The sequence below is a fragment of the Antechinus flavipes genome, chromosome 1, assembly GCF_016432865.1.
Source record: "Antechinus flavipes isolate AdamAnt ecotype Samford, QLD, Australia chromosome 1, AdamAnt_v2, whole genome shotgun sequence".
Lineage (NCBI taxonomy): Eukaryota > Metazoa > Chordata > Mammalia > Dasyuromorphia > Dasyuridae > Antechinus > Antechinus flavipes.
Window position 1 is genome coordinate 579,231,495 of NC_067398.1, and position 72,089 is coordinate 579,303,583.

Sequence of the window (72,089 nt, forward strand, 5' to 3'; positions counted from 1 at the left end):
TGACTATATCCATAGCATCCCTTTGCTTCCTCCTTTACTCCCTCCCCCACTTTGCCCACGTTCTAGCAAATTTGCATTATGGAAAAATCACTTTATTTAGAAGTCTGTGGAATTGTCCACCTATGTTAAATGAGAACTATCTGTATATAAAATTGTCAATAAGACATTCAAATCACAAAGAAGACATGAGTTGCACTGTTTTCATTATAGGAGAAATTATCACAGCAATACGTGTTGGAAGGATATTTTGTATTAGTAGTTTTATTTGGGTCCACTGAAGTGGAAAAAATGGAGGCTAGAGATCAATGAGGTAAGTCCTGTCACAGCTCAAGTATAAATTCTAAAGAGGTAAATTATAAAAAGCAGGAAGGAAAAAAAATAGTCACATTAATTAAAAAATGTTATCTTGATCCTACTTTTGCTAAAATTGCACAAAATGTCAGGTTTGGCTTATTAAATGTTGAAATGACCACATTAGTTTGAACAAGATTGGACTAAGAGGAGCCCACTCTTCTCCATTTATATTACCAAATTGGGAAGTTAAAAGATAATTTTTACTCATTAGGGGTAAAGACTTCAATTGTATATGGTGTGAAGGTGTTTATTATAGCAGAGATTCTTAAGCTTTTTTGTGTCATAGATCACTTGGGCAGTTGGGGAAGGCCTCATTAATATTTATGACTCCATTCACAATTAAATGAATTACTCAATTTCAATAGGAGGTTAGTGAAAATAAAGATGTAGATTTTTCCCTTTCAAGTTCATGTAACTTCTGAAATCTATGTATAGACTTCTTAGGTATTAGGTTAAGGTAGGTTAGGAATCCTTGCGCCATATAGGGAGAAGCAGGAACAGTGAAAAGTTCCAAATACAGACCTTTGCTGATTCAGAAATGTCTGGTTAATGTCATATATGTGTGTACAACCACATACACCTGTACTGATTCAACCTCCATTCCACAAATAGAGATATTTGATTTAAATATCTCAAAGATTCATAATGTAATTAGCATATATACTTGTCTTGACATGAAATACAACTGTGATGAATTAAAAGTTCAAGAAACAATTTCTGGGTAATTAATCATTTTATTTTGGCTAGCAAATAAAAGAATGGTCATTTGGCCAGCTTTAATAAGCCAAAGATGGTTCATGGAGGCAGCTTGATGCTTATATGCCTTTGGAAGAGTGGGTGGTCCTGACAGGTGGCAATCAATTCTGTTTGGTTAATAGTTAAAGAGTATTATAATGAGCCTTGCTCCTTTCAGCTATCTTGTCTAAATTGCTTAATTCTCTGCTTGTTATTATGTACCACTATTCCATACTTTGTTAAAGACTGAAGAATTCTAAGAGGAAGTGTGAAATGATTAAGATAGGAACACAGGTTGAAATAGGTGAGGAATGCTAAAAGTTAGAGGTACAGTTTTGAATATAGAAAATTCTTATTTCTTCTCATTAAATCTAATTATATAAACATAGGAGTTATATATATATATATGAAGGAATGAACTCAGGAATCCATTGGGGTGTAGTATGATACTCCATTTCTACCATCTTCCTTCTCATTTGAAGAATAAAATTCTGTGGTTTTGAAAAATCAAAACTATTTTCAATTATGAAGAATAAGTATTTATATAACACCTGCTATTTGCCAGGTGCTAATTTTTTTTAATTATCTCAGTTGATTTTGCCAGGTAGGTGCAATTATTTTTGATAATGACAATGTTGCCCATAAAGTAAAGACATATTTTCAAAGTTCTCAGGATATAAAAAGTGAATATTTTTATAGCATACGTATGGCAATAATTTTGAAATTTAAATTTTTTTATTAGGTTCTTCTGTTAATGGACCTTAGGTTAGTTTTTAACTTTTTAAAAGGTTAGTTTTAAAACTCAATCTGGATACCATTTTAAAAAAATGTTTATTTTTAAAATTTATATTTATGAGCCCTGTATAGTCTCAGTTTTGCTTTCTTCTTCTGCAGGTTGTAGTATTCTTGAAAACAATCCTGAAAAAATTCTGTGGCAGAAACCAAATATTTGATGCCCTTTTGCTTCCACAAGTGTTTAAAAGTGAAATACAGTTAATACTGATAAGCTTTATTTTTGACAAGATAATAAACATGAAAATTTTAATTTTTCTAAGTTTCAACATTAAACATATTAATAACATCTCTATTTGGATTTAAAGCACCTAATTTATAGAACCTAGACAAATGTCAGAGCACTGGTTAGAAACAATTAATAGGCCTCTTGCATGTCCCATATGTTCACAAGGTAAAATTTCATAAGACTAAAGGTTTCATTTCTGCCAGGAAACTTTAAGTTCTATATAGAAATACTGATAAATTTTTAAAAATGTAATTTGATGGCTTAGCAAATATGCTAAATAATAGTTTGATATTTTAAATAAAATAATGCTTTAGGAAAATAAGTTTATATTTGTGATTCCAAACCACTCAACAACTGACTTCTAATCCTTGAATCCCAAATGTTCTAAGGCTATGTTCTGTAGTCAATATCAGGAAATGTTTCACAAAAAAATCTAAGATTGAATACAAGTCTTATTGACAGGATCCAGAAAAGAATTTTCAGAGGAAAACCAGTAGCTTCCTGCTTCAAATGTTTATTTTAGAAGAAAATGAATAATACATTTGGTGGTAGGTATATTTGTTCAATTAATTATTGTTACAAAAGTATTCTGACATGTACAAAGTCTATTCCACATCTTAAGCACGCATGAGATGCTAGCAACTTTGGATGCACCCAAATTTCTGGCAGAACACAAAGATAACCACAATTTTCTGTTTTTAAATGTTCAAAAGGATTCATTTGTTGACTTGGCCAGTGTCTATTTCTTAATGCCTCCAAGAAGACTAGGTAGATTTCAGTATTCAGAAATTTGAATATCTGGGCCTGTAAAAGAAACAAAAATTATATTTTATGTTGAAGATTTATCTATAAACTGGATCTTTTTTTGAGAGTGGATTTTTAACAACGGGGTCCTAGTATTAATTTGGGTTTTAGGACAATAAACCTAAATCCAGAAGGGATAATGGATTAAAAATCTAATCCAAAATATTAATTTTATTTACTATTGAGGAAACAGGCCTAATGAATTTATGACATGTTCAATTTCTTTTGACTTGTAAGCCAGTGCTTTTTCCACTGTACCCTGTTTTCAATGATTCACCAGAGCCTATTATCTTGTACTTGTTGCTGAGTAGGTATCAGAAACTTTACAAATCAATTTCTAGTAATTAGCTGGTCCTATAGCCCATAAAAATGCAAAACAACTAAACAACAGGGCTTACCATGTGATTTTGGTTTGGTTCTTTCTCTTTTGTGAGCACAAACTTTTTAATAGGTCATTTCCCCCCCCCCCCCAATAAATTTTTATTTCCCAATTACATGTAAAATTTTTAACTTTTTTTTTTTTTTTTAATTTTAAGCTCCAAATTATCTCACTCCTTCTCAAGCTTCCTTCCTCTTTGAGAAGGCAGGAACTTTGACATTATACATGTTGTTCTGCAATATATATTTCTATATTAGCCATATTGCAAAAGAAAACAGGCAAAAAAGGAGAAAAATAAAAGCTTTAACGTATGCTTTAATCCATTTTCAGAATTTATCATTTCTCTCTCTTGAGGTAGATAGCATTTTTCTTTTTCATCATGGGTCCTTTGAAATTGTTTTAGATCTTTTTTTGTTTTTTAAGGATTTGTTTTTTTGTTTTTTTTTTTTTTTTTTTTTAGTTCCAAATTCTTCCTTCCCCCCTCTCAATGATTGAGAAGGCAAACATCAATTCTACATATGAAACCATGTAAAACACAGGTCCATATATTAGACATAACACACACAAAAAAGTAAGCAAATTATACTCTAGTTTGCACTTAGGATTCATTTATTAGCTTTCTGGAGATGGATAGCTTTTTAAATTTATGAGTCCTTTGAAATTATCTTTGATCACTCTATTGATCAGAGTAGCCAATTCTTTCATAGTTGATCATTACTGTATCATTGCTATTGTTGTGTACAATGATCTCCTGTTTCTTTTCACTTTACTTTGCATTAGTTTATATAGGTCTTACTATTTTTTTCCCTTAACTCTCCCCCATTTCTTATAGCACTATAGTCTTCTATCATAATGACATGCTTGTTCAGCTATTCCCCAATTGATAAGGATCCCTTCAATTTCTAATTTTTTGCCATCATAAAAAGAGCTGCTAAAATATTTTTGCACAAATGGGTCCTTTTCTTCCCCGCCCCCCCCTCCTGGAGGCAATTGGGGTTAAGTAACTTACCCAGTGTCACACAGCTAAGAAGTATTAAATGTCTGAGGTCACATTTGAACTCAGGTCCTCCTGACTTCAGGGTATGTCCTTTATTCAATGTACTATCTATCTGCCCCTTTCTTTGGTCTCTTTGGGATACAAAGCAGTGACATTGCTCAGTCTAAGGGCATGCACAGTTTTACAACTCTTTGGGCATAGTTCCAGATTGTTCTCCAGAATTGTTCACAACTTCACCAAAAATTATTTGACTTATCTATTTTCCTTCATCATATAAGTAATTTCTGATAGGTGTGAGATGGTACCTCAGAATTGTTTTAATTTTCAATTCTCTAATCGATGTGATTTTTTCATATGATTGTATTGTATATACTTTGACTTCTGAAAACTGCCTATTCTTTTCCTTTGACCATTTATCAACTGGGGAATGGCTCTTATATTTACAAATTTGACTCCATTCCCTATACTTTTGAGAAATAAGGCCTTTATCAGAGAAACTTCCCATAAATTTTTTGATTCTATTTCATATACCTTTTAGCAAACATTTCCCAAATTATTTGTTTTTTTTTTTTTTTAATTTATTTAAAACACAAAATAGAAAACAGAAAAGGGGAGGGAATGCCATGTGTATAGCAAAGCATAAGAGAGTATTCAAAATAGGAAACAATGTATTTCCATTTCAAGAAAATTTATATAATACAAACTACCCATTGTGTTCAGAGCTATCTTTTCTTTGCTTCCTTGTAGGTTTTCTTTTTGTTCTCTGCTTTTCCCGCTTTCTTTCCACCCCCCCTTCCTCCAAAAGACTACATTAAAAGAAAGTATACACACACACACACACACACACACACATATATGTAGATATACACATACATTCATATATATTTATGTAAAGTCATACTACATTTGTTTGTCCTGTTTCTTTAAAGGTGGATAATAACAAGCCTTTCCGTATTTTTTTCTAAATCTACCAATTCATCATTTCCTACACCTTCCTACATATTCCAACCTTATACTAGTTATTTTAAAGTCTAAAACAATATTGATGTATAATGTAGTTTCTCTTTTTCTCTTTTGATTAAATTTATTTTAACTTTTAAGTTTGAGATCAGTGATTAGTACCCCTACTTTTTCAAATAAATTCTACTACTAATCATTATGTTTGTATCTCTTATTTCCAATTCTTGTCAACTGCTATTTTACTTCTACTTTCTTGCATATTAACATTCTCCCCTACTTCAACCTTCAGGGCACCTCTTTTAACCTCTCCTTCTTCCTTTCCCCTCCTTTCCCTCCCTTTCCTGTTAATCTATATACTCTTCTAAACACTTTCCCTTATTCTATTCCCTCTTCCCCTTAAATTTCTTTATAAATTTAGAAAAATTTTTATACTGTTTTTATACTCTCTCTTTCTCTCTCCCTCCTCCCTCCCTCCCTATATATATGTAAAAATATGTGCCTCTACCATTTACATATAAATACAAACAAATGTGTATGTGTATATGGTTCCTTCTTTAACTTATTCCAGAATCACCGGCTCTCTATTCCCCTAATTCCTTGTCAATTCTTGCTCTTGCAACTCATTCTTTTAATATACTTTTAAAAACTTTTCCCTACCGTTTTGCTTTTTAGAATCACATCATACTCAGCTCTACCCAAATCTTTCTTTCAAACTTCTCAATTACTAATGACAACCCTAGACATATAATTTCCATTTCCACATATAAAAAAGTTTCACATATAATAAACAGTCTTTGAGTCCCTCAAAATTAGTCTTTGATGTTTATATCTCTTGGATTTTATATGCCAAATTATCTATTAATGTGTTTTTGCAACAAAATTCTGAAAGTCTGGCAAATTCATTGAATGTCTTCCCCACCTCTCCCTCAGGATTATGCTTAACTTTGTTGGATATGCTATTTTCAGCTACAATCCTAATTCTTTTGCTCTTTGATATATACTGTTCCAAGACCTGTTGCTCTCTTATGTTTTACATTTTGTTCCAGTTTTTTTTTTTTTTAATATTTTGAGTACTTATTTCCTTCAAGAAAATATAAGCTCTTTCAAGATGAGATTCTGTTCCATTTTTGTCTTTATCTGCAGTTTCTGACACAGATGTTTAATAAATGTTATTGAATGAATTAATGAAGTTAATTGTATATAGTTTAGTTTCTCCTGATTCAACAGTAAATTACCTGAAGTAGTTTTATGTATTTCTTTCATGTTTACCAATTACAGGGAAGCTCAGTAAAGGCTTTTTGAATGAATCAAGTCACTTCCTAAATGATTTAACAATGAATACTATAAACCGCACATTTTTCAGTTAAATTGAGGTCAGAAAATCTTTTTTTTTTTTTTTTAATGAACCACTCTGAAGCAGTATGACTATTCCTGGACAGAGATCATAGTGGAGAAAGACCTGAGTTCAAACCTCACTGTGATACATATTAGGTACTATATGACTCTGGACATACTTACATTCCAAAGTGAAAGCTGATCTTCATTGGTAGAGGTTTTTCCCCCCAAGGAGTTTATTTCCTATACAAGTGAAATTAAAGGTGGAGGCACAAGCCATTAAATGTAGCACTGGATTCTTCTCCCATGCCTTCATTTTACAGATAAGGAAACTGAGGCCCAGACAGGTTAAGAGATTTACTTAAGTCAAGGTAAATTGGCAGAGCTTAAATTCAAACTCGGGCGTTTCTCCCTCCACATCCAGACAGCTTTCCACCTTTTCACATTGTTTCTACTTAACTCTAATTTGAAGTTTTGCCATTTCACTGAACAAATGGAAAAGGCCCTAAAAAGGCCAGCTCCCATCACTGGATCCCCCATTAACATGGGAGGGGGAAAAGGAAATAATCAAGAGGTGTTGAGAACTCTTAAGACCCTCAACAAATTACACTAACCTCTCAGAATCCAGTTTCCTCACCTTTAAAAAGTGAGAATACTAATAGAAAACAGGGCATCTATGTGGCACAGGGAATAGGGCACATGGTCTGGAATCAGGAAGACCCAACTTCAAATTCAACCAAATTCATTTATTAGCTCTGTGACACTCATCTGTAAAATGATCTGGAGAAGGAAACGGCAAACCACTCTATCTTTGCCAAGAAAACAGTGGGGTCACAACAATCTAACTTTGCAGACAAACAATGAGGGCCTAGACACTTTAAGTGATTTGCTCAAAGGCACCCAGGTTACATAAACCGAAGACAGAATTAGAACCCTAGTCCAATCAATCAACCAATAAATATTTCTGAATTGTCTACCCCCACTTTCCCCACGCAAAGTACGCAGTTCAGAGTGCAGGTTTCCTTTTTTTTTTTCTCCCCAAATCAACAAGTATTTATAATAATAAAAGTAATTATCATTTATATAGCACCTTCATTATCTCATTTTATTCTCTCAAAAGCTGTCGAAGAAGCTATTAGTCCCATTTTTTTTTTTTAACAAAGGCGGTGGTTGGGGAAGAATTTAAGTGCCCAGAATTACACTGCTACGATGTGGCAGAGACAGAATTCGATTTCACGCCTTCTTGACTCCAGGCGGTACCGACTACGTGTCTTGAACCGCTCAATCCAAAGGGCTGGTCCCTGTCATAGGCGAAGTGGTTGCCATCGCTTTTACCTTCCTTACACAAATGTGATACCGGGCTTTGTTTCACTGTGACTTCCTTAAAAGTTGATAGAGCCCTTCGGAAACGAAGGGTACAGGGTGATAGATAAAAAGCGACGGTGCCCGCAACTGGATCAGGAAGAAGCCCTGCCCAAAATGGCGTCGAGACCCTCCCTTGCTCGCTCTTGTCCAACCCCACCCCTCCCAGATCTCGGGGTGGGCAGGGCCCCCGCGGTTTACCCCGCCCCCGCATGCCTCGAAGGCGGGGTGGGTGTGCTCTCAAGTTCGTGAGCGCGCGGAATGTCGCGCACGCGCCGCCGCGGAGGAGGCAGTTGAGCCCGCAGTTGACAAGAAGAGGTGGTGGCGACGGGGGGCGGGGAAGTCTGGGGAGCGGCGGTTGAGAGTCACCTGTGAAAAAACGGCCGCTCGCCGCGCTCCTAGCTCTACGGTCCGTATTGAGATCGGCTTGGAGCTGGGGCTCGGCGGGCGGCTCCGGCGCCTACTCCGTGGCGTCCTCTAGCACCCTAGGAGAGGGGCTCGCGCTGACCCCGGGGGAGGGCGGCCGGGCGGGGACACCGCCAGCCGCCGGCCGTTCCTCACTCCCAGCTACCGAGAAGCTCTCGAGCCTCGCTGACTGCTGCCGGGTGTCCGGCTGGGTAGGTGTCTCCCGCGCCTCCGAAGGGAAACTTTCCGAGCTCTTCCTTCGGCGCGGACAGTCGTCGTCCTCTCTCCTCCCGGGCGGCGGCGGCGGCGGCCGACGCCATGTTGGGGTCTGGGGAGAACGGGGCGCCCGGCTGCCCCCTCCCGCGACGGCCGGACGCGCAGGAGCCCTGCCAGTCGGGGGTCGGGGGAAAGGGCGGCCACTGAGGCTTTCGTCCCGCTCCAACCCACCTCGGCGCCCCGTGTCCGACCCCGCTCCCCGCGCCGGAGGCCCGAGCGCGCGCCCCGGGACCGCGTCTCTGGTCTTGCGGTTAGGGAGTCAATCTCAGCCGGTCAGAGAAAGAAGTGGCATCGACACCACTGCAGGGGCTTTGGGTTCCCAAAGTGTGCCCAGGGTGGGGCATCTCCCATAGGGGTAAGGGGACCCCAGTGGAAGACCTTTTCTTACTCGGGTTGTTGGCGCCTCCGGATTTTGTCAGATTGGAACGGTGGTTCCCGGGTCATTATTTCTTTGGAGGCTTTCAAAACCAAGGGTGTTGTTTTTGCCAGGCTTCGTCCTATTATGTCCTGTGTATAAAACCCTTAGGCTTTGGATGCACATTGTGATTATCCAGGGACCTCACCTGTATATTTATGTCGAAAACTTGCAAATTATGTTAAAATGGGAGTTGCCTTTTTTTCTTAGTGATAGTTGACTTGTTTCTTATGCAGTCGAAGATAGCTTAGACGTTTCACCAAAAAAAAAAAAAAAAAAAGTGCTTCGACCTGTTGTGTCAGAAATAAGGAGAAGCGAGGTAAACACTGAGAAGTAATTTTTCGCTAATGTTGTCACATTCCAAATTCAGTCTTATCTCCTGTGACCTCTGGGATTTAATAGGAGTTGAGGATATTCAGCATTATGAAATCCCGAGTTAATTTCTCCTTTGCTCAAGCGCAAACAACAAGGAAATCGAACTTTATGTTAAAATTTGTTAACAATATCAATCAACAATTTAAAAAATGTTTTAAAAAAAATCTAAAGTAGGATATTTAAGCAGGGTAAATAAATTTAAGGATTTAAGTATACTCAGAATTAGTCCCTAAGAAGCATTTGATTATAGAAACCTGGAAGGTAGGGGGAAGAGGCCTTCTGGATCTGGATCAACCTCCTCATTTTATAAATGAAGAAAATGACCTGGGAAGGTTGCAGCTTGCCCAGAGTTACAAAGACAGAAGGCAGAGTTTAAATCTAAATCCCCTAACTTAAGCTCTTAACTATTAGGGACTTAACCATTGCTTTTTGCATTGTCTTAAACTAATGTACTGAATAAGATTATTTTTTCAAAGCATCATTTTGATTAGAAATGTGTTGAAGTTAACCTGAGTTGTGAGAATGAATTTTTTTTGTTTTTTTTTGGGGGAGGGATACTTTTAACTTATTGTTTCATAGTAGTTATATTAGAAGGTTGTGGAATTAAGCCATTGACCTTTTAAACTCTTGTCACTGTATTATTAAATACATTTAATAGTTTTTTTCCCCTTTAAATTCTGTCCATTGCATCTACAATTTGGGCTCCTTCCCTAGTTTTAAAATTATTCTCCAGGTATCAAAGCTCCTTGAAATTCAGAACCTTTTCCTAGATGCTCACCTGAACCACTAAAAAGTAGGCTGTCAGATCCTAGAGTGAAATGGTTGCTAACTTTTTAAAAAATCAAATTATATGAATTAGTATGTCAGTATGGCATACCCACACGGCATTTCTGATAGTATTTAGGTCCATCTAACTTTTTCATGAAATCACAGCTGAGGAGGACCATTGTAATCATTCTTCCTGAATACAACTTGCTTTCCAAGAATAGTTTACAACTGTTAAAAATGAAAAAATTGAAAAATTCACTTGAAAAAAATTGAATAATGGCTGTTGTCAACGACTTGTAATGGTACACTTTTATTGAATAAGTTTGTTTTTGTATTACTGCTGCAAATCCACACTTTTTGTGTAGTTATAGGTTATACTTCACTATTATTATGGCTGGAGACCAGACTAGACCTTTGATTTCATTGATATCATGACCTTTTGGGTGAGAAAATGCTACAAAGGCAGGTAGGCACCTTCTCTGCAGCTGTCTATTAGAGTTGACAGAAGCATTGAGGAGGTAAAATGACTTGAGAGGCAGAATTTTATATCCAGGTATTCCTGATTTCTAAGCCGATTCCCTGTTCATTCTTTGTTATTATCTCTTTTTACCATTATTGGAAATGAACAAATCTTACATTAATTTAGATTTCTGACCATATGGTTGGCTATTGGGGAAAAAAACAAACCTAACTCTGAGGACATCCTCTGCCTTATGGCTTTATTATAGACTCTTCATCCTACGAAATGTCCTTCCATTTGTTCATCATATTTTGTCTTTTTACAGCCTTGCTGAAAATCCATCTTTCCTGACTTGAAATCATCTCTCCCTAAATTTAAACATGTTTTAATTTCTTATTAATCCTAATCTCCTTGAGCATAGGAGGTGTATTGTAATATTTTCTCTAAAATGTAATCTTCTCTGTTGAGGTTTTCCTTGAGGTTTCTGGGGTCAGCCTTTGTTTCAGTTCCGTAATCACCACAGGGGTTAAATTCCAAATTCTTTATTGTCTCCTTCAAAGTCTTTTATCTCCTTCACTTGGGGCTCAGCTAACTTTCTTAAAGGCCTTCCAGAGTCTTGGTTTCAGTGGAGAAGTGAAGGAGGAGAGCCTGTCACCAAAGTGGTGTGAGGTGGGATGAATGAATCCAAGTCCAAGGGCTTGTTGTTTTTCAGCCTCCAGCCACCACAGAGGTGGACTATGGGATGAATCTGTCTCAGCCTCCAAGAGCTTCTAGTGTGCTTGTCCTTCCTGGCCCTGAGAGCTTCTTGCTTATATGCTGTACACAGTACAAACCAATCATTTTATCACCAGGAAACCATTATTTGTTGTAGGATTAAATCAATGCTAAACTAGATTTAACCTCAATTCCACTTAGTATCTTGTTTCAAGTTCTGACCCATAACAGTGTAGCTTGTTTATATGCTTGAATACTTAATATAGTGTTATGAACTCTGTGAAATGCACAAATTGCTTTCTTTAGAGGTCATTTTAGATGGATAGATACACTCAACAGTCTATTTGGAAACTTCAGAACACTGACTTTGAATTTCTTTGGATGACTTGGTGACTCAATATTAATTAAAACTGCAGTTAACTTACATATTTGTAGTGGTCTTATAGATGTCAAAAATGGTGCAGTTATTTCAACTCTACAATGGTAATAAAAGGGAAGTAGTGGATCTGCATACCATTGTATAGACATCTCTGTCTAAAATTGCCCCAGCCAACTTTGTTTCATAATAGTATACCTAGGAAATAAGAAACCTAACAAACTGTTGCTCTAATGGGGACACCAAATGTCAGATAATCCAAGTCCCTCTGGAAAGTAGCCTTTTGAAGTCCTTAATATTAAGGCTAATCAAAAATGGTATCTTTTAAGAGTAGGGGTGGTGTGATATGAGAAGCTCATCAAATCTCAAAGGGCTTGCAGGAGGAGGACTTAACCATCCTAATTTTCAAGGTTAGCAGAGAGAAGCATGTGTGACACAACTCGTTCTCACCTTTGCTTAAGAACAGTACTTTACTTAATAAAAATGCTGGTTAAATTGAAATATATAGATTTTTTGTTAATCATGTGAAAGATAGTAGTAGATGTTTTATTTAAGTAGTTGTTTGTAGCATGAGCCACCAATTGTTTTACAGACTAAATAGAAATATTTTGAAAGGCATGTGAAGTTAATAGTCTTCAGCAATGCAAAGTAATCATTGACAGGTAGTGGTAATGACAATAATAGATTCTAGCATTTTGTTCATGATGGAATCACTAAAAAAAACCCTCTAGAAATGAATACAATAATAGGTTTTATAAATACTCTGAAACAGTTCTTGATGAAAAGGCAAATTAAATTACTGATTATTGTAAAAGTGACAAATGATCATGTGCAGTTTAGACATCATACTATGATATTTGAAATTTTGTTTGTGATTCTTATATCAGTGACTAAATTACTCAGTAAAAATGTGATGATCACATTTAAGTAATTCTCAGAATTTTAAGTAAATCAAAAAAAAATTCATTTTAATATGAAGTATTTTATTTTTCCAGTTAAATGTAAAGATAATTTTCAGTGTTCATTTTTTTATAATTCTTTTAAAAATTTTTTATTGGTAAGCTGCTTTTTATTTTCAAAATACATGCAAAAATATTTTCAGCATTTATCTTTGCAAAACCTTATGTTCCAAATTTTTCTTCCTTTCTTCTCCCTCCCCACTTCCCCAGAGAACAAATAATCCAATATTTGTTAAATATGTGCAATATTTGTTAAATATGTGCAATTCTTCTATACGTATTTTCAGTTATCATGCTGCACAAGAAAAATCAGATCAAAAAGGAAAAAAAATGAGAAAGCAAACAAAAAAAGATGGAAATACTATATTGTTATCCATACTCAATCCCCACAGTCCTCTTTCTGGATGCAGGTGGATCTCTTCACAAGTCTGTTGGAATTGTTTTGAATCACCTAATTATTGAAAAGAACCACGTCCATTAAATCAACATTCATTTTTACAAGATATTTAGTTATAAATTTTTTTCTCAATTTCCTCCCGTCTCTTCAAGACAACAAGGTATCTGATATAGATTATAAATGCATTAACATTTTTAAAATGTTTCCCAATTAGTCATGTTGGAAAAGAAAAATCAGAACAAAGGGAAAAACCATAAGAAAGAACAAAACAAAATTTTAAAAGGTGGAAACTAGGATGCTTTGATAATCCATTTATAATCTCTTCTCTGTGTGTATGGCGTTTTCCATATTAAGTCTCTTGGTATTGTCTTGGATCACTGTTGCTAAGAAGAGCTAATTCTATCATAGTTGAACATCATACAGTCTTGGTGAGTAATCAAAAAGTTTTGATTTTATCTTGTAAATAAGTAACAAAAGAAGGGCCTGTGTAGCATGGTGGAGAGAGTCTAGTATTACTACTTCTGACCATTTATCTTTAGATAATTCACTTACCCTCTCAATGCCCCAAGCAATTATCAAAGACAGAATTACAATGTTTTTAGAGTTAGAAGGAACTAGAGCAGCCAACTAGTCCAGTGTTGACCTTGATCACTTTCAAGACAAATTAACCAAAAGAGTGATCTTTTTTGGGGGACTAGATATATGATGCCCTGACCCAGAGAAAATTTCGATAGATACTGACCCTGCAATTCATCTATAACTTTTAGGGGACAGCAACTTATGGAGAAGAGAAAACTTAGGAAATCATAATTGTCTTCTGTATTTGAAATGTTATGTGACTCCCTAGGGATTAGACTTGGCTCTGTTTGGCAAAAGTTAGAACTGGGAGCAGTGGGTAGAAGTTGCAAAGAGGAGAAAACTTTGGTTTGATGTCCAAAAAAAGAGAGGCCAGTGAGCCATAAGAAACTTTAGATTCCTCTTCCAGTTGTTCATTTTGCAGAAAAGGAAATTTAACACCCAGAGAAGTTGTGTCTTATTCAATGTCAAGAACAGATGAAGGATTTGAATCAAGGTGCTCTTCAAAATCTGTTGCTCTTCCTTTGTTCCATGAATGCCAGGAAGGTAATGGTTTTTCCTTGTTTGGAGGTCTTTAAGCAGAGGCAGAATAAGCACTGAGGAGATATGTTTATTGTTTCAGCAACTCTTGAATAACAGCCAAAAAGAATAATTTGCAGGTGTTTTTCTAAATCTACAATATATATCCCATCCATATCTGAGCCATTCTCTTCACTCATAACCACCATCCTAATTTAGGCTCACTTTACTTCTGGGTGGACTAGTGACTCCTAATTAGTCATCCTATCTCTTATTTTTTCTCTTCTTTCTTCTATCCTCTAAACAGCTGTCAAATTGATATCCCTAAAGCATAATTCTTTCCATGCTCAAAAGTTCTGTGTCTCTTCTTTCCTGCTTCTTAAATTCCAGTGGTTATCTCTTGCCTTTAGAATGAAACACAAATCTTTCTTTCTAACTTTTAAAATTCTTCATAATCTAGTTCCAGTTTACCATTCTAGGCCTTTTTGTTCATTGCGGTTCTTTATATACTTTGTATACTTAGGGTTTTCCCATATGTGGCCTTATATCTGTGTACCTATGCCTTAGCACTATCTTTCATTCACTCCTGTAATGCAGATTTTTAAAACTTTTTTTATTCACTATCTCTTTTTGCCAGAGAAATTTTGGTGTGACCCCCGATATTTAAAATAAGTATACAAATCAAACATTTACTGATAATAAAACTATTCAGTTGCATGATCCCTTGTGGTGTAGGGGCCACAGCCCACAATTTTAAGAAGCTTTACTGTAACGCATTCTTTCCTCAGTTTTTAGTATCCCTGGCCTTATTCATAGTTCAACTCTTTAGAAAGTCTATCTTGATCCTTCAGTTGTTAATGCCTTCTCTCCCTCAAATTATATATTTTGTATTTTTGTGTGTGTGTGTGTGTGTGTGTGTGTGTGTGTACATGCATTTTCTCCCAGTAGAATTTCTGTTCTTGGATGGCAGGGACTGGTTTGATCTTTGCATTCTAAGTGTTTTAACATAATTCAGCATAGTACACATTAGATAGTCATAAAAAATTTATTAAGTAGTTTCTATGTGCCGGGCTCTGTGCTAAGTGATGGGGATACAAAGGAAAAGTGAGTCTTTGCCCTCCTGGAGCTCACAATCTAATGGAAAGAGAACATGCAAATAACTAGGTACAAACAAGCTATACACAAAATAAATAGGAAATAGAGGAAAGGCACTAGTATTAGAGGGACTGGGAAAGGCTTCTTGTAGGTGGGATTTTAGCTGAAACTTTAGGGAAACCAAGAGGCAGAGATGGAAGGAAGAGCATTCCAGGATGAGGGATAACCAGAGAAAACTCCTGGAACTGAGATGGAGTATCTTGTTTAAGGAATATCAAGGACAGTGTCACTGGATCAGAGAGTTTGTGGGGAGGCATGGAGTGAGAATGGGGGAGCTGTTATAAGGTGTAAGATTGGAGAAGCCGGGGAAGGGACTAGGTTATGAAGGACTTTGAACAGCAAACAGAAGATAAGATATTTGGTCCTTCAGAGGTGTCAAACACACCAGTCTGGCACATACTGTCATCAGCACTCCTGAGCAGAGCCAGAACCAAATTAAAATGCAATTGGAAAGTATTTAACAAAATAAAAATACACAACATGGGTAACATATTTTAAAATTAAATCAGTAACAATAAGGAATTAATCTTAATCTTAGATAAAGAACTAATTAAGTTTATTTGAAGGTGTATATGTGTATATGGGAGAGACAGTTCTCTTTCACACATACATACGTGTGTACACACACACACACACACACACACACACACGCTCACGCCATACTTGGATATTAAGAAAATCACAAAATCACTTTGGCAGCAGAGTGGAGATTGGACTGAAGTAGAGACATGTAGCAAACTGATCAACAAGTAGGCTATTGTGAGAGTCCAGGTAATATGAACCTGAACCAGAATGGCAGCAGTATCAGAAGGAAATATTTGAGCATTGTTGCAAAGGTGAGATAGACAGATTTAGGCAATAGATTGGATGTAGGAGGTGAGAGGTGCCAAGGTTAATATAACATTTAAGTTGCAAGCCTGGGCAACTAACAAATGCTTGTAGAATTGAGTTCAAGACAGGACATTAGTTGAAGTGAATACCGTGTAGTTAGAACCAGGAGAAGTAGTGTAGTATAGATTGTGGTGTTTGAAGTATGGGTTGAAAAGTGAGTCAGAGGTAAATTAAGATGAAAGGATTAAAACATCAAGTATTGGAAATTCTAGACATATCTTAAATCTGCCTGCTTTATGCCTTAGAATAAAGGTATAGAAAAAGGGACTAAATAGATGTAGATTTTTCCATACATTTTAAAGTCATGGGAAAGCTATTTAAAAGAAGAAAAGAAAAATATATGATGAATTAGATGGAGAAATGGAAGGATGAGAAAACTATGATTTAAGGTATTTCGGTTTGTAATTATGGAAATGAAACAATTTGCATTAAAGATGTCAACTTTTTGATTAGCTGAAGTGTAGAATGAAGATATAGATCATGGAAGTTGTCTTTGGATTGGTGTTCTAAGGGACTTCTCAAAGTTGTTATGGACAGGTGATGGAGAGGAATCTTAAGTGCTAGTCTTCTTTTGAGAGGTGTAAGTGGTTGAGAAAATAGCAATAGCAAGGATCTTGACAGCTTGAGAGAAAACTTCAAAGTAGAAGTTACAGAAGGAAGGCCTGGAAATGTCAGGGAGACAGAATAAATAATCATAGGATTATAGAAAGAGTTAAAGTAAGGCTAGAAGGAAGTTCATCTATTCTCCATCATCTCCCCCAATCTCCATATTTTTCAAATCAGGAAACTGAGACTCAAGAGAGTTTAAGGATTTGTTTTAAGTTTTGAGAAACTAGCAGACAGGATTAGATGGAACATTTATTGATTATGGAATATATCCTGTATGCCATTTTTCAGCAGTTAATAAACATTAAGTGTGTATTGTGTATTGGGTATTGTGCTAAGTGCTGGGGAGATGAAGGCAAAAGATAGTTTATGCTGTCAGGGATCTCAATCTAATGGGAAGACTGTGTGCAAACAATTATTTATAAGCAAGCTAAATAAGGATAATTTAGAAGAACTCAACAGAGGGAAGGCACTAGAATTAGAAGGTTTGGGAAAAGCTTAATAAGAAGATGAGATTTTAATTGGAACTTAGAAGAAGCCAAGAGGTAAGAGATAAAAGAGGGAGAGAATTTCTTCCTGTGGAGGGCAGCTGCAGAAAATATCTGGAAGTGAGAGGTGAAATATATTTGAAAAACAGCAAGGTTAGTGTTAACTGGATCTCAATCTACTCAAAGGAGGATCCTTGGTGTAAGAAGACTAGAAAATTTGGTGTTTTGGAGAAAGATTATGAAGAACTTTAATGCCAAATAGAAGATTTATAATATCAGTTTTTAAAAAGTCATCAAGGTTATCTTAAAGCATAAGTTTAGTGAGTCTGTTATCTGACTTTGATGTAGTGTATATGACCTTTCTCAGAAATCTTTGTTCACTCCCTATAGCTTCTAAGACAACTGCATAGACTGGTGTTTAAAGCCTTTCACAACCTGGTTTCAGCCTGCCCACTCCAATTTTATTTCACATGACTCCTCTTCATACTCTTAGCTACATTGACCTACTTTCTGTTCGCTAAATTCTGTTCCAATCTCCATTATTATTTCCCACAGCCAGTCTCTTGGTGCTTGTATTGTAGTGCACTCATTCCTTAGCATCAATCTCTTAGGAGTCTTAATTTCCTATAAAGTTTACTTTTAGTCTTTTTTCAGAAGTTCTGTCCTCTCAATTGTTAGTTCATTTTTCATAAGATTACCTTGTACTTACTTTGTTCTATGGATATTTTATCTTCCTTTCAACAATTATTTATAAATATCTTGCAAGGAGTAAAAATAATTCAGTTGGTAAAAATCTCATTTAAAATTGAAAAAAAATTTATCTAGGACTCATTGTCAAACTTTAAATTTAGAGAAATAACAATAAATTCAAAATTCTAACATAAAATGACCACAAATCTGCAATTTACAATGCATCAAACTTGTAGCTTGGCTAAACAATGTGATATTTGCAATGGGAGGAAAGTAATTTTACAAGACAGTTTAGCTTTTGAGCCTCTCCATCTTTATCCACACAAAGATATACACTTTATTATTTCTTTCTTTTTCTAAAGGATACTTTGAGGATTTACTAGTGAGGTATTAAGATTTGGGTTTTAGTTGTATATGACTACATGTTGTTGATTATGCTACTGAGAAATAACAGCCTGTAAATAGTTGGTAAAAAGAGCAACACTGGAATAAAATGTTGTAAACGTTCCTTGGAGAGTAGATGATGACCCTTTTCTGCTTATGAGTAATCCTTTGTCATAACAACCATCACCCATAGTCTTAGGCATGTATATAATTGGTGTATTGGGGGTCCAGTACTGACTGTGTTTGGTATACAGTGAAAATGAGAAAACTAATGATCTTTGGCTCAAATTTGGCTCCAGGCATACATTTCTTTTTAAGCTCATGAGGCTAGTTCCAAGAAGTGATGGGGGAAACATCTGCATGTGTGCTTGCTATTGGAAAACTATCTAGAACTTTAAATTTTTACCGGCAACATTCTCCAAGTCCAAAAATCAGGATGTTACTCTTAGATTATTACATAATAATTATGATGGTGTCTTAATGGATGGAGTTCTGATGTTGGAGCTAGGATCTCCTAGGTTCAAGTTCTGCCCTTAGGATATCTCTGTGATCCTGGGCAAGTCACTTAATTTCTTTAAGCTTCAATGTCCTGGTCTGGTTTGTAAAATTATACCTATAGCATCCTTCATAAGGTAAGTAAAAATGATGTATAAAATGTCAGTTATTTTATAGTAACAATGGAAGGAACACCCAGAATTGCAGATGGATAATAATTATGGTTGGCATTTACATATTTTATTTTTGATTTTCATGACAACACTGTTGATTCTACTACTATTCCCATTTTAAAGATGAAAACAAGATTCTGAGGCTAACTGCAGGTCATAGGGATGTAGTATATGTAGGATTTTGAATGTAAGTCTTTCTGAGTTCAAGCACAGCACTAAAGTTAGTCAATAAACAATTAAGCACCTCAGATGTGCTGAAGACTATGCTATGCTATGATAAAACAATTCTTGTTGTCACCAAGCTCACAGTATATTGAAGAAATGGCAGCATTGCAACAACTATAATACAAATAAGCTGTGTTGTAGATAAATTAGGGATAATCAATAGAGGGAACCCATTACAATTAAGAGAGATCAGGAAAAGCTTCCTTTAGAAGCTGGAATTTTAACTGGTTCTTGAAGGTAGATAAGAGGCAGAGATATGGAGAGAGAGAATTCCAGTGAAAATGCTCTGAAATAAAGATGTAGGATCTTGTTTGAAGAATAGCAAATAAGCCAATGTCATTGGGTATTACAGTATCCACTGTGCTAAGCTACTAGGGCATTCATTCTTCATGCTAATCCTCCCACAGCATTTTGTATCTTGGAGCATTTATCTTGTATTAGATATTTGTATATGTACATGTCTTTCTTTTTTCTAGAGCACTATTAATCATGTTTTATGTAAAATATGCTGGGCTAGGTATATGAGACATAAAGACTACCTGCTCTCAAGGTGTTCAGACTCTAGTTGAGGTGATTATACATGTATACAAATAAATATAATTCAAATTAGACTATACTAAGAACATAATAGGTGGTGGGAAATCAGATGAGAGAGAAATTTCTAAGTAAGTAGGATCAGGGAAAAAGAAAGATCTGCATTCAGATTTCCACATTTACTATACTACTCTGTGATCTTTAGCAAGTCATATTAACCTTTCAGAATCCAGTTTCCTCATCTTTAAAAATGGTGATACTAATAAAAACTAGGGCACTTAGGTGGCACAGTGGATAGAGTGCCAAGCCTCTAGGAAGACTTGAGTTCAGATCTAGCCTCAGATACTATGTTGACCTTGGGCAAGTCACTGACTTCAGTTTCCTCATCTGTAAAATAACCTATAGAAGAAAATGGAAAATCACCGTAGTATCTTTGCCAAGCCCCAAATGGGGTCATGAAGAGCCAGACATATCTGAAATGATTGAACAATAATGGCATATACTAGAAATTAGTAATGTTGTCATGAGAATTAAATAAAATATGTGTAATACTTAAGAGTTATGGCATTTGAAACAGAGTTTAAAGGATGTTGATGGAAAGGGGAGACTTAGAAATTTTAGAAATGGGATAGAACAAAATGTCATCTAATTCGATCCCCTGATTTCAGGTATGAAAGAGGTTGAGACATAAGAAGTTTATGGGACTTCATTATATAGGTTATAGAACAAACCTAATAGGTGTATGTTTTTACGTTTCTTAATGTTTATAACATTAACAATTTAAACTGATAATAATTATAAAGAGAACATATACAAATAATACTTTTAAGTAGATTTACTTTTGCAAGTTTCAGTAAAATGATTGGTCTTAAGAGCTATTTTATTATTGAGAATTAATGAAGAGATAGTATTGGCTGTGGTTTATTTGCTTGGACTTTATTAGTGTTTTTATATTTTATAATTTTTTAAAAATAACTCATTTGTCTCAGAAATAGTGATTTTTGAAATGATTATTTTCATTTTGTTGATGAAAGTGCATACATATTCTCTCCTCTTTACCCATTGAAAAAAATAGAATTTTTAGGAGGAAGATGAAATAATTGCTTAAAGGGTATTTCATCTTGAGATTGACTTATTAATGAATCTCTTATACTTGATCTTTAGTATATTTACTTAGATACAATAATTAAATGGACTGAGACATTTTAAAAATATATTTATAGAAAGCTTCTAATGAATTAAGATTTGATGTGTTCCATTCACTTACTTTTTTGCATATGTTAACATGATGGACTTCAACAACTTAGACAGCTGTTTTTCATCAGCCTGTTGTTCCTCAAGGACTGATTTGAAATCAAAGCTTCTTTGCCTAAGACCTTTTATTAACTGCTCTCCTAAAATTGTTGTCCTGTTGATGTGCTTTCACATTGTTAAAAGAAAAAAAAAGTGATGTAACTTTAACAAAATTTTTTTTGGCAGTGTACTTATCAATTTTTTTTTGTTTTGTTTTTACTAGAAAAGCAGCATGACATAAAAGTATAAAGGGTTGGTGTGTGATTCAGGAATATCTGTATTCAGTAACTGTAATGTTGAACCAGTTTTAAGAGCTTTTAGGGCCCCAGGTAACTCTTTAAGACTCTTTAGCTAAAAAATAGCTAACATTTATATTGTCTGTTATCTGTCAGGAATCCTGCTGGCATCTTTGGTTTCATTTGCCTTTTAAAATAATCGTGGGAGGTGGTGCTGTTGCTATCTTTACTATACAGATGAGGAAACTGAGGCAAGTGAAGGGTAAGCGACTTGTCCAGGACCATACAGTGTCCTATGGCTAGATTTGAAAAGGCAAATCAGTATCTTTGCCAAGAAAGCCCCAAATGGGTTCACAGAATCAAACATAAAAATGAAAACATGTAGTTGATTGTTAGATCTGCTTATGCAGTCCTAATCTCTCTTATTGAACTACAATCAATCAAACATTACCATTTGCCTTTTGGATATTTCATTCTGGATATCCCATTGTCATCTCAAACTCAGCATTTCAAATACTTATTTTTTTTCCTCAACTCCCCTTTTCTAAACTTCCTCATTGCTGTTGAAGGTATTAAGATACATCCTTGGCCTCCTCATTAGATATCATCTCGGATTTTTTCTTCATTCTCATCTCATATATCCTATGTGTTGCTATATCTTGTCTTTTCTGTAAGTCTTCTTCATTGATGTTACCACCTCCTAGTTCAGGCCCTCAAATCACCTGCTCGCTTCTTTATTAGATTGTTGAAAGTAGCCTTCTAATTAGTCTCACTGTCTCATTTCTCTTTTTTTTCCCCCCATTTTTCCATTCAGATGTCAAAATGATTTTTAAAAATACTGGCTCATCCCTATCTCCCCTTCGGCCCCAAACAAAATAAAACAACTCAGTAATTTCCATTTACCTATAGAAGCAAAAATGAAGTTTTCTCTTGGGGATTATAAAGTTCACAATTAGCACCTGCCCTCCCCCACTTTCCTATCACACATAGAGTGGTGCCAGCTCTTTTTGATTTTTTGTTTGCTTTTTTACAAGGCACTCCATCTATCCCCCTCTCCAGAACTTTGTGCTGTCAGTCTCTTGAAGCTGGAATATTCTTCCCCCTTAGCTTCTTTCTCTGCCTCTTGAAAGACTCAGTTCAAATCTCATTTTTTGCTAGAAGACTTTTCTTAGTCTTCACTAGTGTCTTTTTCTCTGGGATTGCATTCCATCTGTTTTACTGATTTTTTTAGGTAATCTCTTTATTATTATTAAAGCCTTTAATGTTCTAAACATATGTATGGATAATTTTCAACATTAACACTTGCAGAACCTTGTGTTCCAAATTTTTTCCTTCCCTTCTCCCTCTTCCTCTCCTAGACAGCAAGTAACCCAATCTTTGTTAATCATGTGCAGTTTTTCTGTTCATATTTTCATGATTATCCTATACAAGAAAAATCAGATCAAAAAGGAAAAAAATGAGAGAAAACAAAATGCAAGTAAACAGCAAAAAGAGTGAAAATATTACCCTATTATCCACACTCAGTTCTCATAGTCTCCTCTCTGGGTGGATGGCTCTCTTCATCACAAGACTATTGAAACTGGCCTGAATCTTCTCATTGTTGAAAAGAGCAAGATCCATCAGAATTCATCATTGTATAATCTTCTTGTTGCCATATACAATGATCTCATGGTTCTGTTCATTTCACTTAGCATCAGTTCATGTAAGTCTCCTCAGGCTTCTCTGAAATCATCCTCCTGATTGTTTCTTTTCTTTTCTTTTTTTTGTTAAGGCAGTTGGGGTTAAGTGACTTGCTCAGAGTCTCACAGCTACGAAATGTTAAGTGTCTGAGGCCACATTTGAACTCAGATCCTCCTGAATTCAAGACTAGTGCTCTATCCACTGCACCACCTTGCTGCCCCTACTCCTGATCATTTCTTACACAACAATATTCCAAACCATTCATATACCATAACTTGTTCAGCCATTCTCCAATTGATGGATGTCCACTCAATTTCTAATTCCTTACTGCTACAAAAAGGGCTGCTACAAACATTTTTTGCACATGTGGGTCCCTTTTCCTCCTTTAGGATCTCTTTGGGATATGAACCCAGTAGAAACATTGTTGAATCAAAGGATCTGCACAGTTTGAAAGCCCTTTGGGCATAGTTCCAAATTCCTCTCCAGAATGGTTGGATCAGTCCAGGACTCCACCAGCAATGTATTAATGTCCCAGTTTTCCCACATCTCTTCCGATATTTGTCAATGTCTTTTCCTGTCATCTTAGCCAATCTAAAAGGTGTGTAGATAGTCACTTATTTTCATGTTACTCTTTCATTAGAAAGTGAACTCCTTCATGACAGGAACTGTTTTGCTTTTATTTCATTTATCAGACTTATTAATAAGTCCTTTAATAAATGATTGTTAATTGATTAGAAGAGTTTGCTTCTCTTAGTGATAGGGCTTAGGCAGAGTATCCTGGAGACAGACTATGTTGTTATAAAACCTTTAAAAATATGTAGCAAATAATAATTTTTAGAAATTAAAAATCTGAAATTCTACCAAGTGTAGAAAAGAAAGGTTATAAGAAAAGACAGTAATAGTTACAAACCTTCAGGAGAAATGACCATATATATATATATATATATATACTAGTCAGTATTTCTTTTAATAATTTAGAAAATTTTAATGACTTTTTCACTAAATGTAAGACTATGAAAGCATATGTAGTAAATGTTTCTTTTCAATACTGTGTATTTTAAATGAAATCTGAAAACTCATTACTTTTTTGTTTTGCTAAAATAAGTAGTTTTCATATCAAACTTAGATCAATGTGATTATTATAAATGATTTGTACTGTAGAAGTACTTGCCATTTTTTAAAGAATAGGGAAACTACTTTGTCACAGTTCTTCAATTGGTGATAATTGAAAAGAGGTGAATTGGTTCTTTTTTGCTTTTGAAAGTAAAACTTAAAATAATAAATAATATTTAAATAAAGTTCATGTTAATATAATAATAGAATAAAAATAATTAATAAAATTTTTCTTCTGAACTTTTTCAACTTTTTAAACAGTTCAGTCTATCCAATAGATTCTGTAAGCTCCTTATGGACTGAAACTTTTAAAATTTCTTAGCAAAGTAGATTGTACTATTTGTTGAATTGAATTACCTTTGAGCAATAAAAATGAGATTTGTAATTATCTCTATAATAAAGTGTTGAGCAGCTTTAAAAATATGTATTATATATATTTTATTAAAGCTTTTTAGATACAAAACATATGCATGGGTAGTTTTTCAACATTGACCCTTGCAAAACCTTTTGTTCCAAATTTTCCCCTCCTTCCCCCCAGCCTCTCCTCTAGCTGGCAGGTAGTCCAATACATGTTAGAAATGTCAAAATATATGTTAAATCCAATATATGTATACACATTTATACAGTTATCTTGCACAAGAAAAATCAAATCAAGAAGAAAGAGAAAAAAACTGAAAAAGAAAGCAAAATGCAAGCGAATAACAGAGGGTGAGAATGCTATGTTGTGGTCTATACTCAGTTCCCACAGGCCTCTCTCTGGGTGTAGATGGCTCTCTTCATCACTGAAGAAGTAGAATTGGTTTAAATCATCTCATTGTTGAAGAGAGCCACATCCATCAGAATTGATCATCGTATAATTTTGTTGTTGCCATGTATAATGATCTCTTGGTTCTGCTCATTTCACTTGGCATCGGTTCATGTAAGTCTCTCCAAGCCTCTCTGAAATCATCCTGTTGGTCTTTTCTTACAGAAAAATAATATTCCATAACATTCCTATACCATGATTTATTCAACCATTCTCCAACTGATGGGCATCCATTCAGTTTCCAGTTAGTTGCCACTACAAAAAGGGCTGCACGATCATTTTTGCACATGTGGATCCCTTTCCCTCTTTTAAAATCTCTTTGGGATATAAAACCAGTAGAAACACTTGCTGGATCAAAGGGTATGCACAGTCTGATAACTTTTTGAGCATAGTTCCAAATTGCTCTCCAGAATGGTTGGATTCGTTCACAGTTCCACCAACAATGTATCAGTGTCCCAGTTTTCCCACATCCTGTCCAACATTGGTCATTATCGTTTCTTGTCATCTTAGCCATTCTGACAGGTGTGTAGTAGTATTTCAAAGTTATCTTAATTTGCATTTCTCTGATCAATTTGATTTCATTGATTTGGAGCACCGTTTTCATGTGACTAGAAATAGTTTCAATTTCTTCATCTGAAAATCTCTGTTAATGTCCTTTGACTTTTTGTCTTGATTTCTTTTAAATTAGTCAGTTCTCTATATATTTTAGAAATGAGGCCTTTATCAGAAACTTTGAATGTAAGAATGTTTTCCCAGTTTATTGCTTCCCTTCTAATCTTGTCTGCATTAGTTTTGTTTGTACAAAACCGTTTTAATAATATAATCAAAATTATCTATTTTGTGATCAATAATGATCTCTAATTCTTCTTTGGTTGCAAATTCCTTCCTCCTTCACAAAATTGAGAAGTAAACTATCCTATGTTATTTTAATTTGTTTATAATATCATTCTTTATGTCTAGGTCATGAACCCATTTTGACTTTATATTTGGTATATGGTATTAAGTGTGGGTCAATGCCTAATTTCTGCCATAGTACTTTTCAGTTTTCCCAGCAATTTATGTCAAATAGTGAATTTTTATCCCAAAAGTGGGGTCTTTGGGCTTGTCAGACACTATACATTACTATAGTCATTGATTATTTTGTCCTGTGAACCTAATCCAATGATCTTGTTTCTTAGCCCGTACCAAATTACTTTGATGACCGCTTCTTTATAATACAGTTTTAGATCTGGTACAGCTAGGCCACCTTCATTTGCTTTTCTTTTCATTAATTTCCTTGAACTTCTTGACCTTTTGTTCTTCCAGGTGAATTTCATTATTTTTTCTAGGTCAGTAAAATCGTTTCTTGGGAGTTTGATTGGTATAGCACTAAATAAATAGATTAGGTAGTATTGTCATGTTTATTATATTCACTCATCTAAGAGCACTTGATATTTTTCCAATTGCTTAGATCTGACTTTATTTGTGTGAAAAGTGTTTTGTAGTTTTGCTTATGTAGTTCCTGATCCTCCATTAGCAGATAGATTCCCATATATTTTATCCTAGCGACAGTTATTTTAAATGGAATTTCTTTTTGTATCTCTTGCTGTTGGATTTTGTTAGTTCTGTATAAAAATGCTGATGATTTATGTTGGTTTATTTTGTATCCTGCTATTTTGCTCAAGTTATGTATTATTTCTAATAGCTTTTTAGTTGATTCTCTGGGGTTCTCTAAGTATACCATCATATCATCTGCAAAGAGTAATAATTTGGTTTCTTCATTGCCTACTCTTAATCCCTTTAATCTCTTTTTCTTCTCTTACTGCCATAGCTAGCATTTCTAAAACAATATTGAATAGTAATGGTGATAGTGGGCAACCTTGTTTCATCCCTGATCTTATTGGGAATAGTTCCAGCTTTATTGGGAATGATTCTAGTTCATCCCCATTACATATGATTCTTGCTGATGTCTTTAAATAGATGCTGCTGACTGTTTTAAGGAAAAATCCCTTTATTCCTATACTCTCTAGTTTTTTAATAGGAATGATGTATTGGATTTTAGCAAATGCTTTTTCTGAATCTATTGAGATAATCATATGTGAACAGCTTTTTAATGAAAAAAACATTAAAGAAATTTTAATTGTATAAACTCAAATGCTTTTTAGTACTTCGGTAGGCTATCTCATTACAAAGAACTGCTTTTTAAAGGCACTTTTTTGTATGGCTGTCAGTCTTAAATTGACAGATTCAAACCTTGGTAATTGATGTCCCTATTCTTGGACTAAACTTGAGATAGCTTGAAGAATTCTTATTCAAATAGCATATTCTCTCATTAGGAATAAACAAGTATGCGGTCATCCAGAACTCACAAGGTTCAAAAGCTTCAAAGTAAGTGGTTTTTCTAAAGTTGTAGTTATTAAAATAAAGAGTATGGCTGCCCCAAGAAAAATAACTTGCTCTTTTGACTTTATTGAATGGAATGCTGTCAACTCCAGTGCTAAATCTTCCTTATTGGCGATTAGATAAAATGTAGTTTGTAAAATGGCTTTTTCATCCCTAATTTAGTTGATTTGTCAGAACAGAAGAGGAAGCACACTACCCTAAAATAGTAAAACTTACCCAAGGGAGTATATAATATTCTTCCCCACCCTTCATTTTGTTCCTCTTTCTTTTTGAGTTTTTCTTTCAGGTTCCAGTATATATAGTATTGTTACCGTAACTACAAATTAGTATTGGCTCAAGATCTGGAAATATGTTGATGGGCCACTTGAAAACTGAAAGAGACCTTAGAAATATATTTTAATGTAATATCTTAATTTTCAGAGGAAGTAAAATTGAAGTATAGAAAAGTTAAGAGACTTGAGGAATATTGTTAAGTTAGTGATAGTGTTGGGACTAAGACCCATGTCTTTGGGTTATGACTTGGGGCCTTTTCCATTTACTCTCCATTACACTTCCAACTATTTTTAAATTAGTAAAATTTATTGATGTAATAGCTCTCATAATTCAGTTGGAAGAAATTTTGAAAAGTCATTTAGTCTCTATATTAAATGTTTCCTATGTGCCATTTACTGTAGGAGATACAAAAAGAGACAGAAAAGTCTTAACTGTTTTGAGGATCATAGTCTTAATTTATATCTTCAACAGCCTTTGAGCCTGCTCTGTAGTTTACCTACCCACGAGATTTTATATTTTTTAATAGTATCTTATTTTCCCAAATACATGTAAAGATAATTTTCAACATGTGTTTTTGTAAAACTTTGTGTTCTAAGTTTTTCTCTCTCCTTCCCTTACATTCTCCCTCCCCAAGACAGCAAGTAGTCTGAAATGTGTTTAAAAGAATTGCACATATTTAACTTGTTTCTATATTTGTCATGTTGTGCAAGAAAAATCAGACCAAAAAGGGCAGGGGGGGAGAGGGGAACCTATCTAAGAAAGAAAAAAACAAAAAATGTAAAAATGCTTTGATCTGTATTTAGTCTCTCCATAGTTCTTTCTCTCTCTGGATGTGATTGGCATTTTCCATCCCTAGTCTATTGGGATTGCTTTGAATCAACTCATTGTTGAGCTAAAGAGCTAAGTCCATCACAGTTGATCATTACATCATTACATCTTGGTTTTGCTTACTTCACTCAGAATCAGTTCATGAGGTCTTTTCAGGCTTTTCTGAAATCAGCCTGTTCATCATTTCTTATAGAATAATGCTATTTCATTACCTTCATATGCCATAACTTTTTAAGGTAATTTCCCAATGAATAAGTATCCATTCAATTTCTAATTGCTTGCCACCAAAAGAGCTATTGCATTTGTGCACATATGTGGGTCCTTTGCCTCTTTTATGCTCTTGTAATTCTTGGGATATAAACCCAGTAGTGAGACTGCCTGGAACAAAGGATATGCACAGTTTTATAGTCCTTTGGGCATAGTTTCAAATTGTTCTCATTTCACAACTTCCAACAATGTATTAATGTTCTAGTTTTCTAGCACCCCCTCCAACATTTATTTTATTCTTTTCCCTGTCATTTTAGCCAATTTGAGAAGTAGTACCTCAGGAGTTTTCTTAATTTGCATTTCTTTAATCAATATTAATTTAGAACATCTTTTCACATGACTAGAAATGGCTTTTAATTTCTTCATTTGAAAATTGTTCATATCCTTTGATCATTTATCTATTCAGGAAAGACTTGTATTATAAGTTTGAGTCAGTTCTTTATCTATTTTAGAAATGAGGCCTTTATCAGGAACACTGGTTGTAAAAAAAGAAAAAAAAAATTTTCCCCAGCTTTCTTATCTTCTAAATTTGGCTGCATTGGTTTTGTTTGTGCAAACCCTTTTTAATTTAATTAAAATGATCCATTTTATATTTCATAACATCCTCTTAATTCTTTGACCATAAATTCCTCCCTTCTCCCACAGATCTGATAAAATTATTTCTTGCTCTCCTAATTTGCTTCTAGTATCACCCTTTATGTCTAAAGCATGAACCCATTTAGACCTTATCTTGGTATAGGGTATTTAGATGTTGATCAGTGCCTAATTTCTGCCATATTATTTTCTAGTTTTCCCAACAATTTTTGTCATATAGTGAGTTTTTAACCCCAAAGCTGGAGTCTTTGGGTTATCAAACACTAACTTACTATAGTTGTTGACCATTGTATCCTATAAAACTAACCAATTCCACCGATCCACTATTCTCAGCCAGTACCAAATTATTTTGATGACTGCCACTTTATAATATAGTTTTAGGTCTGGTATTACTGGGCCACCTTCCTTTGCATTTTTTTTTCCTTTAATTCCCTTGATGTTCTTGATCTTTTGTTGTTTGGGATGAATTTTAATTATTTTTTCTCATTCTGTAAATTGTTTATCAGTGTGATTGGTATGGCACTGAATAAGTAAATTTACGTAGAATTTATCATTTTAATTATATTAGCTAAGTTTACCTATGAACAATTGATATTTTCCCAGTTAATTTAGATTTAACTTTCTTTGTATGAAGTGTTTTGCAATTGTGTTCCTGGTTTTGTCTTGGCAGGTTGACTCCCAAATATTTTATATTATCCACAGTTATTTTAAATAGGCTTTCTTTTTCTGTTTCATGTGGCTGGGTTTTGTAGGAAACATATAGAAATGACAATGACTTATGTGGGTTTATTTATACTCTGCAATTTTGTTAAAGTTAATTATATTATCCAGTAATTTTTTAATTGATTCGCTGGGATTCTTTACTCATATCATCTGCAAAGACTGGTAGTTTTATTTCCTCATTAGATTCTTTAATTTATTTTTCTTTTATTATTGCTAACATTAATATTTCTAATCCAGTGTTGAATTATAGCAGTGATAATGAACAATCTTGTCTTCCCTGATCTTAATGAAAATGCTTCTAGCTTATTCCCATAACATATAATGCTTGTTAGTGGTTTTAGATAAATGTTATTTATTTTAGGGAAAACTCCTATATGCTCTCTAGTGTTTTTATATAAATGCTTTTTCTGCATTTATTGAGATAATTATGGTTTCTGCTTGTTTTGTTATTGATAGTTAATTATGCTGATAGTTTTCCTAATATTGAACCAACCCCTGTATTCCTGATTGGAAATCCCATTTGGTCAGATCATATTATCTTTGGTGATTTCTTGCTGTAATCTTTTTGCTAATGTTTTATTGAGTTTTTGCATCAGTATTCATTAAGGAAATTGATCTGTAACTTTCTCTGTTTTGACCATTCCTGGTTTTAGATATCAGTATCATATCTCTGTCATAAAATTCTGCACAGCTCTCATTTCTTTTCCCCATTTTTTCCTGCTTCTCTTTTTAATATCCTTTCTGAGATCTTCTAAGAGTGCTTTTTGAGCTCTAGACAAGTTCTTATCCTCCTTTGAGGCTTCATCTGTAGGCATTTTGCCATTGCTATCCTCCTTTGGGTTTTTGTGTTTTGACCTTCCCTGTCTGCATAAGTTCAGAGCTCTTTTTTACTTTTAGGTGGCACAGTGGAGATTGCGCCAATGTTTTGCAGGGGGAGAGACGTCTCACTGATTTTCTGCTGTGCTTTGGCTTTCCCATTGAACTGGATTGAATTGGCCAAGTCCTGCCTGTTATTCCAGATTTGCGGACTCACAATTTGCCTTTTGTGGTTGATTCTGAGGGAAACTGAGGAGACCTCAGGCAATGCTTTTGCTTCTCTCTGCCATCTTGGCTCCACCTCCCCACAAGATTATATTGAGGATCATATTTGCAATAAAAAGAACAGATTTTCAGTTCTGTCGGTTCTCTTCTCAGCATTACATTTTTTAGGAAAGATTTTGCCTCTTGTATTACATATATTGAAGAATATGTATTACATATAATGAACATATATATAAATATTTAATAAAGTAAATGCAAAATGTGCCTCTTCCCTCAAAAAATGATTAAGAAGGGAGCTGGAGTTTTAAAATTCTTATCTGTACTTTTTAAAAAAAAATAATTACAATTTTTTATTGACAGAACCTGTGCCTGGGTAATTTTTTATTACATTATCCCTTGCACTCACTTCTGTTCCTACTTTTCCCCTCCCTTCCTCCACCCCTTCCCCCAGATGGCAAGCAGTCCTGTACATATTAAATATGCCACAGTATATCCTAGATACAATATGTGTGTGCAGAACCAAACAGTTCTCTTGTTGCACAGGAAGAATTGAATTCAGAGGGTAAAATAACCCGGGAAGAAAAACAAAAATGCAAACAGTTTGCATTCATTTCCCAGTGTTGTTTCTTTGGGTGTAGCTGATTCTGTCCTTCATTGATCAATTGGAACTGAATTAGTTCTTCTCTTTGTCAAAGAAATCCACTTCCATCAGAATACATCCTCATACAGTATCATTGTTGAAATGTATAATGATCTCCTGGTTCTGCTCATTTCACTTAGCATCAATTCATGTAAGTCTCTCCAAGCTTCTCTGTATTCATCCTGCTGGTCATTTCTTACAGAACAATAATATTCCATAACATTCATATACCACAATTACCCAACCATTCTCCAATTGATGGGCATCCATTCAATTTCCAAATTCTAGCCACTACAAACAGGGCTGCCACAAACATTTTGGCACATACAGGTCCCTTTCCCTTCTTTAGTATCTCTTTGGGATATAAGCCCAATAGTAGCACTGCTGGATCAAAGGGTATGCACAGTTTGGTTATCTGTACTTTTAAAGAGATTCTAATATTAGGAATCCTTTAAAAAAATTGTTTTCTAATGAACTTTACAGTTGTTGACATTTTGCTTACACACTAAGCTTTGGTTTCTGAAGTTGTATTATGCCAGATTGCAGGTTACTCACAAAAAGATTTTAGAGAGGGAAATAAGAAAATAACAACTTTTCTAGCTCTAAAATCAGTGTAAGTAATCTATATTGAGGATATTTTTGAAAATATGAAAAAACTTCTAGACTTTCACAAATGATATTCTATAGCAGATAACATCTGTACAATCACAATAGTTAAGTTAAAGATGCAGAAAATACTAGATCCTACAGTAGTTATTTGATTATATGAAGCATTTGATTCAGTAGAGTGAGATATTTAACTTGTTACATGTTATATATGTCAGCTATTTCTTTTTTGCTGATTTGGTAAAAAGTTTTGAGATACAAGCTCATCTTTTGTAAGCTTTTTGTAAAGCATCTTTGGGACCATTATAGCAGCAGATAGGACAAGTGGTCCTGTCATATGCCACCCCTCTTTAAGTTTTCCATTTAATAGCATTTTATTTTTTTCCAATTACATGTAAAGATAGTTTTGACTTCAAAATTTTTCTCCCTGAACAATTTGAAACTGTACTCAAAGAGCTATGAAACTATCCATTCCCTTTGATTCAGCAGTATCTCTACTGATCATAAAGAGGGATAAATATAAAAGATAAAAAGAGGGAAATAGAGATCATAGAGGAAAAAGAGATTATAAAAAAGTGAAAAGGATCCAATGTGCAAAAATGTTTGTAGCAGTCTTTTTTTGTAGTGGCAAGGAACTGGAAAGTGAATGGGTGTTTATTGGTTGAGAAATGGTTGAATAAGTTATGATATATAAATGTGGTGGAATATTATTGTTCTATAAGAAATGATGAACAGGATGATTTCAGAGAGGGTTGAAGAGACTTACAAGAACTGATGCTAAGTGAAGTGAGTAGAACCAGGAGAATGTAACAGTAGCAGCAAGATTATGTGATGATCAATTCTGATGGACTTGGTTCTTTTCAACAATGAGGGTGATTCAGGCCAATTTCAATAGACTTGTAATGGAAAGAGTCAGGTCTGTGGGGACTAAATGTGAATCACAATCTAGCTTGTTTGCCTTTTTTTTAAAAACCCTTTTGATCTGATTTTTCTTGTGCAACATGTGGAAATATGTTTAGAAGAATTGCACATGTTTAATTTATATTGGATTACTTGCTCTCTGGGGTAGGGAAGAGTTGAGGGAAGGAGGGAAGACAAGGTTTTTAGGATAAATATTGAAAACTATCTTTACACTATTTTGAAAATAAAATGCTATTATTAAAAAAATTCCTCCTTCCTCCCAAAGACAACAAACACAATCTGATAACAGATTTTAAAGTACCATCATGTTAAAACATATTTCCACATTAGTCGTATTATTGAAAGAAAAATCTGAATAAAAGGGAAAAACCATGAGAAGGAAGAAACAAAAGACAAAAGAAAAAATAAAAACAGTGGCTTTGATCTGCATTCAGACTCTATAATTCTTTTTCTGGATGGGGATAGCATTTTCCATTATCAATCTTTTGGAATTGTCTTGCTTCATTGTAGTACTGAGAAGAGCTATATCTTATCATCGTGGATCATTTTACAATGTTGCTGCTGCCCTGTATAATGTTCTCCTGGTTCTGCCTATTCAACATAAATCAGTGCATGTATTTCCATGTTTTTCTGAAATTTGTGTGGTATTATGTACCTTATCTTGTTTGCATTACCTCTCTTCCAGTTTGTTGCTTCATTTCTTCATTCATGAATCATAACATCAGCTTATCAAAACTTGTTAGAATTAATTCATAATTACCTGAAAACCTTCTGGATAAAATCTTAATTTTTTTTTTTTTTGTTGTTGTTGTTTTGGATATGCTTAGAAGTCCATTATTGCTTGTTTCTAGTTTCTTGTCTGTTGTGAATAGTTAAGAGGATTGCTAGTTAAGTGATTATAAGATAAATGAAAACATTCCTTTCTATTAGTTGAAACAAATTAAATAAACTTAAGGTCTAGGAAAGACCTGACCATATTTAGATAATAATAAAATTTAGGAGTTAGAGGTTTTGTAGATTTAGAAATAGAATGAACCTGAGAAACTACCTAGTTCAGCTCCCTTATTTTATAGAAGACAAAACTGAAGCTCAGGAAGGTTAAATATGATTGTGGGATGGGTGTTTAGAGGGAACTTTTATTCGGCCAAGGCTTCTGAAATCCTTTGCAAATTTGTTAAAGAACACAAGGATACAAGAGCAATGAATTGAATACATATGTGTACGATTGATAGAAAGTAGTAGTTACACAGAATGGTTAAATTAGTAATTTTATTTAATTTGTTAAATGTGACCTATCAATATTTCCAGTTGGTTTAGCAAATTTTAAAGGTCAGCTTTTTGTTTTAGAAATAAGATATATCATAACTTTTCAGTAATTGATAATGAGGTTGACACATAGACATTGCCAGAGCTAGTGTATGTTTGGAGGTTAAGGAAAAGTGTGGGAATAGCAATAGGAAAAAACTAAGTATTACTGTGAATAGGATATTAACTCCTTGGTTGTTGTCCTTTTTTGAAGGGGACTTAAGTGACATCACTAATAAAGTTATAGTGCATCTGACTGGCTGATCAGACCAGTATAAATTCAGAATGATCTGTGGCACAGGTCAGGCACAAATAAACTATAAGATCATTTGGGATAGATTTCTCTAAATTTGTGTATTTCCCATATCTTTTGAGTGACTTCAGTTTTGCATTGCTCACAGAGCAACACCCTCTCTGATGAGGACATGCTAAGTAGCCCTGTGCCAGCATCTGCCATGTCATACAATCAGTTCTAAAATTCTTGAGAGACCTTGAGAATGTCCTTGTATTGCTTTTTCTGGCTGCCACATGAATACTTGCCCTCCATGTGAGTTGTCTATAAAAGTCTTTTTGGCAAATCATATGTTTGGCATTTAAACCATGTATAGCCAGCCCAATGGATTTGCACTATATGCAGGAGAATTTGAATGCTTGTCAGTTTGGCAGATGATGTTCATTATCTTCCTAAGCCTATTCAAATGGAAGTAGTGTGCTGTCCAGGTTTCACTGGCATACAATGAATTTATTAGGATAATTTTTTTTTTTAATAGCTTTTAATTTACAAGATAGATGCATGGGTAATTTTTCAGCATTGACAGTTGCAAAACCTTTTGTTCCAACTTTTCCCCTCCTTCCCCCCACCCTTCCCCTAGATGGCAGGTTGACCAATACATGTTAAATATGTTAAAGTATAAATCAAATACAATATATGTATACATGTCCATACAGTTATTTTGCTGTACAAAAAGAATCAGACTTTGAAATACTGTACAATTAGCCTGTGGAAGAAATAAAAAATGCAGGTGGACAAAAATAGAGGGATTGGGAATTCTATGTAGTGGTTCATAGTCATCTCCCAGAGTTCTTTCGCTGGGTGAAGCTGGTTCAATTCGTTACTGCTCTATTGGAACTGATTTGGTTCATCTCATTGTTGAAGAGGGCCACATCTATCAGAATTGATCATCATCTTGTATTGTTGTTGAAGTAGGTAATGATCTCTTGGTCCTGTTCATTTCACTCAGCATCAGCTCATGTAAGTCATTCCAGGCCTTTCTGAAATCATCCTGCTGTTCATTTCTTACAGAACAATTATTCCATTATAATTCATATATCACAATTTATTCATCCATTCTCCAACTGATGGGCATCCACTCAGTTTCCAATTTCTGGCCACTACAAAGAGGGCTGCCACAAACATTCTTGCACATACAGGTACCTTTCCCTTCTTTAAAATCTTTTTGGGATATAAACCCAGTAGTAACTGCTGGATCAAAGGGTATGCACAGTTTGATAACTTTTTGAGCATAGTTCCAAAGGATGATTCTTAGAGACCTTCAGTTGAGTCTTTCCATACTTTCCTTTGGAGCTTTCCAGACATGAATGAGCTAGCTCTGGCAATGTGTATGTGTAAACCTCATTATAAATTTGTACATCCCTGGAAAGTATAGTGCCAAAGTATTGATTATTAACTTCCGTTCAGACCCCAAATTAGCTTTACTGAAGAACTACAAAAAGTCTAATGAAGATGTTTTGATGAGGTTTGATTCAGGAACTCAGTACACTGGACCGCAGAGTACTACCTGAGATAAATTCAAGGGGAATGGAAACAATGATTGCTTGTGGCCACCTTTAGCTTGTCCATTTCTGTCTTCCCCTCAAATCATAAATTTGGTTGAAGAGGGGAAAATTATTTGACATCATTGAAGATTCATGATTTCATATCATATCTTCAGAATAAAAATAAAATAAATATAATATAAATATATAATGTATATGAATATATAATATAACAAATAAAATATAAAAACAAATATATTAATAAATATATAAAATAAATAAAAGATGAATCTCCAAATGTTAAATAAAATTTCCCCAAATATTTTAAAAGATTGTACAAAACTTTTAAATTTGGGGCAGGATAGCAATCTTAAGAAATACCATTGAACTAGTGAGAATTGTATCACACCCTTTAGCAAAGATGTTTTGCTATGGAGCAAAGGTCTTTTTAGACTGGAAAAAAATTAACATTAGATAGTATAGATAGCTATAGGATATGTATTAATGGTTGGGAAATACTAAATAAGAAAATGTCCCAAAGCACTATCCTGATTTGATTCTGCGATTGTCAACTTTATTTCATTCTTCTTCCTTTTCTGAATAAACCTAAGTAAAATTTAGTAAATCCATCTTGTAAAGATTTAATTGTTGATTGTTATCTGTGATCAAGGAAAGAATCTTTCTATGATATTAATCATGCCTTTAGAATTTACTTCATTTGTCTTTTTTTTTTTTTTTTTTTAAGACTGGCTTTTTTCTTGTCTTTTCATCTAATTATATAATTAGGTTCCTACTTGTTTCTTATGATATTTAAATAATTTGGTTAGTTTGTAAAATACATAGATATATTGTACAATCCGTGAAACTGGAAAGAATACTTGATTCCAGAGTTAGAGGAGCTTGAATCAAATTTCCTCATCTATAAATGAATGTATAAAATGAATGAATATAATGTGAAGTCTTTATATTCAGCTTCTAACTAACTTAACTGAATTTGCATTTATTGACTCATCAGTTAGGATATCTTCAGTCCAGGACCAGAAGTTCCAAAATGTTACAGATTAAGTGCCACAACAGCTAAGTCTCTTGAAAGTCTAAAAGTAGGTTGCAGTAGGTTGATAGTGAAAAGAGGGTTAAAGAGAATGATTGAAAGCTGGCCTAGGATGGCATAATTGGTGTGTTTGAGTGGTAATTGGGATCTGCAGTGATCTGCAGGAATGAAGGCCAGTGATATAGGATATTATTGATTGGTAACTAAATAATTAAGAAATCTTCAACCCAAATTCAAATCTCTTATTATGCAACTCCATTTTCTTTTGGTGAATATAGTATACAGTAAAGCATTCTTATTGTAAACATAAAAAAAAGCAAACTATGTTTAAATCAGAATTAGATTTGCTGATAACTTAAAATTTTTATCCATCATATTTTTACTTGTTAAAAGCAGGCATATATCACCAAATGAGTGAATGTGTGTAGTATACATTCGTTCTGTATACATTAATGCAGCTATTTCTAAATTACAATTGTCTGCCCACAATCTGGGATCTGTTTGTGTTAAATTATTTAAAGTAACAAATACTGAAGCAAAGCATTTGCCATGTCCAAAAAATCTCCCTGCACCCTGTATCCATCTCATGAGAGTGCATAGGTACATTTCATCATGAAATTGTGGTTGCTGTTATTAAATCCTTCAAAAAGTTGTCTTCGCAGTGCTGTTGTTATTGTACAACTTGGATGATTTTCTTTGTTATGCTCATTTCATTTTATATTAGTTAATAGTTTTCTCCAATTTTCTTTGAAAGTACCCCTCACCATTTCTTACATGATAATAGTATTTCATTATATTTATATGCCACAATTTGTTTAGCCATTCTCCAATTGATAGGCACCCTTTCCTATGTTACCATAAAAAGAGCTGCTATAGATATTTTTGAACATATAGATCCTTTTCCTCAACTCTTTAGGAGTATGTGTCTAGTTAAAGATACTGAGTCAAGGAGTAGAGTAATATTTGATAACTTATTTAGCCAAATTCTTTTGAGAATAGTGTTGACCCGACAGGACATAATGACGATCAGGCTGAGATATAACTAACATTAAATAAGTTTACACTCTGGTGTTTCTGAGTAATTTGCCATCTGTACTCTAGGTTGGATAATTTAAATTGCAGCTGAGATATATTTACTACATTTTGATGAATAATAAGTCGATTTGACTCTTCTCTCTTTTCTGCTTTTAGCCTATAGAATCAGCACTTGTTCAATAGGGTGACATGAGAGATTCTAGAGAGTCTTTGGGTGTGATTTATGGGATTTTAGACTCTATAATAGTAAAGCAAATAGTTCACAATTTACTAAATTGTGCTCAATATTGTTTGCTTTATCAAATTCAGGGCATTTAAATTCTGTAATTTTGCAACACAATTAGGGGTATTATAACATCTTGTGACTTAGTTGATGGCCTTCCAAAATTGCACTAGTTTAAAAATCCATTATATTGTGGACAGCTTGATCATGAATCTCTCCATTTAGCTAAATAATGGACATATTTAATTAGACCTGTACCTTCCAGAAGATGTAACTTTTTTTTTTTGCATAACCTAGAACCCAGATTCATCTCAATAGCATAATGAAGTATTAGTGAGAGACTTTTATGGAAATCTATTTTTTTTAAACGAGTTTCCAATTTTTGTCAAATTTTTGAATTCTTTGAGAGTTTGCATGTATTTGAAATATTTTAAGCGCAGAAACTATTGTAGTATTGAAGACCAATCTATGAATAGTTATGTGTACTCTGTAGTTATGCAGAGCTATAAGGACTGACATGTCATTTTTTGATTTACACTACAGCCCCATCAGGTCAGTTGTATAATAGTATGTCTGCATCTTAGAGATTAGGAAATTCTCTTTTCTGTAAATGTGTAATCTCAGTGTTAATGATATTAAACTTGGTCATTAATATCCTTCAAGTAAATCTCTTTTCTTCCTCCCTGCTTGCTTCCATAATAAATTAGAACAAAAAGTAAACTTTTTCCAGGGTCTAATCAACTAGGCAGTTCTTTGTTGCGTGGCACTCTACAAAATATATTTTTTTGGTTTTATGAGACTGTGTGTGGTTTTGAAGTTATGAAATTTTTTGTATTTAGTTTTGTATTTAGTTTGTATTTAGTTTTGTATTAAGCTAACCTTTGTGTCACACCTTTTTGGTTTGGCTTTGAGTTCCTATCAGTAGAAAAAGTGCTGTGCGTCAAAATCTATAGGGGCTTTGATGATAAACACTATTTTGTGGGGCATTCAACTGTTGTCTTGGTGATCTTAACTTTTCTACTAGGAATTTTGGAACACTTGACCAGTTTATAAAAAAGTCAATTCAGCATATTAAATCTAGGTCAAGTAATTTGTCCTAGCTTTTGTGAACTTCTGTAAAATTTCCCCTGTATGCCAACAATTTTTCTTTTCTTTTCTTTTTTTTTCTTTAGGTTACTAACAGAAGATGGTGGATCGATTGGCAAACAGTGAAGCAAATACTAGACGCATTAGTATAGTGGAAAACTGTTTTGGAGCAGCCGGACAACCCTTGACTATTCCTGGACGGGTTCTTATTGGAGAAGGAGTATTGACTAAGTTGTGTAGAAAGAAACCAAAAGCAAGGCAATTTTTCCTATTTAATGATATTCTTGTCTATGGCAATATAGTCATTCAGAAGAAGAAATATAACAAGCAGCATATAATTCCCCTGGAAAATGTCACTATTGATTCCATCAAGGATGAGGGGGACTTACGGAATGGATGGCTTATCAAAACACCAACTAAATCATTTGCTGTTTATGCTGCTACAGCTACTGAAAAATCAGAATGGATGAACCACATAAATAAGTGTGTTACCGATTTACTCTCCAAAAGTGGGAAGACTCCCAGTAATGAACATGCTGCTGTCTGGGTACCTGACTCTGAGGCAACTGTGTGCATGCGTTGTCAAAAAGCAAAATTTACTCCTGTTAATCGTCGTCACCATTGCCGCAAATGTGGCTTTGTTGTGTGTGGGCCTTGCTCTGAAAAGCGGTTTCTTCTACCTAGCCAGTCTTCCAAGCCTGTGAGGATTTGCGATTTCTGCTTTGATCTGCTTTCTTCTGGGGACTTGGCTACATGTCAGCCTACTAGATCAGACTCTTATAGCCAATCAACTAAGTCCCCTTTGAATAATGTATCTGATGATGAAGATGATGAAGATAGTAGTGACTAAAAATATAAAAGTATTTTCAGAAACAGAATTGAGAGTGATCAGAGATAATCTGCTTTGGGGGAGATTTATTATTGTGGCCTCCAGAAATTTCATTCTAGCCATAAATTTACCTGAGAAACTTCCAACCTATGTGCCTCAGTATATTCTATTGAGAATAGTTTCACTCTTCTGCAGGGATAAACTATTGCAAATGTATCACATAATTTTCCACCTTCTTATACTTGAGTTTTTCTAGACTATCCTTTTCATATAAGGTTGGAAAAATTCAGTTTGAACTTTTTTTTTTTTAATTAACAGATCATATGCTACATTGATATTTTCATCATTTCTGTATTTTGATATTAAAAAAGCATCATAAAATTATGGAAAACTGAATGTACTTTTGGATTAATAAGTTATTTACATAAGATTAGTAGTTTTTCTAACTATCTAGTGATTAAGGCCCCTAACAAACATTGGTGTCATTTATTTAGCATGAGTTTGTTTTGCTTTTGATTTTTTTTTTGTGCCATGCAGTGCCTTATATTAATAGCACAGTTACTGGAAATAAGCCCCTACATTTCCATATTTTCAATTGTTATAACAAAAGGAAAAACCCATTGGTGCTAGTTGAAATAAATATGTTAAAATCAGTGCTTAAGAAAGTAAGTCCTAACCATGGCTACCAATTTGGGAGACAGTCATTTCCACATGGGCGTGTTTTTCCTATAAAATAGTTGAGTAATTCTATTCTTAACATTTTTGTAGGTACTAAATTGTGACAACCCAGAATTTTATTTTAATGAGGCTTTTTGTTTAAAAATCTACTTTTCAATTTATCAAGTTTATTTTGAGCCTTTTCGATACTATTAGTCTCTAATTTTAGTAATTATTTTAAAAAGCAAATTGAATGGCTTTAAAAGTTGAAGTAAAAGTGAAAATTTTTCATCTAATATCTTCAAAAATAAGCAGTATCTTCCAATCATTCAGTTATAAATGAATAAAAACTACCTTGTTAAAAATAGAAAAGAGAATTGGGCCTGAAAAGTTGGAATTAAATAATTTGCATAAATGATCAGTGCAGAAAATGTCTTTAATATACTTAAATATAAACTGCTTTCTATCCTCAGAGGTCATCTTAGCCCGGTATAAAATAAACTTTGACCTTAAAATGATAATAGACCAGATTTTGTAAAGTTTTGTAAAATTTGAAACAATATTTCTATTTTTGTAAAATGATAGTATGTTTAGTTTGTTTCTGATGTCTTTGAAATTTATGACAATAGAGTTAGGAGATGATCTTTCAAAATTGTGAGCTTTGCTCAATGTTGACTATTTTTTGAGAAGTGACCATTTCTGCACTGTTTGCAAACTTTGAGGCAACCATTAGGCCAAAAGTATATTTATTGAATAAACCTGTGTGTATGTATTGCACTAGTTTTCCTGTTTATATGCTGGAGATAACTATAGTGGGTTTTTTGTATATAAAAATAATCAATTTAAAGTGTATTAACTATAATTCTGAATTCTTCTGTTTTGTCTTAAAATTTGAATATATGGTGCAGATATCATGAGACTTGATTCATTAATTTACATGACCAAGAATTGTTAAAATGTCTTAAAATTAGATTGAAGCACTATTTTGGTTGATTTTCTTTTAACTTTTTAAAAGCTCCTTGAGGTCACATAGACCTACTTGATCTGTTTGCAATATAAAGCAAAAGCACAGCAAGGTTGGTTTTCATTTAAAATAAATGTATTTTTTTCTTCTGAGAGATGAAATTCACATATAGATAAACGTTCAGGTATATGTACATAATTAATGTGCTATGATTGTGTGTGTGTGTGTGTGTGTGTGTGTGTGTGTGTGTACATTCCTGTTGTTTCATATTTATATTAGTTGCCTGAGAAATATGATAAAACCTGAGAACTGAGAAATTTGTTTATATTCTGGTACATAGGAAACTAACCTATTTTAGGAGTCAGATGGACCTGTTCTGACATTTTTAACCTGTTAATTATATTTTTATAATTGAAAATCCTCAGTTACTATTTTTCTTATTGAATGTGATCTGATATTTTTCTTGTAGTACAAATACATATAATTGAGTACCTTTTGCTTTCTTGTTTTTTCCTTTTTTTAAAATCTCTTTTGAGATGCTCCTTTTCCCTAAATACCTTTTTCTACCCTTTAAAAAAAATTGAGTGAAAAAGCTTTCTTTCTTTTTTTTAAACTTTTCCCTCTAAAACAAAATTTGTACTGTGCTGCACTAATCTTTGTAGCTGGAACCAAATTGCTGACAATTGTAGTTGAAGGAAGAAAACGAAGTTTCTATTGGAGGGAAAAAACATGCTTTAAGTGGAAAAGTACCTATTTAAAGCAATTGAAAGCCATTGGGTCCTGATATAAAAATTATAATAAGGTAATGTTACAGGTTAATATTACAATTTCTTATTGATGTATACATTGAATAAGTATACTTATTCCCAATTTGAATTTTTCATAAAATGGGTGTGAACTGTGTTTGTGTAACTTGAACTTTTGAAAGGGCTCAATATTTGTAATCTGTTTTCTGTCAGATTTACTAGTTTTTATGCTCAAATATATCATGTAGCTTTTAATCAGTGTATTAGTATTCTCATTTCTTAGAATTACAGATTTAGAACTAAAGAGATATTAGAGGGATCATCAGAAGGACTAGAATTGAGTATTTCTCCAGTAGACCAGGTGTGGAAATTCACATCAAAAGACTGAAATTTGTGGGCTCTACCACAAATTATCCCATCATGACAACAGTTTTTTAAAAGCTTATTAAATGGGGCAACTAAGTAGCACAATGGATAGAGCACCAGCCCTGAAACAGGAGGACCTGAGTTCAAATTTGGCCTCAGATACTTAACACTAATAGCTGTGTGACCCTGGTCACTTAATCCCAATTGCCTCAGCAAAATAAATAAATAAATAAATAAATAAAAAGCATATTAAATAATTACATTTTCAGTGGGAACTTTATTGATGAGTAGACATGAACATATCCCTGAGGTGAATCAAGATTATAGTAAGTAACCATAATATATTTTACCCTTAAAAATTAACTTTAGGACTTCATGACTGCATACTTACATTACATGATTAATGAGTTCAGCCAGGATCATAGATTTGATATCCAAATGGTCTAATTAGCTTTCATTTGCTCCAGTATCGGAAATTGTATCTTATATCCCATAGATATATACTATTGATCAATTATAAGAGAGACTATATTGACAAACTTGTAGTCTCATCATCTCGACTAGAAAAGGATTAAAAATTCATGTCTTGAGTGTTGTTGTTCATTGCCAAAAAAACCCACCTATATTATGTGATATAGCTATGCTTTCAGATTAGTCAATCACCAAGAATTTGAGTGCTTATTATGTACCAGATACTAAGCTAAGAATACCAAGCAAAGCACAAATTCCCTGCCCTCAAGGAACTTACAGATGGGATAGATAAACATGAAAATAACTAGGTATGTATAAGATTATATTATACAGAGTAGATGGAAAATAATCTCAGAAAAAAATTTACTAGGAATTTGGGGGGACCTGAAAAGGCCTGAAGAAGGTACAATTCAAGATGAGTCTTGAAATGATAGAAATTTGAAAGTGGAGGTGAGGAAAAGGGAGAGCTTTTAGGTATAGCATGTATAGCATTCAAGTTTTCTAGTGGAAAAACATGGAGATTATACATTGGGATGTTGTACCAAGGAATAACAGTATAGACAATTTGAATGGATGTGTAGAATTAGAATTAGGAAGGGAGTAAAAAGGTAATAAGACTGGGAAGGTGAGAAGGAGTCTGGTTATAAAGAATTTAAATGCCAAATAGAGGGCTTTTTTTCCTCTTGAGGCAGTGGGGCTTAAGTTACTTGTACAGGGTCACAGAGCTAGTGAGTATTTGAGGCTGAATTTGAACTTGGGTGGTCCTGATTCCAGGGCTAGTGTTCTATCTGCTGTGCTACTTAGCTTCTCCTTTATGCTTATCCTTTATTTAAGGTAAATAAGAATATTTCAAGTTTTAAAATGTGTCAGTTGTCAAATTCTGTTTTTGTGAAATCTTATATATTACTCCCTTCTCTCTGACACAGTTAACACCTTGGTGCAGTTCTTTCTTACCTCACTGCTGGAGTATTGGAATAGCCTGCTGATTGGTCTCCCTGCTTCTTTTCAATAAACTCCAGGAAATCTGTTGCTTCCAGAATAAAATAATTCTGTTTGGCTTTTAAAGCCCTTCATAAACTGGCCTCTTCCTTCCTTTTTGGTCTTACTCATTACTCCCCTATAACATTGATTTCCTTGGGATTCCTCGAACAGGACATTGCCATCTCCCAACTCCAGTGTATTGAACCAGACATTTGAGTGTTTTCACTGGCTGTCCCACATGCCTAGAACTCTGTCCCCCATTTCCTCTCGTTTCCTTCCTTTATAGCTCAGCTACGGTCCCACTTAATGCAGAAAGCTTTTCTCAGTCCTCTATCTTAGTGCCTTCCCTCTGAAAATACCCCAATTTATTTGCTTGTCATTTTTTTCCATTGGACTATGAATTCCTTGAGAGCAGGACTTTTTGATGTCTTTTTTGTGCCTAACATTTAGCATTTATCCTATCTAGATATAAACACTTAAAAATGCTGATTATTCAAGAAACATTATTTGCTTAATATGTGCCAACTAAATGACAAGGTGGTTAAGAGTGCCAGAAGACTTAAATTTCTGAATTCAAATCTGGCATTAAGCCACTAGTTGTATGATTCTGGGAAAGCCATTTAATCCTTTTTGCCTTGGTTTTCTCATCTGTAAAATGAGCTGGAGAAGGAAATGGCAAACCAAAAACCAGGTTAGCAAAATCAGCTGATAAAGACTGCCAGGATGCATCATATTCTATATTCAGTCACCAGCAAAAAAAGGGGGGTGATACATTTTACTAATTTATTCTACAAGGACAAGATTATTCAGATTATCAGACAAATCTCTTTTAGTTGAGTACTACATATATTAAGTATTTTGTTATAACCTGTTCACTTTTAGAGATTCCTTACAAAAACATTTCATTTTTTTAATGTTACTATATTACAGGTATACTTGATATCTTTGGTTATAAGGAAAAAAGAACTTATTAGATGATACACCATGATGGGAGCAAGGTAGTTGCTGAAATAGGGTAAAACTGGCATTAACTAAATTTTTAGACTAACTTTAAAACAGTTCTTCAACTGGTAAAAATATATTAGAAATTGGTGTTGAAGATGGGAGGTGTATGATTACACTTTTTCAATAAGATGGATTTTTAAAAGCATCTCTGAAAATCAAAAATTTGTGAAGATAAAAATAAGGGTAAGACTGAAAGTTTCATTGCGTGAGTGAAAGTGTGCTTGATATTTAAGCATAAATTCTAACCAGAATTTGTTACTGCTCCTCCCTCTCAAGATAACACTAAATTCACAAGAGTGAATTTAATATCACTGGTTAAATAATTTCTCGTTTTAAGTCTTGACAATTTAAAGATTGAATAAAAATGCACAACTTATGAAAAGCATACGGATTTTAATATTTATAAAGGGTAAGGTCAAAAGCAAAAAGTATTAAAAAATTTTTTAAATCTTTTTTTCTGAGAAATGTAGAGACCTTTTTTTAAAGTTAATACTTTTTTTAAAGTTAATACTTGTATTTTATTAAAAATTATTTAAAACATTTTCTTTTTAAATTTTGTTTGCCAAGTTCCTTTCTTCCTCTATCCAATGAGAAGGCAAGCAAAGTGTTGTCAATCATATATGGGAAATAATGCAAAATATTTGCATATTATCCACATTGCAAAAAATATATATATATTTCAGTTCACATCAGTTCTGTATTTGGAGATAGGTAGTTTTTTTTCATTATGAATCCTTAAAGAATTTTTTTCCATTTCTGTAATCAGTCTTTAACTTTGATAATCATTAAGATGACCATTGCTGGGCACAGTGATTTTCTGCATCACTATGTAGGTCCTCTTTTTTTTCTTTTGTTTTTCTTGGAGTATAGACCTTTTTTAGGGGAGGCAATTTGGGTAAAGTGACTTGCACAGGATCACATAGCTAGTGTGTTGTGTCTTAGACAGAATTTGAACTTGGATTCTCCTAACTCCAGGGATAGTGCCAGGTATCTACTGTGCCAGGTAGCTGCCCCTGGAATATATATCTTTTAGTAGTACTGTTAGGTCAAAGAGTTTATTGCTCTTTGGCCATAGTTCCAAATTTTTTCAGAATTTTCACAACTTCACTAACAGTTTATTAGTGTGCCTTCTTTCATCCTTTTCAACATTTGGCTTTTCTGAAAGGGGTGTGGTATCTCAGAGTTGTTTTAATTTGCATTTCTCCAATCAGTAGTGATTGAAAGCACTTTTTTATGTAGGTCATTTTGCTTTCTTCTGAAAACTGCTTTTATCATTTGACCACATCAATTGAGAATTGGCTCTTATTTTCATAAATTTTATTCAGTTCCCTACTTTTGAGAACTATGGCCTTTATCAGAAACTTGATGTAAGATTTTTTGATAGTCATTTTTTATATAGTACCTTTTAGGAAAATGTAATTTCCTTGATTCTTTTAATTAGAACTTTTTGCTTTTGCTTTGAGATCATGATTGTTACCCTTGAATGAAACATAATAGACTGCTCAGATCTTTTATTTTAACTCTTAAGTCTGTTTCAAGTGTGTCTCTTATAAATAGTATTGCTGGATTCTGCCTTCTGCTTCCATTTTATAGATGAGCATAACCTTATTCACGTTCACAGTTGTGATTACTTTGTTTCTGTCCATCCTATTCACTTTCATAGTTATTATTTTATTTTATTTCCCTCCATCCTATTCATGTTCACAGTTAGGATTACTTTGTTTTCCTCCATCCTATTCTGCTAACTTATCTTTTTATCCTATCCCTGCTCAAAAGTTTGTTTTGCTTTTATTACTGCTTCTCTTCATCTGTTCTCCATTTTTTTGTCCCCTTCTCTTCCTACCCAACTGAGTGTGTATGCCTTTTTTGAAACAATTCTGATGAGAGTGAGCTTCCCTGTTTTACCTGGTACCCCTCCATTTCCCTCTCTCTCCACTATAAAAACTCTTCCTTGCATACTTTTTACCTCAAAAGCATTTTACCTCCCTTCCCTTTTCTCCTCTTTTCTCACTTTCATTCCCTTTTTTTTCTCTCTGTACCTGTCTTTGTGTCTCATTCTCTGTATTCTCTTTTCTTGGTAAGAGAGATCATCTCATCTTAATTTATACATGCCCTCTTCTTAGCCTTCTAACTGCCTGAAAAATCATGATAAAGTTCTTAGGAGTTACATGTGTTATTTTTTCATATAGGAGGATAAGTAGTTTAATCTTGAGTCCCTTGTGATTCTCCTTTGATGTTTACTTTTTTATACTTGAGTCATGTTTGGATATCAGATTTTTCAAGTTAGTGCTAGTCTTTTCATGAGGAATGCTTGAAATTACTCAATTTCATTAACCATTTTCACCCTTGAAGAATTCTACTCATTGATGGATCAGTGGAATAGATTAAATACACACGACACAATGACTAGAGTAATCTAGTGTTTGGTAAATCTCCAAACTCCAGCTTTTGGGATAAGAACTCACTATTTTGCAAAAATTGCTGAGAAAACTGGAAAATAATGCCAGAAACTTAGCATATACTCACATCTCACACCTCATACCAAAATAAGGTCAAAATGGGTGCATGATGTGGACATAAAGGGTGATAATCATAAGCAAATTAAGAGAGCAAAGGATAGTTTACCTATCCTCTTTTGAGAAGGGAGGGAAGAATTTATGATCAAAGAAGTAGAGAACATTATAAAATGTAAAGTGGACCACTTTGATTACATTAAGTTTTTATACAAAAGCAACAAGATTAAAAGGGAAGTATAAAGCTGGGAAAAAAATTTTTACAGCCAGTGTTTCTGATAAAGGTCTCATTTCTAAAATATATAAAGAATTGTGTCAAATTTATAAGACTACAAGTCATTCCCCAGTTGATAAATGGTCAAAGGAGATGAACAATTTTCAGATGATGAAATTAAAGCCATCTATAATCATACAAAAAATACTCACTATTGATGAGAGAAGTGCAAATTAAAATCCTGAGGGTAATGCCTCACATTTCTCAGATTGGGTAAGATGATAAGAAAAGATGATAAATGTTAGAAGGATGTGGAAAACTGGGACACTAATGCATTGTTGGTGAAATAATCCACTAAGTCTGGAGAGCAAACTGGAACTGCCCAAAGAGCTATAAAACTGCATACCTTTGACTTAGCAGGGTCATTACTGGATTTGGATTCCAAGGAAATCATAAAGGAGATAAAAAGGACTCACATGTGCAAAAATGTTTGTAGTTGCTCTTTTTGTATTGGCAAAAAACTGGAAAATGGGTAGTTGCCCATCAATTGGGGAATGGCTGAATAAGTTGTGGTATATGAAGGTAATGGAATGTTATTGTTCTATGAAAATTGATGAACAAACTGATTTTAGAAAGACCTAGAAAGATTTACATGAATTCATCCTGAATGAAACAAGCAGAACCCAGGAATACATTGTACACAGTAACAGCCAGAATGTGCATAATCAGTTTGGTTCTTCTCAATGTTCAATGATTCAAAGCAACCCCAATAAATTTTGGACAGAAAATGCCATCTGCATCCAGAAAATGGACTATGGAGTTTGAATGTAAATCAGCACATACTATGTTCACCTTTTTAATTTTTTTTCCCCTCTCCCATGGTTTTTCCCTTTTGTTCTGATTTTTCTCTCCAAACATGATTTATAAATGCATTTTTTTAATATGACAAAAAAATACTCAGTTTTGCTGAACAGGAAATTCTTGGTTGGAGCTATTCTTGCTCTTTTGTCTTCTGGAATATATATATCTCAAGTCCTTTGTTCCTTTAATGTGGAAGCTGCTAAATTTTGTGTGACTTTGACTTTGACTTTGACTGTGGATCTGCAATATTTAAATTGTTTATTTCTGACTGCACTTTTTTTCTCTATGATCTGGGAGCTCTGGAATTTGACTATAATATTTCTGAGATTTTTTATTTTGGAATCTCCTTAAGGAGATGGATCAGTGAATTCTTTCAATTTTTGCTTTACTTCCTTGATTTAAGATATTGTGGCAGTTTTTCTTGACATTTTATTGAAATATAGTGTGGCACTTTTTTTTTATCTTGCTTTTCAGGTAACCCAGTAATTCTTAAATTATCTTTTAAATCTGTTTCCCAAATAAGTTTTTCTAATGAGATTTCACATTTTCTTTTTCATTCTTTTGACTTTGTTTTATTATTTCTTGATGTTATATGAAATCATTAGTTTCCACTTGTACAATTCTAATTTTTAAAGAATTATTTTCTTCTACTATATGTACCGTGGTTGTATGAGAGGCATTCCTCACATTTTTATAAAGACCTCAGTTAATAAACATGAAAGAAATCATATTAATGCAGTTTTTATGATCAAGTTATTCAAGAGACTTGACCTCACTTTTTTTTTTAATTAATTAATTTATTTATTTATTTTTAAATAACTTTTTATTGATAGAACGCATGCCAGGGTAATTTTTTACAGCATTATCCCTTGCATTCACTTCTGTTCCGATTTTTCCCCTCCCTCCCTCCACCCCTTCCCCCAGATGGCAAGAGTCCTTTACATGTTGAATGGGTTGCAGTATATCCTAGATACAACATATGTGTGCAGAACCAAACAGTTTTCTTGTTGCACAGGGAGAATTGGATTCAGAAGGTATAAATAACCCGGGAAGAAAAACAAAAATGCAAGCAGTTTGTATTCATTTCCCAGTGTTCTTTCTTTGGGTGTAGCTGCTTCTGTCCATCCTTGATCAATTGAAACTGAATTAGCTCTCTTTATCGAAGAGATCCACTTCCATCAGAATACATCCTCAAACGGTATTGTTGTTGAGGTATATAATGATCTCCTGGTTCTGCTCATTTCACTCAGCATCAGTTCATGTAAGTCTCGCCAGTCCTCTCTGTATTCACCCTGCTGGTCATTCCTTACAGAACAATAATATTCCATAACATTCATACACCACAATTACCCAACCATTCTCCAACTGATGGACATTCTTTCATTTTCCAGCTTCTAGCCACTACAAACAGGGCTGCCACAACATTTTGGCACATACAGGTCCCTTTCCTTTAGTATCTCTTTGGGGTATAAGCCCAGTAGAAACACTGCTTATGTTTGCAGTATGCACAGGGTATGCAAAGTTTGATAACTTTTTGAGCATAGTTCCAAATTGCTCTCCAGAATGGCTGCATGTGTTCACAATTCCACCAACAATGTATCAGTATCCCTGTTTTCCCACATCCCCTCCAACATTCCCCATTATCTTTCCCTGTCATTCTAGCCAATCTGACAGGTGTGTAGTGGTATCTCAGAGTTGTCTTAATTTGCATTTCTCTGATTAATGATGATTTGGAGCATATTTTCATATGTCTATAAATAGTTTCAATTTCTTCGTCTGAGAATTTTGACCTCACTGTTAATGAAAAATTCACTCTACAGAAATTAGAAGGAATTCAGAAAAGGCTTTAGTGTTCAGATATATATGTTTAAAGAATGAACACATGGGAGAAATTGGTTAGATTGTAGCATTTGTGGAGAAATTTTTGTCCTATGCATACGTCTTTAATGCTCATAATAAAAAATAGTCAGGAATGAAAAAAAAAAAAACCAATTATTTTCTTCAATGAGTTTTTGTACCTTTTTCCATTTGACCTCATGTGCTTTCTAAAGGAGTTCTTTTCTCCAGTGTACTCTTGTGTGTCTTCTACCATTAGGGCAATTCTGCTGTTTTTTTTAAAGGTATTTTTTTCAGCATTTTTTTTTATTTTGTGTTGGTTTTAAACTAGTTTTTTAATTCTCTTTTTATTATTTTCTTGAAATACTCTCATTTCTTTTTCCATTCTTTTCCTCTTTCTACTAATCTTATCTGTTTCTTTTACTCTTACAGGAATTCTTGCTGGTTTTGGATCTAGTTAGCATTTTTCTTTTAGGTTTTGTTTGTAGATTTTTCATATTGTTGCCTTTTAAGTTTACGTCTTGATCTTACTTGCCATCATAGTAACTTTTTATGGTCAATGTTTTTTGTTGTTGTTTGCTCATTTTCCCAGCTTACTTCTTGACTTGAACTTTATGCTAAAGTTGGGCCCTGCACATCTGTGGTTAGGGAGGCACTATGCTAAGCCTTTAGGCTTTTTTGTGCTGAATGTTTTCAGAAGTAGTTCTATGGGGTCTGCAAATTTTTGGTGTTAATAAGTTTTTGTTATCTGGGACAATGTATAGCCACTGCTTTCCTGGTCAGCTCTCTGGTCCTTTGCTAAGAAAGGTCTCTGTTCCCCTGCAGTCACAAAATGATTCTTTTTGGACATCTTGCTTCTCCACTCTGGAACTACAATTCAGAATCAGTGCCAGCTGCACCCAGTGTTAGGAAAGGGTCCCTGTAATCTCTTTCTGCTCAGCAGTTGGTCCATCACCTTTACTGTTTCTGGGCTGAGAGCTTAGGAAGCTGCTACTGCTGTTACTGCCCTGATGGCCTCCAAAGACTGTGGTCAATCTGGTGCTCCAGGCTGGACCCCACTGCAGTGTCATAGACCTGAACTGCCAACCTCCTAAGTCATCTTCAGATGGAAAAATGTCCCACTCTGGTCCCTTGTTTGCTCTATGATTCCAAAATTTTGTAGTATTTTGTAGTATTGGGAGGGTTCAGCTGGATTGCTGCAGGTACTTCATCTTCCTTGCCCCATTAACATTGCAAAATGATACCCTATTCCAAAAGAACATAGTTCCGGGGAACGTAGGACTGCAATCTGGATTGTTCTATCACTTAATGTTATTTAGGCACTTTATCTTTGAGGTTTTGTGTATTAATGTAGTCTTTCCTGGAGGTTATTATTCATTAAAATTTTAATTTAGGTCTTATACATGCCTAGCATCTTGAAAAGAAAATTATTTTATGGTAATAAGTTAGATTGTAAAGAAAAAATAATTCCAGATATTCTTTCCAAGAATGGTATTATCATTTTGGAAACCTGGAAGAGGTAGGAATGTGGATTGGTTATTTTGAAAGAATAAAGAACAGTATGCTTTTTTTTTTTTTCAGTAAAAGTTTCACTAAAAGTGAATGGTTTTGTCATAACTTTTTGACACAAGTTATGTGAATAAAGCTACTTTTCTTTTTGTTATATAGAATAAAATGCTCATTTTACAAATGTGGCTGTCTAAAAATTTTCTTAATGTTGAATTTATCTGGGCTGCAGTACGAATTCAGTGCTTTACTGAAATATATTTGGTGATAGAGCTTCTTTAAAAATTGAGCTAAGGAGGCAGCTAGATGGGTGTGGTAGAGAGAGCACTGGCATCAAAGCCAGAAAGACTTGAATTCAAATGTGGCCTCAAACACTTAATACTTACTAGCTGGCACTTGCACCTGGGCAAGTAATTTAACTTCAATTGCCTTGCAAAAAATAAAAAAGAATTTTGAAAAATTGATCTTAGACATTTCAAAATTCTATTTGGCTCACATTTAACTTGTAAAATTATTTTCTATAAGTAGATCTTAATCTGAGTTGTGACTTAGATGCATATGTGAGTCTATGTTAGTGAAATATTTTTAAAATTTTTATTCTTAAAGATGCTGAATGTAATAGATCCTAATATATAAATTGACATATGGAACATTACAAGAAAGGGCATAAAATTTGAATATACAAGGGGAATCTAAGAAATTACAAAAAAAGTCATGATAGCTATAAAACTTAATTTTAGTAACTCTATCATCTTAAACCACCAATAAAAAAAAAGATGCTGGAAAATAAAGATTTGGGTCTACTTATCTTCTTGCTTGTGACCAAGACTTTGGCTATCTCCAGTATTGATTTTCTTTTCTTTCTTTCTTTTCTTTTTCTTTTTTCTTTTCTTTTCTTTTCTTTTCTTTTTTTTTCTTTTTTTTTCTTTTTTTTTTTTGGCATTATGAGAAACATTCTGGAAGCATGTCAAAATATTTGTTGAGACTTCCATAGGTGTGGCAAAATCTGGTCTTATTTACAATTCAGCTTTCCATAGAAGGAAATAAGGGTTATGTATGTGAGATGACTCCAAGTTTGTAAATCTTAGGGATCAAAAATCTAGAGCTGAAAGGAGCTTCAGAAAATATATTTCATTTATAATTTTTTTCTAATTATACAATTACTTTATAATATAATACATTAATATTAAAAGTCCTACTCTTGTGTGGAGTTGAACCTGGGTTCTCCAAGGCTATGTCAGTGGAATGCAAATGATCAGATCTTAATAACAAGCAAAAAGTTTAGTAATACAATAATCTTAATTGTTCAGTCATGCCCGACTACTGTAAGTTCATGGGATTTTCTCGGCAAGTTATTTGAGTCGGTAGGCAGTACTCCAACTGATGAATTTTTACATCCAACTGATGAACGTACATATATATATATATATATATATATATATATATATATATATATATATATATATAAAGTCTTTTGAAATACTTTACAAAATATTTTCAGTGTGCTATGGTTATAGGTGTAGTCAAAAGTCAGTCTTGCTTTGAATGGAACCTTAATCACATTATTTGGTTATTGTCTTAGATTATGTCTTATGTGGTTTTTTTTTTTTTTAGTTGTTTTAGTTTTTAAGTTAAATCTTTCTTCTCTTTTTACTTAAAAAGTACACAGAAATCTTGAGATTCATTAAAGCATAAGCAAGTACAAAATGATGGATAGGTTCCTTAATGTTGCTGTGCCCGCCTTGTAAAAAGTTAGCATAATAATAACTCTTTTCCATTCTCAGGTTTTTGATTTCAGGTGACTGAATTGCAAATGGATTTTGTATGTGACTGCATACTCTTAGCTTTCAGCAAACCAAATTTCAGGACCAATTTAGAGGGTTGCAAATTTGAGTTTTCCCCATCCTAGTTTAATCTCCCTTGTTTAAAGTGGCCCCTTCAATTCAGTCTACTTCTGTGTCATCCTTTACAATCTACAGTTCTCCCCTGATGGGAAAGAAAAGAGTGAGAGTTGAGGTAATTTTAAAATTTGAATTTTAATTTTCATTTGAAAGTTTTTTCCCTTCTTTTCTTTTCTCTTCCACCACTGAAAAGGCAAGAAACAAGATAGTCATTATATATATATGAAAATTTGCAAAACATTTCCATATTAGCACTGCTGCAGAAAAAAAGGCAAGAAAAATTAAAGAAAAAAATATTCTTCAATCTATATCCATAGTCTATCAGTTCTCTATCTGGAAATGAACAGCATTTTCATCATGGGTCTTTTAGAATTGTCATAGATCATTGTATTGATCAGAATAGCTAAGTCTTTTGCAATTGATAATCATTAACAACATGTTACGTGTATGTTCTTTATTAATCTTCCCATATTTTTCTGAAACAATCCCCCTCATTTCTTATAGCACAGTAATATTCCACCACAATCAAAAAATATATTATTATGTTTAATAATTCCCCATTGTTGGGCATTCCCTTAGTTTCCAATTCATTACAACTGCATATCAAAGCTGTTAAGAATATTGTATACATATGGGTTCTTTTCCTTTTTCTTTGGTCTCTTTGGAATATAAATCTACTAGTATTAATAAATCAAAAGGTATGCACAATTTGGTAGCTAAAACTTTGGGCAAAGTTTTAATTCTTTTCTGTAATTGTTGGTTCAGTTCACAACTGTCAACAATGTGTTTGCAGTGCTTCTTAAATTTTTTCACCCACAATCCCTTTTTGCCTGAGAAATTTTTTTATAACCCTGGGCATATAGCCATATAGAATAGGTATGGTATCCAAATCAAACATTTACTCTATAATAAATCATAATTTTTCGACCCCCACATTCAGTTATGAGACCCCATATGGAGTTGTGAATCACAGTTTAAAAAACTAGGCATTGGTGTACTACATTTACTCGAGCATTTGTCATTTTCTTTTACTGTCCTGGTAACCAATCTGATGGGTGTGAGCTAATCTCTGATTTGAGGTAATTCAGTTGAGCAGATTTCCACCAAATTTCCATAAATTCAATTATATTGGAAAATATAGCTTTCCACAGACTGGGATAATAGTTATCATCACTTTATGGTTATGCTATGAAAAAGTTTGTTATGGAATACAGTCTAGTGAACATAGGCCATAATTATACCAAAATATCTGACACTTGTTAGAGATTGTGGAGTGATTGTTTCCCTGTTTCCACTCTCTCTTCCCTCTAATCTCTTCCACACAACTGCCTAATTGATTTTCCTAAAAAGAATTTGGAAGGATAGAAGTGGGAAGGAAGTTTCAAGGTCATCAAGTCCAAGTCCTTATTTTATACATGAAAAAACTGAGTCACTAACCCAAGGTCACTTAATTAAAGTATCTGAGATTAGATTTGAACTCAGGTCTTTCTAATTCCAGACTCAGTGTTCTATTCACTGTGCCATCTAACTGCTCATAAATTCCTCATAAGTGCCTCATAAGGTACAGAATGAATTTGGAAACCTTTTAATTTTTTATTAATCTTTTGATAAAACAGATACACTTAGGTTTAGGGTTTTACAGTTTTAAGAAATGTTCTATGTGCATGTAGACATTAAGGCTGAAAATAGAAATGTAAGCAAATATCCTAAGGGGGAGCACTTTTTGCAATTTTATTAATTCTGGACCTTTTTGTTGTTTTGTTCCAAAAGACAGTCGTTTGTTAGCTTTGGTATGAAAGCCAACCTCTCGTCACCTTTTGAGAACAGTATAAGAGACTAGGCTTGCCAAGAAATGTCAGACTTTAAGTAAATTCTCTCTTCCTAGGAGACAGTATTAAATTAAATCCTTAGCTTAAACATAGAATTGTAGTTGACTGTAGGATTGGATAAAGTTCTTTTAATTAGTGAATTACAAATAGTCCTAATTAGGAACTACAGAGGACAGATTTATTTATTTATTTTGGAATGAAATTATGAAGAAAAAGAACAATTCAGAAATCATGAAAATTGCATTGTTTAGGAAAAAAAAGTAACTTAATCAGGATTTACTCTAATTTAAAATCTTTGTTCTCTTATTCACATCATAATAAGAGTTTTAAATCCTGTATTTACAATATTACTACATTGTTGTGTTTAGTAACAGAGCACAAGAGAGAATTAGTATTTTGTGTACTTAAAGAATATAGGTATTTGCAAAGCCTTGCTTCTTTCTAGGATGGATGAACTTTGAAAACAGAGGCTTACTAGGATTGAATTTATAGAGTCTGAAACTGGCAAAATCAAAAGATTGCTGGAAATTTATTTTAAAAATCTAAGGAATTCTTCCCCCAGAATAATAAATGACTTTTATGGTTATATATGTAAATAAGCTTTTCTCCTTCAGTTGCTTAAAGTTTAGCATATATTCCTAGGTGTTGCTTGAAGTTTTAATTCATCCAACTGAATATTGGCCAAAGAATGCTGTTCAACTTGTCCTTGTTAAACAGGTCAGTAATCCTGGTGTATATGGGGAAAGGATGACTTTGCCTTGAGATCCAAGTGTCAGAAAACAAGCCATTTTTCTTATTTTGTTTCTTTTAAAATATATATTTCCCAAGTGATTTCTACTACTTTGTTATTATTTCATCATTTTGTTATTTTTTTTTTTTGAGGTAGACAATCCATTTATTAGATAGAAAGATTAAAAAAAAAAAAAAAAAGCAAAGTTTCTATGGACTTTTCCTTTGTTCCTTATCTCAGAAGTGCCTACAGTAAGTTTATTCTTTCATCTCATGAATGGTAAATCAGTAAGCAGAATCCAGGCACAGAATCAGTTTAAAAGTTGGGAATTACCATGTCCCCCTCTAGTTCAATCCATACCTAAAAATTCTCATTATAAGGTACTTGACAAGCCTATGTTTGAGGACCTCCAGTGAGGTTACCACTGGGTAACCCAGTGCTTCTCAAGATAGCTCAATTTGTTTTGGGGTACCTGTAACTAAAGGTTTTATTTATGGAAAACCTAAATTATGTTTCTTTGCTAGTAGAGAAGTGATGAGGCGAGACTCCATTTATTCCTACTTCTTTCCCTTTTTTATACCCTAATATCCTTAATGTAACCAAAACAATAATGGGCATGCACTAAGTATATTCTGCCCACATGGAACCACATAAACAACTTGCTATGGTATGTAGATGTCTCTTTGCCATATGGTATCACTCTGCTTCAATTGCAACCCAGGTGGTCACCGCCTCCCCCCCTCCACCTCACTTCTCAGAAAGTGGAGAGTCTTTAGGGAGGTGGGGAGCCAAACCAGACATTGTTAGTAGGTTCCTTCTGGGCTAAAGGATCTTATACCTCACCCAGAGTTCCCCCACTGTGTGTGGCTCTCTACAATAGCTTTTTAATTTTTCCAAATACATGTAAAGATAGTTTTCAACATTCTCTTTGCAAAAGCTTGTGTTCCAAATTTTTGTTCCTCCCTAATCTTCTCCCTGCCCTAACAAACAATCTACTGCAGGTTAAATGTGTAATTCTTATAATCATATTTCCATATTCTTCATGCTATACAAGAAACATCAAATAAAAAGGGAAGAAAAAGAAAGAAAAAAGCAACAAGCACACAAACTGCAATGAAACTAAAAAAAGGTGAAAATACTATGCTTTGATCCACATTTAGTCCCCATAGTCGTCTTTCTTGATCCAGATAGCTCTTTCCATAGCAAGTCTATTGGAATTACCTTGAATCACCTCATTGTTGAAAAGAGTCAAGTCTGTCCCACTTGATTATTACACAATCTTGTTGTTGTGTACTGTGTTCTCTTGGTTCTACTCACTTAATTTAGCATTGGTTCATGTAAATCTTCCCAGACTTCTGAAGTCATCCTGCTGATCATTTCTTACACAACAATAATATTCCATTACACTCATATACCATAGTTTATTCAGCCATTTTCCAATTGATGGGCATCCATTCAGTTTCCAGTTCCTTGCCACTACAAACAGGGCTGCCACAAACATTTTTGCACTTGTGAGTCCTTTTCCCTTTTTAATGATCTGCTTGGGACACAGGCCCAGTAGATGCACTAATGGATTAAAGGATATGCACAGTTTGATAATCCTTTGGGCATAGTTCCAAATTGCTCTCCAGAGTGGTTGGATCCGTTCACAGTTCCACCAACAATGTATCAGTGTTCCAGTCTAAATTAATAGTGATTTAGAGCATTTTACATACATACACACACACACACACACACACACACACACACACACACACACAGAGTTATAAATATGGAAATCTACTCTACAATTTCTGGTTCAAACATCAAATTCTCATCTTTTTCCTTAGACTAGTCATTAAATTCCTCAGTTTAGAATTTGACTTTTAAGTATTTCTGCTGCTTTGCCAGCCATCAAAAAAGGCTCATTTTAATAATCTATAATTCTATCTATCCCTTATTTGGTCACAAACTTCCTTTTCCCCAGTTGTGAAGGGCATTTTCTTTCCTGCTTCTCTTATTTATGATGTAAATTTTCATATGTAAGTTATGTTTCTATATAGAACTTATCTTGGTATATTGTATGAAGTATTGATTTGTACCTAACTTCTGCTAGACAGCTTTCCAGTTTTCCCAACAGCTTTTATCTCATAAAGTGCCCTCACTTCAAGAATGGGAGGGAGAGAGATTGAAAGGTATGAATTTATCAAACACTACACCTCTAGTTTTGTTTCTATATGTTTTATATCTAGTCTATTCCATTGAGTAATCACACTTAAAATTCCAAGCCAGTAAAAGAAGTTTTCCCACAGGAAGCTCCTTTTCCTTAGCACCCTGTTTGGAACATACTTTCCGTTTTTCAGGTTTAAGAAAACTCCATATATTTTTTTCACCAATGGAAACTAAGATATTTCCTCTTTACAAAATCTAATTAGTTTGTTAAGCAAAGATCAGGATTAAGTTCATTCAGTGAGTTATGATGAATAAAAGATGCAGCAGAGTAGATGGGGGAAAGCAGTGGTATTTGAGGAAAGGTGCTTCTGCCTTTGACATTTACTACCTGTGTCACCTTGGCTCAGGCACCTAACCTCTTTGGGTTTCAGTTTGTTTTTAAAATAAAGATGTTCGATTAAATTGTCTTTGAGGTACTGTCCAACTATAGTTATATGATCTTATGATATAAGGGCTGATGTTTTACCCAGTTGCTCTATATATCATACAAAATAAATCTGAAGATATTTCTTATTTATTTATAATAATGTGTTATTCTGAACTCATAAGGAATGCCCAAGAGGCACCTTGGGAGTAGTGGATAGAAAGTGATGAGACTTTGAGTCAAGAAGGCCTGGTTTACATTTCTGGTTATATGAGGGCATGCTTTAAATCATTGTTGATTAGAGAAATGAAAATTAGGACAGCTCTGAGATACCACTACACACCTGTCAGATTGGCTAAGATGACAGGAAAAGATGATGAATGTTGGAGGGGATGCAGGAAAACTGGGACACTGATATATTGTTGGTGGAATTGTGAACGGATCCAACCATTCTGGAGAGCAATCTGGAATTATGCCCAAAAAGTTATCAAGCTGGGCATACCCTTTGATCCAGCAGTGTTACTTCTGGGCTTATACCCCAAAGAGATCTTAAAGGAGGGAAAAGGACCCACATGTGCAAAAATGTTTGTAGCAGCCCTTTTTGTGGATGCCCATCAGATGGAGAATAGCTGAGTAAGTTGTGGTATATGAATATTATGGAATATTATTGTTCTGTAAGAAATGACCAGCAGGATGATTTCAGAAAGGTCTGGAGAGACCTATATGAACTGATGCTGAGTGAAATGAGCAGAACCAGAAGATCATTGTACACAGCAACAACAAGATTATATGATGATCAATTCTGATGGATGTGACTCTTTTCAATAGGGAGGTTATTTAGGCAAGTTCCAATGGTCTTATGATGAAAAGAGTTATTTGCGCCCAAAGAGAGGACTGTGGGAATTGAATATGAATCACAACAAAGTATTTTCATCTTTTTTGTTGTTGTTGGCTTGCATTTTTTCTCATTTTTTTCTTTTTGATCTAATTTTTCTTGTATAGCATGATAATTGTGGAAATATATATAGGAGAATTGCACGTGTTTGGCATAATGGGTTGCTTGCTGTCTAGGGGAGAGGGTGGAAGGAAAAAGGGAAAAAAAATTTGGAACACAAGGTTTTGCAAGGATGAATGTTGAAAATTATGCACAATAAAAAACTTTATATATGTATATAGATAGATAGATATAGATATATAGATGATGGTCTGGTTTAAATTCTACTTCTTAGACTTTGTAATTTTATATAACTCTTAATGTCTATGCCTTAGGGACTTTGCCAGGACTTAAAATAAATCCAACCCTCTTAGTGGAGGGAATTCTCTAGTTCTTTAATGCTTACAAACTGCTTTCATAAATGAGATTTGATCCTCTTTATAACTCTGAGAGGTAAATCAAACAGGTAATGCTTATCTACATTTTATGGATAAGAAAATATGCACTGGTTAAGTGACTTACTTATGGTTTAATAGCTAGTAAGTAGTGGATGTGAGGTGAAGATCCAGGTCATATAATCTACTACTTATGTTTATACTGCATTTTCTTGAAGGGAAAAAAAAGGTACTCCTAGAAACTCCATTATCATTGCTAACTGGCTTCTAAGGGGAGCAGCGTAGAGCAGGAAAGAAAAGTGTGTCAAAATTAAATCTGTGATAGATGGGAAATCCTCTGTAATTCTGGAAGCTTCTTACTACCTAGATATAATTATTCAATTGTCAAAAGCAAATCATATCTGTCCTGGATATATTTTTATATATGTATATAAAAATATAAACATATATAAATATGAAAAGTATCATATTTAAATTTTTTTTAAATTGTAGAAATAAATGAAGTTGCATGATTAAGTATAAATTGCAAAGCAGATAATTTCCCTATGCATGCATACTTATGCACATAATATACATGCGTACATATATAACACACGTGCATACATCTTCATGAACACTTATATAAAATTCTGGTTTTTCTTGATCTCCAGTCCCACATCATCATCTGCCTTTTGGGCATTTCAAACCATAATTCCTATAGGCATCTCAAACCTAACATATCCAGAATTGAACAGAATATTTTCCCCTAATCTCTGTCTTCTGAAGTTCCCTCTTATTCCCACATTTCTTCCAATCACCCAGTTTTTCAAACTCTCAACACAGGTAGATATTATTTAGTCATTTTCCAGATCTTGTTGCTTCCCTTTTGCATTCATATAACCACTATTCTGGTTCAGACTCATCATTTTCCCTGGATGATTTGTCACAGAAGATAATTTATTTTTCTTCCTTGTGCATTTTCTCACTTTAGTCCACCTTCCATGGAGCCACCAAAGTGATTTCCCTATGGTGTGAGCATAATGGTATGAGCATTGCTGTCCCCAAATTCCAGTGCCTTCCTAGTTACCTTTGGGATTAAATAGAAATTTCTTTGGCTTTTATTGATCTTTACAAACTGACCCCTTCCTGCCTTTCCCCTATTTTTACTCACTGTTCTTCACTGTATACAACACAGTCTGATCTGCTTGCTCTCCATCTTCTATAAATGGACTTTAAAACTTTAAAATTTTATTTTAGTTATCTGTCCTCCATGCCTGGACTGCTCTTCCTCCTCAATTGCATTTTTGAAATTCCTAGTTTCCTCCAAGATTCAGTTCAGGGAATACCTTCTCTAAGGGGTCACTCCTCCAAATGCCAGTGGCTTCCCTTTTAAAGTTATTTTATGTTTATTTAAAAAAAAATTAAACTTTTTCATTTAATAAGTATTTTTCTCCTTTTTCCTCCTGTTGAAAAGAAAACCAACAAATTTGCATACTCAAGTAAAACAAATTCCCACATTGAATTGTATCCAAAGATGTATTCCTTATTCTTCATCTTGAGTCCATCATCTATCAGGAGGCCAGTAGCATATCTTACAATCATGGTGTTCACTTACTCATTAACATGTAATCTCCTTGAGAGTAGAAACTGTTTAACTTTTACCTTTCTATCCTAAGATCTTAATATAGTATAATTAATTAATTGACTTAATGACTATATGTAAAATCTTTGCACATTGTAAGAGTTAATATTTTCTCTTCTTTCATTTTAAAGGTCATTGCTGATAATTTAATTGTTTGGTGAGAAGAAGAACTGATCCAAATAATGATACTAAAACTTAAACTTAAATTTATGAACCACAAAGTGGTTAGAACAAAATTGACTTTTAACTAAAAGGTAAATATGCTTTTGGTTACTTAGCTGATAAAAAAGGGAAACATTAGCAGTTTTCTTTCTGTAGTTGGGGCATTTTGATGTTTAAGATGAGACTATAGAGAACCTTTTAGTCCACAGTATTATGGAGGCAGGGCAGTTTTGTAATCTAAGTAAAGCATGAGACATGCTGAATTCTGCCACTGAGTGACTGCATAAATAAGGCAGATTCTACTTTGGGTCATGGTTCCCTTATCAAATGGGAATAATGTTGATTGCCTACTTAAGTATGTTTCTTGGCAAATGAAAATGCTTATGAAATACTCTGCCATCATGCATATGCCTTTTCTGCCACTACTTCCTAAAGGAAAACAATAAGCATTTATTACTACTGTGTGCTTATGCTAGACACAGATCTCTACTCTCAAGGTGCTTACTGTGTTTGGGTATAAGCAATTAAATGTATGCAAAGTAAATACAAAGTAATTCTTGATGATAGGGATACTAGGAAAACTTTGAAGCAAGCTAAGGATTTGGAGGCAGAGAAGAGAGGGTGTTACAGGAATCACTATGGAATCTGTGAGGAAAATCAATTTGGTTGGACTATAAAGTTGGTGAAAAGGAGTAATGAGGGCAAAGCTTAGAAAAGATTGTGAAGGGTTTTAAAAGATAGAAGTGTTTGTATTTTATCCCAGAGGTAAGAGGAACCCTTTGGAACTTCTTGATCTGGAGAGCAGCAAAGTCAGACTAAGCTTAAGGAATATATTGCTTTAATAGTTGGGTGGAGGATGTATTGGTTGTGAGAAAGAGTTAAGTCAGAAAGACCAGTTGTTCAAGGGAGAAGGAACAGATGAAGGTCTAAACTAAGATGGTAGATCTGTGAATGAAGAAAAAGAGGTGAACCAAGACAATTCCAAAAGATTCGTGATGAAAAATGCTATCTATATACAGAGAAAGAACTGATGAAGTCCGAATGCAGATCAAAGCATCCTATTTTCACTTCTCTGTGTGTGTGTGTGGTTTTGCCCTTTTGTTCTGTTTCTTCTTTCACATGACTAATATGTTTTATATGTCTTGTACATATATAATCGATATTAAATTGCTTACTGTTTTAGGGAAGGAAAGCTGAAAGGAGAAAGAAAAATTTGAAACTCACAATTTTATAAAAATGAATGTTAAAGATTGTCTTTACATAACTGGAAAAAACAAAGTGCTATTTTTATAAAGTAATAAAAAGGAAAAGGAGATGTGTATGAAAGATGTGTAGGTAAAATTAGCAAGACATGGCAATCGAAGGAATATGGGAACAGAAATGGGGATGGAGAGCTGAAGAATTAAAGATGACTCCCCAGACCAGAACCTGAGGGATAGGAAGCAAAATAGTGCCATTAAAAGAAATAGGGAGGTTTGGGAAAAGGGTTGGTTTTTGGCAAAAGATTAATTCTATTTTGGATAAATTGAGTTTGAAATATCTCTGGGACATATAGTTTGAAATCTCCAATAGGCAATTGGTGATGTTTTATTGGAATTCAGGTGAGAGAATTGGGCTGGATTGGCAAGTTATCTAAGTATAGATAATGGAACCTATGGAATTTGATTTGGGAGAAGATTATGGATTGACATCTGCTACCTAACTTTTGGATATACCTCCTGATATAAGAGAAACGAATGATGATTGAGCAAAGGAAACAATATCATTAAAATCCAGGGAGGAGAGAATATTCAGGAAGATAGGGTGGTGAGTAGTGTCTTGCTACAGCTAAATCAACTGAGGAGAGGCAATTTATTAATTAAAAGTTTGGAGAGATGAGTTTCAGTTGAAATGAGGTTGAAGCCAGATTGTCCAGGGTTAAAAGTAGGTGAGAAGTTCACTTTTTTCCCCCTTTTTCTTCTGTTTTTTTTTTTCATGGTTTTTCCCTTTTGTCTGATTTTTCTTTTTCAACAATATTGATAAAGAAATGAATATTTAAAAAATTAATATATATGTATAATAATTTTTTTTAAAAAGGAGACAATAATAATAAAAAAGAAAGTTGTCTAGCTCATTTGAACCTTGGTCTTGCTGGTTTTAATCCTACCTTTCTACCTACCATTTATATCATGCTGTTTCTCAATAATGTTGATAATAGTAATAATAATAACATAGCATCTTATGTGAGGATTTGTTTTTCTCAACTCTGCTGAAAAATATAAGGATAAAATGATGGTGATAATGATTTTTAAAAGTTGGTAAGGAGAGAGAAAGTAGAGGCAATGATCATAGATATTCTAGGGGTGTGGCTATGAAAGATACAAAATTATTGCTTGAGGAGACAGTAAGGACAAATGAAGATTTGGGTTTTTTGTTTGTTTGTTTGTTTGTTTTAAGGATGTAGGAAATCTGCCTGTGTAGGCAGTAGAGAATGAGCCAATAGATAGAAAGAGATTGAAGTTAAAAGTGAGTAATAGTTGTGGTAATAATCTCTTTGAAGGTGAAGGGAGGGATAGGGTTAAATGTATAATAAGCAGAGGGTTATCCTTGGAGAGAAGGGCTATCTCTTCATCAGGGATTGAAGAGGAGAAGAATATGGGGAATAAAGACAAAGAATTTTAAGATGTAGTGAGAGAGAAGAGAAAGCTCATGGAGAACACTTTATTTTTTTCACTGAAGTATGAGAGTAAGAATTTTGCTGAGAGGGCTAATGAGGGGAAGGTGTGGGAGTTTTGAAAGAAGAGATTTGGAATCGCAGCTTTGGAGATGGCAAAAAAGTAGTTAGGGAACAAGAAAAGGATGACAGACAACCAAATATTACTTGTTTTTTGCTTTTAATGATGTGTTTATATGACTCTCTCTCCAGTTGTTGGTGTAATGGGAAAGGAATTTCTACAAGTAAAATTACTTCTTTACAAAACAGACAAACCAGCTGTTGGATTGATATTAGACTGCTAAGAGATTACTTCCATTTTGTCTAGGTAAAATTTTGATGAAGCCCTTCTTCTTCACCTCTGCCTCTTGTGCTCCCTGGCTTTTTTCAAGATTCAGCCCAAGTGCCACTTTTTGCAAGAAGCATTTCCTGGGCTCCTTCACCTGCCAGAACCTTATCATCATCTGGTATAAGCTTTTTATGTAACTTGTATATAACTAGCTGTTTCCCCTAATAAGATATAAGCTCTTTGATGGAATTAACTTTCTTTTTTGTCACTGATTAAAGGCCAAATGGCTAAGGATCTGTCTGTACATGTGTCCTTATTTAACCTCTTAGTACTTCAACAGGCTTGCTAAGACCCCATTGTTAAGAAGGTACCAATCTGCATTCCTATCTAGGAGTTCTCTATACCAATGAAATCACAGGCTCTATCCCTTTCTATCTCACAAGACTGTTGGGAGGATCAAATGTGATCAAATCACTCTGTAAACTATTAAGTGTATTATCCATGTGTGATAATTTTGTTCCACTGGCATTTTGGCAATGTCTATTTGTTTTCTGAGGAAATTGAAGAAAGTGTTTTGGTTTTGACTTCATTTTATCAGTTTCTTTCCATCTTCATCATTTCCTTTGATTCTGCTGCGCAGAGAAATCGTGTACTTTTAAAAATATTAAGCATGCCCTCCTCTTGGATGAAATCAATTAAGATTTGCTGGAAGCTGCAGCAGCAGCTGTGTATTATCAATCCTTTTATGAAGGCAGACATTAAGCATAGCAAGCAATTCCATTTAAGGGTTAGAATTACTGAGCAAGCAGTGTCAAAAAAAAAAAAAAGTCTAATAGTGATGCTGTTCACCAACACCTGGCTGCTCTCAAATGATCTTTGATTTGAGAAGGGAGTTTGATTTATTTTTTGTATTGACTTTATAATGTAAAATCCTAGGACAAGGTTATTCATAAAACCCAGGTAATACCATAACAATGACACAAAAAATTTGATGGAATTAAAGGAGATATACTTTATTTTTATTTTTTTTTTTATGAAAGCTTTTTATTTTTCAAAACATGCATAGGTAATTCTGCAATCTTAGCCCTTGCAAAACCTTGTGTTCCAGTCTCCCCCCGCTTTCTCCCACCCCCCTCCCCTAGATGGCAAGTACTCCAATATATGTTAAACATGGCAGAAATATACGTTAAATCCAATATATGCACACATATTTATACAATTATCTTGTACAAGAAAAACAAACTAGAAAAGAAAATGATGAAAATAAAATGCAAGCAAATAATAAGAGAATGCTATGTTGTGAATCACACTCAGTTTCCACCGTCCTCTCTCTGGGTGTAGGTGGCTCCATTTTTTTTTTTCCCCTGAGGCAATTAGGGTTAAGTGACTTGCCCAGGGTCACACAGGTAGGAAGTGTTCAGTGTCTGAGGTCACATTTGAACTCGGGTCCTCCTGACTTCAGGGCTGGCACTCTATCCACTGCGCCCCCTAGCTGACCCTTTAGATGACTCTTTTGATGACTTTTGATGATTGGAAATGGTCTGAATCATCTCATTGTTGAAGAGAGCCACATCCATCGAATTGATCATATAATCTTGCTGTTGCCGTGTATAATGATCTCCTGGTTCTGCTCACTTCACTCAGCATCAGTTCCTATAAGTCTCTCCAGGCCTCTCTGAAATCATTCTTCTGGGCATTTCTTACACAACAATAATATTCCATAACATTCACATACCACTATTTATTCAGCCATTCTCCAATCGGGGGGCAACTGCTCAGTTTCCAGCTTCTGGCCACTACAAACAGGGCTGCCTCAAACATTTTGGCACACGTGGGTCCCTTTGCCTCCTTTAAGATCTCTTTGGGATACAGGCCCACTAGTAACACTGCTGGGTTAGAGGGATGCACATTTTGATAGCCATTTGAACACAGTTCCAAATTGCTCTCCAGAACGGTTGGATTCATTCAGTTCCACCAACAATGTATCAGTGTCCCCGTTTTTCCACATTCCCTCCAACATTTGCCATTATCTTTTCCTGTCATCTTAGCCAATCTGAGCAGTGGGTAGTGGTATATCAGAGTTGTCTTAATTTGCATTTCTCTGATCAATAATGATTTAGAGTATCCTTTCATATGATTAGAGATGGTTTCAATTTCTCCATCTGAAAATTGTCTCTTCATATCCTTTGACCATTTATCAATGGGAGAATGGCTTGATTTCTTATAAATTTGGATCAACCCTATATATTTTAGAAATGAAGCCTTTATCAGAACTCTTGAATGCAAAAATGTTTTCCCAATTTATTGCTTCCCTTCTAATCTTGTCTGCATTAATTTTGTTTGTGCAAAAACTTTTAAACTTGATATAATCAAAATGATCTATTTTGTGATCAACAATGATCTCTAGTTCCTTGGCCACAAATTCCTTCCTCCCCGACAGGTCTGAGAGGTAAACTATCCTATGCTCTTTCAATTTATTTATAATCTCATTCTTTATGCCTAGGTCATGGACCCATTTTGACCTTATCTTGGTATACGGTGTTAGGTGTGGGTCAATGCCTAATTTCTGCTATACTAGTCTCCAATTTTCCCAGCAGTTTTTATCAAACAGTGAGTTCTTGTCAAACACTAGATTATATAGTCCTTGACTCTTTTGCCCTGTGAACCTAACCTATCACTTAGGTTATCAAATGATAACCTAATGACTGATTGACTATTTTCTTAACCAGTACCATATGGTTTTGATGACCAATGCTTTATAATATAGTTTTAGGTCTGTTACAGCTAGGCCACCTTCATTGGCATTTTTCCCTTAATTCTCTTGAAATTCTTGACCTTTTGTTCTTCCAGATGAACTTTATTATTTTTTCTAGCTCTGTAAAATCATTTCTTGGGAGTTTGATTGGTATGGCACTAAATAAGTAGATTACTTTAGGTAGTATTATCATTTTTATTATATTAGCTCATCCTACCCATAAACACTTGCTTTTTCCCAGTTGTTCAGATCTGACTTTATTTGTGTGGAAAGTGTTTTGTAGTTGTGTTCATATATTTCCTGACTTTCCCTTGGCAGATAGACTCCCAAGTATTTTATGCTATCGACAGTTATGTTGATTGTAATTTTTCTTTGTGTCTCTTGCTGTCGGACTTTGTCGGGGATGTATAAAAATGCTAATGAATCCCTCCTTATTTGAGGAAGGGGATTTTGGGATATTCAGGAAGCCCCAGCACATCTGCTGCCAGAGCTTGCTGCTCATCCATCTTTGATGTCTACCTGCATCCAGTTTGGCTCCAAGAAGCTGTTGCATGTGTGGGGCCCACACCATGGTAAAAATAGTCTTGGCAGAAGGGCTAAAGCAGTCTGAAGGTAACTGACTAGTCTCAAACCTGTTAGTGAGTTGGGGGGAATGATGTTTACCCCAAGTCTTGGAATCTGAAACCAGATCTTGGTCTTCAAGTCTGGCTCCCTAGCCATTGTACCCCACTACCTGGAGGCCATATCTGAAGATACAAAGATTTAAAAAGCATAATGGTGCTTTTCAGTTTACATCCTATCACTGTGTTGTGTAAGCTTCTTGAAAACTCATAATGAGACTTCCGGTTAAGATGGCGGAGAGGAGGCTCACAGTTGCATAAGCTCCGCGCTTTCTCTCACTATCCACTTCATTACAAGCCTCTGAATCAATGCTTGACTGAAAAAAACCCACAAATAGTTACCAAGAGAAGCCATCCTTGAGATCCGCCAAGAAAGGTCTGTCTTTACTGGAGGGCTGGGGCGGTTTTAGATCGGGCGCAGGCTGAGGGCAGCGGCAGTGAGAGCACGGGAGCAGAGCTGAGAGGGGGTGGGGAGTGATCGTAGCCGTCTCTGCGGGGAGAGCTTCGCTACAGGTTTGGAACCTGCAGCAAGTCAACAGCCCAGCAGAGAAGCTAAAAACACCGGGGCTGAAGAACACAACCGCAAACAGCTGGAGTCTCTCAGGACCTGGCCGCCCCCCCCCTTCCCCCCCTCAGTGACTCAGCACGCTCTGGGATCTCAGAGCGCAGGCGCAGCACAGTCCTGCTAGTGCCTCACTGCTGCCCCCTGCAGTCTGTAGAGGAAGCTCGATAACACACCCAGCCCCCCCCACAAAGAAAGACTCCAGTTTTTTCTGTTTTTCTTTAGTAGTTTGTCTCTGATTAATAGACAGAATGAGCAAGAAGCTGAAGAGGACTTTAACCCTTGACAGCTTCTACACAGATAGAGAGCAGACTCTAAATCCTGAGGAGACTAAAAACAGGCAGTCCCCAGGTGAATCCCCAAAGGAGGAGATTGTCTGTTCCTCAGCACAGATGAACCTCATAGAAGTGATTAAAAAGGCTCTCACAAGGGAGCTAGAAGAAAAATGGGGAAAGCAGAGTGAGGCTTGGGAAAAGGAGAGGGAGGCTTGGCAAAAGAGCCTGGAGAAGTCAGTTAAAGAGAGAGTGGATAAAGAAGTAAAATCCTTGAAAAATAGGATTAGTGAACTGGAAACAGAAAACAGCTCTCTAAAAAACAAAACTGGCGAAATGGAAAAAAATTCCACAGAACAAAAGAACTCAATTGGACAATTAGAGAAAGATTTTAAAAAAGTGAGTGAAGAGAATACTTCACTGAAAATCAGAATTGAACAAGTGGAATTGAATGACTCGAGGAGACAAGAAGAATCAGTCAAGCAAATCCAAAAAAATCAAACAATGGAGAAAAATGTGAAATACCTTCTGGGGAAGACAACAGACCTGGAAAACAGATCCAGGAGAGACAATCTGAGAATCATTGGACTCCCAGAAAAACATGATGAAAAAAAGAGCCTGGACATTGTCTTCCAGGAAATTATCAAAGAGAACTGCCCAGAAGTCATAGGAACAGAGGAAAAAATAAACATTGAAAGGATTCATCGATCACCCACTGAAAGGGATCCTAAAATCAAAACACCAAGGAATATAGTGGCCAAATGCCAGAACCCTCAGATGAAAGAAAAAATATTGCAAGCGGCTAGAAAAACCCAATTCAAGTATCAAGGAGCCACAATAAGGATCACCCAGGATCTGGCAGCATCCACATTAAAAGATCGAAGGGCCTGGAATATGATATTCCGAAAGGCTAAGGAACTTGGTATGCAACCAAAAATAACTTACCCAGCGAGAATGAGCATCTTTTTCCAGGGAAGAAGATGGACATTCAACGAAGTAAGCGAATTTCATCTATTTCTGATGAAAAAACCAGAACTTAACAAAAAGTTTGATCTACAAATATAGAACTCAAGAGAAATCTAAAAAGGTAAAGATTAATCTTGGGAACTATATTTTGACTATATAGATGTATAAAGAATACATGTATACCTTGTTCTAGAAATTGATGTGGAAAGGACATTGTACCAGAAAAAGGGTAAAGTGGGGGTAGTACATCTCATGAAGAGGCATAGGAAACCTATTATATCTGAGAGAAAGAATGGAGGGGGATGAATATAGTGGGTATCTTACTGCCTTCAGAATTGGCTTTAAGTGAAAAATCTTGACATATTCAATCTATGGTGAAACTTCTCCCATCTCATTGAAAAGTGAGAAGGGAAAAGTGGAAAGGGAAGGAATAAGCTAAGTGGAAGGGAATACGGGAACTGGGAGGGAAAGGGGTAAGATAGGGGGAGGAACTCTAAGGCGGGGGGAGGGACACTAAAAAGGGAGGGCTGTGAGAAGCAAGGGTGCTCACAAGCTTAATACTTGGAAGGGGGGGAAAGGGGAAAGAAGGGAGGAAAGCATAAACCGGGGTTAACAAGATGGCAAGTAATACAGAATTGGTCATTCTAACCATAAATGTGAACGGGGTAAACTCCCCCATAAAGAGGAAGCGGTTAGCAGAATGGATTAAAAGCCAGAATCCTACAATATGTTGTTTACAGGAAACACACCTGAAGCGGGGAGATACATGCAGGTTAAAGGTAAAAGGTTGGAGCAAAATCTACTATGCTTCAGGTGAAGTCAAAAAAGCAGGGGTAGCCATCCTGATCTCAGATCAAGCTAAAGCAAAAATTGACCTAATTAAAAGAGATAAGGAAGGACACTATATCTTGCTAAAGGGTAGCATGGATAATGAAGCACTATCTATATTAAACATATATGCACCAAGTGGGGTAGCATCTAAATTCTTAAAAGAGAAACTAAGAGAGCTGCAAGAAGAAATAGACAGTAAAACTATAATAGTGGGAGATCTTAACCTTGCACTCTCAGAATTAGATAAATCAAACCAGAAAATAAATAAGAAAGAAGTCAAAGAGGTAAACAGAATACTAG

The 72,089-nt window shown here is 34.5% G+C and overlaps 1 protein-coding gene and 1 long non-coding RNA gene across 2 annotated transcripts; both read left to right on the plus strand.

Annotated features, from left to right (window-relative positions):
* The first annotated feature begins 8,465 nt into the window (after nucleotides 1-8,465).
* PLEKHF2 (pleckstrin homology and FYVE domain containing 2) lies at nucleotides 8,466-43,510 on the plus strand. Its single transcript, XM_051970882.1, has 2 exons — nucleotides 8,466-8,564; nucleotides 39,793-43,510. The coding sequence occupies exon 2, from the start codon at nucleotides 39,807-39,809 to the stop codon at nucleotides 40,554-40,556; it is 750 nt and encodes a 249-aa protein (XP_051826842.1). The 5' UTR covers nucleotides 8,466-8,564; nucleotides 39,793-39,806; the 3' UTR covers nucleotides 40,557-43,510.
* A 19,213-nt stretch (nucleotides 43,511-62,723) lies between these two features.
* LOC127538260 (uncharacterized) lies at nucleotides 62,724-66,077 on the plus strand. The gene is made up of 2 exons (XR_007947712.1): nucleotides 62,724-62,894; nucleotides 65,708-66,077. It is a non-coding gene; the product is annotated as an uncharacterized LOC127538260 (long non-coding RNA).
* Nucleotides 66,078-72,089: the final 6,012 nt, after the last annotated feature.

Coding starts and splice junctions, on each gene's coding strand:
- PLEKHF2 (XM_051970882.1), top strand. CDS start 39,807: ATGGTGGATCGATTGGCAAACAGTGAAGCAAATACTAGACGCATTAGT.